The sequence below is a fragment of the Cicer arietinum genome, chromosome 7 (genome assembly GCF_000331145.2).
Source record: "Cicer arietinum cultivar CDC Frontier isolate Library 1 chromosome 7, Cicar.CDCFrontier_v2.0, whole genome shotgun sequence".
Classification (NCBI taxonomy): Eukaryota; Viridiplantae; Streptophyta; class Magnoliopsida; order Fabales; family Fabaceae; genus Cicer; species Cicer arietinum.
The window spans coordinates 43,999,516-44,071,604 of record NC_021166.2 but is presented as its reverse complement, the minus strand read 5'-3'; the positions used below and the strand labels follow the sequence as shown (position 1 = coordinate 44,071,604).

General features: G+C 28.8%; 3 protein-coding genes and 1 pseudogene across 3 annotated transcripts; 2 read left to right on the top strand and 2 right to left on the bottom strand.

The window, feature by feature from the left end:
• Positions 1-11,862: 11,862 nt before the first annotated feature.
• LOC101493053 (embryonic abundant protein VF30.1-like) lies at positions 11,863-24,287 on the bottom strand. The gene is made up of 3 exons (XM_004511118.4): positions 24,161-24,287; positions 22,729-22,834; positions 11,863-12,769 (listed from the first exon to the last, which is right to left on the bottom strand). Exons 1-3 carry the CDS (start codon positions 24,197-24,199, stop codon positions 12,027-12,029), a joined length of 888 nt encoding a protein of 295 aa, XP_004511175.1. The 5' UTR covers positions 24,200-24,287; the 3' UTR covers positions 11,863-12,026.
• A 19,333-nt stretch (positions 24,288-43,620) lies between these two features.
• LOC105852636 (MLP-like protein 31) lies at positions 43,621-46,143 on the bottom strand. Its single transcript, XM_012718836.2, has 2 exons — positions 45,888-46,143; positions 43,621-44,139 (listed from the first exon to the last, which is right to left on the bottom strand). Exons 1-2 carry the CDS (start codon positions 46,072-46,074, stop codon positions 43,871-43,873), a joined length of 456 nt encoding a protein of 151 aa, XP_012574290.1. The 5' UTR covers positions 46,075-46,143; the 3' UTR covers positions 43,621-43,870.
• Positions 46,144-48,736: 2,593 nt separating this feature from the next.
• On the top strand, positions 48,737-50,856 carry LOC101501967 (uncharacterized). Its single transcript, XM_004511138.4, has 4 exons — positions 48,737-48,799; positions 50,002-50,072; positions 50,345-50,405; positions 50,493-50,856. Exons 1-4 carry the CDS (start codon positions 48,737-48,739, stop codon positions 50,781-50,783), a joined length of 486 nt encoding a protein of 161 aa, XP_004511195.1. The 3' UTR covers positions 50,784-50,856.
• Positions 50,857-64,182: 13,326 nt separating this feature from the next.
• LOC105852643 (uncharacterized) lies at positions 64,183-68,897 on the top strand (annotated as a pseudogene).
• The last annotated feature ends 3,192 nt before the right edge of the window (positions 68,898-72,089 follow it).

Genomic DNA, 72,089 nt, shown 5'->3' with positions numbered 1-72,089 from the left:
TGTGGTTGAATTAAGAAATGGAATTCTAGAAAACACCACAATAGTAATTTGAGTATTCACCCTGATGCTACCACGATGTATCAAGATCCTAAAAAGAAGTAGGATGAAGAAATATGTAGTGGAATTTTTATATGCTTTTTAACTTGACATATGTCCAAGATAAAGGATCAGAAACTTTCAAGTTGGATGCAACTCCTTAGTATTACTGAATGGAAATGAGACATCATTTAGACGGATTTTATTAGGGGATTACCCAAATCTCTTAATGGATATAATTCAATTTGGGTGATTGTAGGTAGAATAACTAAGTTTTCTCACTTCATTATGATGAATATTACAAATTCCATGGAAGTTGGTTGGTTTGTACATTAATGAGATTGAACGGTAACATGGAGTACCATGTATTATAGTTTCAAATACATACCTCAAATTTATTTTTAAGTTTTGCAAAGGATAATATAAAGCACATGAAACTAAGCTTAGGTTAAGTTCCCCTTACCATCCTTAGATCGTTGGTCGAACTTAGAGAACGAACCAATCTTTAGAGAACTTATTAAGAGAGGGTGTGCTAGAGTAGATTGGGAGTTGGAATAGTTTTTATTGTTGATAGAGTTCAGTTACAATAATTGTTTTCATTCCAATATTAGGATAAAATCATTTAAGGCTTTGTACTGTAAAAGATGCTTAACTCCATTGTATTGCTTTGAGACTATGTATCACTTGATTATAGGACCAAATGTAGTTCAACAAACTATCAAAAAAGTGAAAATGATACAAGAAAAATGAGGGTCGCATAGAGTAGACACAAGAGCAACCACAATATGCGAAAGGACATTAAATTTCAAGAAGGTGATCGTGTATTTTTGAGAATTAGCCCCAACAACTTGTGTTGGTCTAACACTAAAAAAGAAAAAACTTACACCTTATATTATTGGACCCTATCAAATCTTGAGATGTTCCAGACATATAGCCTATCAAATTGCATTAGCTTCTTCTCTTTCGAATCTTCATAGTTTTATGCATGTGTCGTAACTTCTTAAGTGCATCCCTGACCCCTCACAAATGATTGAGTTGGAAGAGATTCTAATTAAAGAGAACCTTACTTTTGAATCTTTGCCCTTTCGAATCGACGATCAAAAGGTCCAGGAACAAAGAGGAAAGACAATTCCATTGGTGAAAATAATTTTGGGCAAGGCTACTAGTGAAAGTGCCGCATGGAAGGCAAAAAGCTAGATGCTGGATTTATATATAGAATTACTCACTTTCGGTAAAATTTTGAGGATGAAATTTATGTTACAATGGAAGAAATGTAACGCCATGTTTTCTTTGAAATTGTGTCTAGCTTATGTGTCATGATTGTGGTGTAAAATTAAACAGAATAATTAAAATTAATGTTATAGTTGTAAAAACCTAGTCAACCATTTTGACCACTTCGCCCTCCGAAGAAAACATATCGTAATGCAACGTGAAACAATCAAAATATCTTGAGATTCAATGCATCACTATTCAAAATAATGGTCTTTTCATGCAAAGCAAATATCATTATTAGTTGTTGTAAATCTCACGTCGGTGTGTGAGCGTTGTCTAGGTGTGCAACATTCTCGTAAATATTATGTTTTAATACGACATTTTCTTATGCGAATTAATGTTCTCAGTGTATGAAAATGTCAATTAATAGTTCGTTTTAATGTTGGTTTCTTAGCTTGAAGTTGTTGTACTTTCGAGTAAAGACATCAAAATTGGACTTTATATAAAGGCTTAAACCAAAACTTGGCTCACTTTTCCACCAACTTGTGGTACTGAAACTATACCTATGCGGTATGCAATTTTTCTTCCAAACACTCATTCCTTGTCATACTATATGGAGCCTTCATTTTCATACCAATTGTGTAAATGATTTTGAATGTCGGTAAGTCTCATTTCGATACGTTATTCTTTTATTTATTGTTTTCTACTTTGTATTGTTTGAGCTACATGTTTTTGGTGTTATATGTCTACCATGTTGGCTACGATATTGTGAAAAATGGTATATCTGTGATGTGATCTATGTTTTGACTGATATGTTATTTTAAACTATAATGGCATTACTGTTGAACTATGAAACGTGTTGTACCTAAGTCATTTTTATGATGGTCCTCTTTTTACATAAGAAGTGACTTAGGACCACAAGGGAATGAATGTATATGTGAAGGTCGAAATGATGGTCCTCTTTTTACATAAGAAGTGACTTAGGACCACAAGGGAAGGAATGTATATGTCAAGGTCGCATACGCAACAGTGCATGCATATTTTAGACCATGGGGTATTCTACAAGATAATCCTTAGGTGACTTAGGGTAATTCCTTAATCTTGGGAGCTACTATGTAACCTTAGTTTAATCCTAAGGAGTCACTTACATGAGTCTCGGGATGAGCCAAATGGGTCGATGAGGACAAGGCTATATACGTTATTGTTAGCCACCTAATGGTTTCATAGTTTGTGTCTCCTAACCAAGTACCTCAAATTAGTTTGGTACCAAATCAAATATGAAGTATTGAATCTAGTGAAAAATTCATTGCATTTGCAATACTCATGTATAACCTGTTGTAGTTGAAAAAATACACAGGAAAAGGGTTATGAAATATGTATTCGATTTGTTTTTTAAAAAATTATACGCTGACTAATGGGTGAAATTAAAACAAGTAAAGAAAGCAGCAATAGACAGAGGAGGTGGGATAACACAATAATTTATCTTGGTTCACTATTAATCCGATAGCTACATCCAGCCCCTTCATCAGAAGGATTTAAACCATTAATGTAATCCAATTACAGCCAATTAACTTTACAAGTTAAGTCTACTCAACATACAACTTGAAAACCACAAGTCGTTGAGGTATACAGCCATTATCGGTTAGGTTACAAAAGTGTTTTGGTTTATTTATGGGTTTCGCACAATCAGAGCATATGAAATTTAAATTCAAAGCCTTAACACAATAAAGATTATGATACAATGTAGTGCTAAATAACATCTAAGTGATTTGTTGTTATAGTTTTCTTTTTCAGGTATGTTGTCTTACTGCTTATGGTTGTGTTTTGTTCCTCAAGTGGTGGAGACCATTTATAGATGCCAACTGTTTGAGCTTTTCAAATTGTTTCTTCTTGTTCCAACGTTCAGATTATTTAATTATAGTTTTGTTGAGACAAAATCCCAAATTAATATTTTGATGATAACTAAACAAAAGTTAATTAAGACTTATAATTATGATTCTTGGTATTTAACATGTGTGTTTAAGTGTATTAATCAAAGATAGGATCCAAGTAAATTAAGAATAAATCACCATGAATAGAAAAATCTGAACAAACAAGAATGGATAACGTTCTTTTTACTTTCAGTTTGATTGATTATCAAGTTAAATATATAAATTGAATTACTGATTTTAACTAACCAATAATGTTCTCTGTTTTTTGTTTTCACAACAAAGATCAATCTTGAGTTATTTTCTTAAGATTTCAACAGGAAATTTTAAAAGGGTGCATTTACAATTCAAACCCCTCTTTCTTGTAAATTGACATTGCTACTTCAATTGGCATCAATGCTCGGCCTCTAAAGTTGAACACCTAACAAATGTTAGAGAAAAATATCTAGAAGAAAAATTCAAAAGATATGTACATTGCTGAAGGAGGGTCATCATACAAACTACCTTACTTTGATGGCACAGACTACTACTTCTGGAAAAGCAAAATACAGTTGTTCCTGAAATCTCAAGATACATGAATGCGGCACATCTTTACAGATAAGAGATTTCATACCAAGAGTCGACCAAAATGATTCAACCTCTTCTGAATGTAAATAAAAGAGTTTATGAATGTAAAACTGCTAAAAAAAGTATGGGACATATTACAAACTCATCACAAAGGAACAAGCCATATGAAAGAAAAAGGGATTGATATAGACATAAGAAAGTTCGAACTCTTTGAAATAAATGAAGGAGAAACAATTGATGACATGTACTCAAGATTCACAACCATTGTAAACGAAATGTGCTCCTTAGAGAAAGCATACTCAATACAAGATAGAGCCAGAAAGATCACGAGATGTCTTCCAATAATATAGAGAGCAAGGGTGACAGCCAAGTCAAGTCAAGAATCTTGACATACTCGAACTAGAGAAACTGATTGGAACATTACGAGCACATGAAGTGCTGCTACAATAAGACAAACCAATCAAAAAGGGAAAAATAATAGCTTTGTAAACATCTCAAGAAAGTCCATATGAGGACTCAGAAGAAATTGAACAAGAAGATGTTGATGAAGAAATAGTTCATCTTACAAGAAAGATACATAGAATGTTAAGAAGAAAGGATCATATTAAAAGGAGATTTTTAAATCAAAAGGAAAACTTCAAAATAGAGGTAGACAAAAGTCAAATCACATATTTTGGATGCAATAAACAAGGACATTATAAAACTGAATGTCCCTTGAACAAAAAAGCACCAAAGAAGTCCATTTTCAAGAAACAATCCATGATGGTGACCTAAAATGACTCTGATGAATCAGAAATAGAGGAACCTGAAGAAGCCAACTTATATTTAATGGAAGATACTGGAGACAAGGAGGTAATAAATTTTGAACCATGTCTTTTATGTGATAACTTGCTTAATGATTCAAATCGTCTTGTTCAAAAATGTAGCTCTTTAAAGGATCAAGTTTTAAAAGAAAAAAGAGAAAAAGTGAAAGCTCAAGTTATGATTGAAGAACTAAAAAACATCATTTAGAACATGCAGGAATCTCATTTTAAGGAAAATAATGAAACTGAAAATCAAGAATGTTTTACGATTCAAAAGGAGAACGTTTTCCTTAAAACAGAAGTTGAACTTCTTAAAAATGACTTGTCAAACTGTATTGGAGCTACTAAAATCTTTCAAAAAATTATGGGATCTCAAGTAGGAATATTTGGTAAAACTTGTCTTGGTTTTGATAAAACTCAAAAAACAAAAATGTATGAAAACTTTTTGGTTCCAAAAAGAAAGGAAGAAAAATGTAAAACCAAATACTCATATTGTAAGAAAATTGGACATCTGGAATTTGCTTGCTACTATAAGAAAAGAGATGAAAAGATTAAAAGCAAAAGGTTTTTTAAAAGGAAAGATCGTTCTGCAAATAAAGTTGAACCAGTTTTAAAAAATCTACAGAAAAGAGAACGTTCTCTAGGTTAATCTCAAAACGGAGAATGTTCTGGAACAAAAATAGAACTTTCTCCAGAAAGTTTGAAAAATGGAGAACGATGTGGAATTTCATCAAAATCAAGTTCAAAGTTATTTAAAACTCATATTTTGAAACCTTCTCCAAGACCAACAACAAAATATTCCTATTGTTCCAAAAATAGCCACTTCAAATCAACTTGCTATTTTAAAAAGAGATCAAGTATTAAAAACTCTTCTAAAAGAATATATACTAACCAACAAGGACCCAAACAAATATGGGTACCAAAATCATTACTAACTTGTGATGTAGGAATAACATCCAACAATCAAGAAAGAACATTGACACATGGACAAGACATGTCCAATACATAAGAATTAAAAATTATGATGCCTCCTCTTGTTACAAAAATTTGGAGTGTCTATAACCTTTGGAAACATTAATAAATCAAAGGATGATGAAGAAGAAAAACAATTTGGACAGCAGCAATATAATGCTTCCAAGGAAACTAAGATTGATAAACAATCTCCGTTTTATTCTTCTCATAAATGCTGGAGAACGACAAAACTAATTGGAAGGATATGGAACCAAAGCTGTTGTTGGAGGTGTAATTACAGTGGTTGATTTGCCTCTAAAATACATCAAGGATATTCAAGTTTCACGTTAGAAGAAGCACATATTCACATTGTACTCTTGTCTAATTCAAGTGCTTATTTGGATCTTATCAAAGTATATTCGGATCATGATTACTATTTAATTCATTCATGGAACTCAAATCATTTTCTACAAATTATCCTCTTTATGTCCTTAAAAGCATTCTTTTGGGACAAATCTCTTCAATCGTTTCAAAAAAAATTAATTTTTGAAAAATACAAACTTTATTACCATAAGAATGTTTTATAAAAAGAGAAATTATCTTTGACATGTTGTCACATTCATCTTATTTTGCTTCCCAATATGCGTTCACTCTCTCTCTATTCTTTCTAGTAAACATGATCTTGTTCAATTTAAAATGTTTACTGTTGAGAAGTAGGGCAAAAGAGCAAAGATGCATCTTGCTTGTATTCAAAATGATTTTTTGATCAACATACATGCTATGATCCTTGATGATTAAATGCAAACTTGAAATTTTATTTGATATATGAATGAATTGTTCAAACACTTGATTTCTATATGTAGCATACTCATGTTATTTCTCCCTACCTTTGCACTTCCTTTGTATTCCCCAACCTTTTTGTTAGATGACAAAGGGGGAGAAGTAATTCTTAGATTTTAAATATATCAGAAGTTCTTTTGTATGATTACTTCTATATGTTGGTTCAAATATTGTAGCATTTTCTGAGGGGGAGCTTTTTAGCTCTCTGTGATTAAAATTAGAATCAAAATTAAAATCTAAATTAACAGGTTTGTCATCATCAAAAAGGGGGAGATTGTTGAGACAAAATCCAAAATTAATATTTTGAAGATAACTAAATAAAAGTTAATTAAGATTTATAATTATGATTCAAAGTGTCTTGGTACTTAACATGTGTGTTTGAGTGTATTAATCAAAGATAGAATCCAAGTAAAGCAAGAATAAATCAACATGAAAAGCAAAATCTGAACAAACAAGAACGGAGAACGTTCTTGACAAATTTTGGAAAAACGGAGAATGTTCTCTAGGATCAAGACTGATTAACACCGCCCAAATATCAATCAATCTCCACTAGTTCAAAGAAGATTATGCCTCTAGAATTTAAACTTATATTATCAGTACTTGACAAGGATCAAGTAGGATCCATTCTAATCAAAGAAACCATTCGAATCACAAAGAGAAAAACTCATGAATCAAGCAAGTTGAAACAAGTATGAACCTTCTCCAGCATGAGTGTCAAGCAAGATAAACAATCTTGAATTGTACAAGACATCCATATTAATCAGGAAGACATCCAAAATGATCAAGACTGAACCTCTAGATTGATCTTCAATCTCCAAAAAGTTCAAAGACTAGAACTCTAGATTGATTATTAATCTCCAGAATTTTTCATTAAAATTCTGCAGAAGTTCATCATCATTCTCTAAGTTGTTTTGACAAAATCAAAACTCCAGATCGAGGCAAAGACATCAACAACATATATCTGAAGTATAAAGGATCATTAAACACAAGAGAAATCTGATCAAAAACAAAGAAATTAGCCCAGTCAATAGAGTTCAAAAGTATTCAAAAGACTGAAATATTTTTATTCATATATATTGGTTTTGGACAAAATTGACAGAGCACTACCAACAACTCTTTTGACCATTATTAATTGCTCTAAAACACCTATAAAAGGAAGGTCAATGCTCAAGGAAACTGTAGAAGTTCAAGTGCTAACAAGTCTCATTAAATCATTCACATTCATACTTAAAATTCTCACTTTCTCAAGAAAGAATCAGTTCTGATTATGTTTCAATACTATGTTATTATTGTACTGAATTATTTGTAAAGAATCGAATCTTAAACAAGAGTTGAGACATCTCAAATTCTATCAAAAGAATCTCATTATTATTGTAAAACTCAAACTATAAGAGTTTAGTATAGTTTGGGTAGATTGTAAGAAATCCTATCAAGGTTGATAGGTGACTTGATTGAACTCCTTTCTGAGTGTAAAGTTTTTAACTTTGTAACAAATGAAGAAGGTTCTTTGTTTTGAACACTTAGTGGAAAATCTCACAGTTGTGAGGACTGGATGTAGCTCGAGTTGGGTGAACCAGGATATATCCTTGTGTGGTATCTCCTCCGTATCTATTTACTTTCAGTCTGGTTGATTATCAAGTTAAATATATAAACTGAATTACTAATTTTAACTAACCAAGAACATTCTCCATTTTCTGTTTTCACAACCAAGATCAATCTTGAGTTATTTTCTTAAGTTTTCAACAGGAAATTTTAAAAGGGTGTATTTCCAACTCAAACCCCTATTTCTTGTAAATTGACGTCGCTACTTCAAGTTTCTTCAATCCTCTAATCTTCTCGTTGCATTCAAATTCTAATGATCATTGTTTTGATTTTAGGATGTTCTATCTTTGATTGCGTAGATCCGTTGTCATGAATTTGAATTAGACCGTTTCTATTTGATGAGACATTTAATTTGGTGCAATTTAAGAACGTAACTGACTGAGCATTTTAATCCATTTAAGTGTGGACAAAAGTAACCGCTTGGACAGTCGAATCTTCAGTATCATAATCAAAGGCAGTGAGCCTTCATTGAATTTGTTTCTAAGTCGTGTGTAGATCATGTGTCTTTAGAGTCAACTTCTAGAGTCATAACTTTTATTAGAGTTAGAGTCGTTGACTTTTTTAACCATGAAAAATGATATGTTGACTTTTCATGTTGCGTTGACTTTTTCTTGTTGTGTTGAGTTTTTCATCAGATTAGACGTAGTATGCAGTTCAGAGTTAGATCCAATCATCTTCTAGTGTTGAATTATTGGCCAGAGGCAACTTAGTAGAGGCAGAGTCAACATTGTACATTAGAGTCCGATGTTTGCCTCTATTGCTTTGTTGGAGGCAGCTTATTGAGCATGTTGCACTTGACTTCATAGTCTTATCTTCATAGGTGAAACCTTAGAGGTAGATTATCATAGTCATATCTTTAGGCTCAGATACTTAGATGGAGAGGCAGATCCTTAGAGGCATCTCCTTTAGAGACTACGAAGGGCATGTGTTGGTCCTTTCCTCTAGTTGTTCTTTTATTCAATTTCTCTTAATTTGCTTGCGTCCTCTAATGTGCAACACAACAAATGGTGCGTGTTGTTCTTTTCCTCTGATTTGTCCTTCTATTCTATTTCCTCTTAGTCTGTTTGCTTCCTCTAATGTGCAATATAGCGAAGGTCGCGTGTTGTTCCTTTCCTATGATATATTTGCTTCTGATTATTTCTTTTCCTCTAGTGATGTCAATCTGGTGGTATCCTCTACTGGTATGCTTTGGTAGCATCCTTTGATTTGAGGCGCTTCCTCCAATCCGAGCCACTTCCTTTGATCTTGGGTGTTTTCTCTTATTCTAACACCTGAACTAAATAGTGATATTATGTGATTATGTGTTTAATGTGATTACATTGTCTTTATTTATATTACGCTTTTACGTGAATTCAATATACTCACCTATGTTTGTTTGTGTAGTAGTGCAATGGTGCATATGATCACCAAGACATAGGTGACCAATAGAAGTTGGCGAACATTTGGAATATTTTAATTACTTGGTTTTATGATGCCGTGCACGTCTAGATTTACGAGAATTGTGATATTGAGCTAGGATTATTTTTCTACGACTATTTCAAATTGATGGTTGTTTTGAATAATTGCAAACATCATAGTTTTTATTTTGATATTTATTTTGCAATAACAGAATAAATTTATTTGGTTGTGATATCTTATTCTCTTAAACAATTTTATTTGAATAAAAAATTATCGAGTAATGTTATGTCTACGTAAAACAAGATTATTTTGGAATTTATGTGTCATAGAACTCATGAATGAAAGCTTCAATATCAACCTTAAGAATGTCCAAACACTCCTTTAGAAAATTAATGCTGAAGCCATCGGGTCAAAGGCCCTTATTCTCGTCACAATTTCATACGGACATCTCTGTTTTTTTTTTTTCTTCATTATTGAAAAGGGCCTCTCCATTTCCTCCGAACCCTTAGGCTTGTGAAATCCAACCCATAAAAATATCATCTCCATTGCTTTAAGTAGGGTTGTTCATGATTCAATTTTTTAAATAACCAAACCATATTCATTTTAAAACTATTATATGGATTAAGATTTATAACCAAATTTACATTTTGGTTTAAAACTAGTTGTAAAATTAATTATAGTTAAATAATCGAATTTCTGATTATGCAATCAGTTTCGACAAATCCAATTTTAAAACTGATTTTTTTTTCAACATCGGTTAGAATTCAGTTATTTTTTAATTGAATTGTGTATTTTTAATTAATTCGAAAACTTGATATTATATATGAAAAACTCGATATAACTTGTTAACTTCAAAAATTTGATGCATTATGAAACTATGAAGACAAAACTAGGAGCAAACTTGAGCATATTTTTCTTTTTATTACCTTAAATAAATCCTCACCATATAATCCAATCAGTAATAAATGAATGTAAATTACAATTTATACATTGTATTACACCATAACCTGCAACACTCTCCAAATTTGACATACACCCTCAGATAAAATGAAAGACAAAAAAATATGAGAAATCAATAAATGATTTACAACAGGGTGAAATATGACAAAATAATATATATATATATATATATATTAATATATATAACATTTTTATAAATATGAAAGAATAAAAAATAATTAAACTTATATAAGATGTCAAAAGAAAAAGTTTAAGATGAACAAAAAGACTAATTTGTACAAAATGAAATAATTAAAAATGAGTTATGTTTTATATATATATATATATATATATATATATATATATATATATCAAGGAAAAGTCTAAGATGAACAAAAAGACTAATTTGTACAAAATAAAGTTATTAAAAATGTGTTATGTTTTTATGCATTATTTTAAAACTGAAGGTATGAACTTTATTGTATAAAAAAGGCAAATATATTTTTTAGGAAATAAGTTTTTTGTTGTGAAAAGATGAGAGTTTGTTAAAGTAATGAAAATGGTGAAATTTCTACTGAAAACTCGTGCTACTGAAAGAATGATACAAAACTTAATACCCGTAGAAATGGAGAAAAAAATGAAGTACTGTTAAGTTAGGAAATGATTGAAATTTAGAAAAGGAAAAGATAAATGGAAGAATGAAGTTGAATTTTAATTTAGATTAAAATTATGAATGTTGCTAATCCACTCTTATCTGGTTATTTTTGGATTTGAATTTTAATCTGGTTATTAAGAGTGGAAAAATAACCAGATTAAAATTCAAATCCAAAAATTAAACATGAGTATATATTCAACCAGTTAATAAACAAGTTGGATTATAACCATATTATTTTAACTAAAAATTTAAAATAGATTTGGATTCAATTATGGATTTGGGCCTAATAACTGGATTTTTTGCACAGCCCTAACTTCAGGTAATATGTCATGTTGATCCTACATATTAACTGGGAAAAAAAAACTGTCATGTTGTTCCTACATATTAACCGGAAAAAAAATATGTCATATTGATCCTACATATCTTTTGGTCTTTTGGTAATTTTGATTTGGTTAATATATGATTGATTTCTACAAATACGTGTTTTTTTTTATTATTTTAGTTTCTGTAAGTTTTTGTTTTGTTTTTAGTCTTTGTCCTTTTGTTTTAGTTCTTGCGAAATTGAATTTTAATGAAATTTGTCACTGCAATTCCTTATATCTCTAATGATCAAGGGACTAAAATGAAATATTATATTTATATTGTATTGACTCATTTCAATAAAAATCAATTTTACAAGGATTAAAACAAAATACCAAGGACTAAATATATATATATATATATATATATTTACAAAGACAAAAGTGAAACAAAAAAATTTACTAAGACTAAAACAAAACAAAAACTCATAAATGTAGGGATCAATTATATATTTAAGCCTTTTGATTTTAATTACTTTTAACATTAGTCCATTTTGGTCATATTATTTCTTTGACCTAAATGAATGATCATGAGATTTTGTAATTTTTTTCTTTCTTTCAATAATACTACATCAAACACAACAATTTTTTGCTCATTGTCAAATAGAAACTAAAACAAATTGGCCATGCAGTGTTAGAGTGGCAAACCTCACCTCAAACTCAGTTCTAACAAGTTTTATACAGAATACACTATACACGTAACATAAGATATTCTCAACTAGAGATGGAGAAATCTTCAACCAGAGATGGCACGAGAATGATCAACAGAGTCACTCACAGCATCAATAGGCACCCAAGCAATTGCTTTGTTGCCAATGAAATGGCAAATAGGGATTGTTCCAGGCACGACTTTGAGTACTTTATAAAGCATATCGGGATTCATACCTCTTGTATCATGGTGGCATATAGTTAATGCCTTAGATTTAGTTCCATCAAAGGCCATTAATGAGACCATGAAAGTTGTTGTTGAATTGCCTTGGTGGCAATAGAATACAACTTTTTCAAAATTCAATCTATGACACATCACTGCTCTGTCTCCTATCTTTTTCACTTCCTCCACTACATATTGGTTTTGATTTTGAGCAAATGAACTTGACATCACTTTTATGTTCTTCCCAAGCTTTGAAATGGAAAAATTCATCATTGATTCTAGTGATGGTGCACAGTGCTTGTCTTCCCCTATTGCTCTTGAGCTCCAACAATAGTCATGAAGAATATGGGTATCTTTTTTACCCCATGTGTGTACTCCAAAAGTTTGACTTACCCTTTCACTTGATTTTTGATCCCACCACACATTAATTCCAAAAGGTTGGCTTGATTTTTTTAGTGACACTTGTTCCCTTGATGTTAATAGTTGAATTTCAGAATTCTTTTGGATGCCCAAGCTCATTTTTTTCCCAGGATAGAGGTCATGTTCAAAAAAGACGGTCCAATATTGCTTCTCTTCTTGGCTTCCAATAGGTACACTGATTCCCTTATCTGCACCATCAAAGACGAAACCAAATTCCTAAGTGATCATAATTGTCATATATTACTAGAAAACAACTCATAAGGAATCATAAATAAAGGTACTTAATGTTAACAAAGAAAAGAGAAAGCAAGAGGAAGAAGAGAAACAACCATTCTAGGGTTTCATAACATAGAATAAGCCAAAACCAAAGTTAATAGGGTTACAATGAGTATATATATAAAAGAATAGAATTGTCTAGAATTGTCTAAAATACCCTTACTACTAATATATAATAATATTATCTAACATCTCCCCTCAAACTCACGATGCATTAACATGGAGCATCGAGAGTTTGTCAACTAAAAAAAACGAAAACGTTTAATGGAATGCATCTTTGTGAACAAATCAGCAATCTGTAAAGAAGAAGAGACAAACGGTAGAGTAATGATTCTATGCTGAAGATGATGACGAGAGGGGTAACGAGGAGGATCAACAATCGCAAGAGGTGGTTGGACAGCCGGGGGGACAAGAGGGATGTCACCAAAGAAGAAGCAACAATCAAAGAGAAGAACCAAGCCAACAAAAAATCAAACCGAAAAAGGAGCGATCAAAAAAAGGAGCAACAACCATATCAAAATCAACAGATAGGAACAACCAAAGAAGTAGCACCACGAAACCAAATCCAAACAAACTAAGTAGCAACAACCATATCAAAATCAACAGATAGGAACAACCAAAGAAGTAGCACCACGAAACAACCATATCAAAATCAACAGATAGGAACAACCAAAGAAGTAGCACCACGAAACCAAATCCAAACAAACCAAGGAGCAACAACCATATCAAAATCAACAGATAGGAACCACCAAAGAAGTAGCACCACGAAACCAAATCCAAACAAACCAAACCAAATAGAACCAAACAAAACTAAATCATATCAAACCAAACTAAACAAAGAGAGAAGCAACAAAGCAAATCACTAGAGAGATTAGCAATCAAACAGAAGAAGCAACAGACAGAGAGACAACACAGAAGATCAAATTTTCAGCCTCATCCAAGTATCCAACCCTTCCTAGAAGGTCAATCATACAACCATAATGCTCAATCTGAGGCACAATTCCAAATCTCTCCATTTCTTTGAAGCATCTTCTTCCTTCCTCTACCAAACCACAATGGTTGCAAGCAGATAACACACTAGTCATTGTTATCTCATTCGGTTCAAATCCTTCCCGTAACATTGCTGCGAATACTTCTAACGCTTCCTTCGCACAACCATTGACACCATAACCATTTATCAAAGCATTCCACGACGATGTATCTTTTTCATTCATCTCCTCAAAAAGCAATTTAGCTTTTCCAATTTCCCCACATTTTGCATACATATCAACCAAAGCATACACATGAACATCTTCATCAAGTCGGTTCCTTTGCACAAACCCATGAATCCAAACACCCAAATCCAAAGAACTCAAATCAGCAACAGCAGGAAGAACACTCACAACCGTCACTTTATTCATTTCCACATCCAAACGTCCCCTCATTTCCCAAAACAACTTCAACGCATCGTGCGATCGTCTATTCTCACAATATCCCCTAATCATCGCATTCCAACTAAGAACATTCTTGACAGGTATACAATCAAACATAAACCTAGCCGCCACAACATCATCATCCTCACAATAACCATGAACCATACTAGTCCAAGAAATAACCTTCTTATCCTTCATCTTATCAAACAAATCCCTCGCCAAATCCATACACCCCATTTTCACATACCCATCAATCATAACATTAGAAGCAGCAATATCTCTATCAGGCATAACATCAAAAAGCTTCCTGGCCTCACTCATATCCCCACACCTAGCAAACCCAACAATAACAGCAGTCCAAGAAACCAAAGTTCTCACGCACATTTCAACCAAAGAAGTCCCAACATACAAATTAACACAAAACCCATTTTTCAAAACAACACAATGAACCTCTAAACCTTCTCTCAAAGCCATACAAATAATGAGACAAACAAAATCACTGAGACAAAATAAATTAGGGATAACCTGGTGTTGTGCGAGCATGAATTCTCCCCCTACAGACATCGTTTTACCGATCCGACCGTTGAAGACGAAGACCTGAATGTTGTGAACCTTCTATCCAAAAATCAGCCAAATCCAACGGTTAACGAATGCGCAATCGATGTTTTTGTGAGACTGATTTAACAAAATCGGGAACAAGGTTACTCTTCTCTTTTCTCTTTTGGTGGTTGCCTTTTCTATCAAAATAGTCTCTCTCTCTTCTCTACGGTAGATCCTAGGATGATAATTCTCAATCATCTCTTCATAACGATCAATCAAAATCCCCCAATAACCATGCAAATAATAATGATTCTCAAAGTAAACTTTACCACCCATTGTTCTTTTTAGCTCGGTTGGTTAGAGCGCCAAACCCTAATGGGTTGTGGAAAGGTTTATAGAACCCTAATAATTTTTTTTCCGACTGATCTACTGAAAATAAACGAAAAGCTACAAAGAAGGGGTAAACCAGAATTGAGACACGGTTTACCGAAAAAATCTCACTAAATATTGGAATGTTAGAAAAGAGAAACTATAATTATATTCCCTAATTGTTGGGAACTCGACAGCGGAATAGAGGCGGGATCATTCAAGGAGGATCGAAATAGGCTCTAGATACCATGTTAACAAAGAAAAGAGAAAGCAAGAGGAAGAAGAGAAACAACCACTCTAGGGTTTCATAACATAGAATGAACCAAAACCAAAGTTAATAGGGTTACAATGAGTATATATATAAAAGAATAGAATTGTATAGAATTGTCTAAAATACCCTTACTACTAATATATAATAATATTATCTAACACTTAATTGTAGGTGTGAAATATATAATGTAATGGTTCGCAACTTGTTGCGAAGCTTTTGTTTAATTAAGATTTTTGGTGGGGAAGGATTTTTAATGATAAGCCAACATAAATTACAAATACCTTGTATCGGTAGTCAAATGCAATGCCATTTATGTAATTATATTGGTACAACATATCATACACTTCATATTAGGTTTTTTTTTATATATCTTTTTTTTATTTAACCAAAATGCCACACTCAGAAAAATAAAATACAAAAATGTCCTATTTTTTTGCTTTAGTTGCTGATCAAAATTTGGGGATGCAACGATGTGAAGAAAAAATTTTGTATCCCTCAATAGATGGTCGCATTCCGAGGATCCGACTTTCTACAGCTATATTTTTTTGTTTTTTTGTCATTTCATAAATAATTCATTTTATTATTATTTAATAAATTATAAATAATTAAAATATTTAAAAATTCAAAATATTATTAATAAAATACATTAACAAATAATAATAATAATAATTATAATTATAATTTTAATAGTAATATAAATTTTAATAATAAAAAGAAACTTATATTAGTAAAATAAAATAAAAATACATTAAATTAAAAGAAAAAATACATTAAATTAAAGAGAAAAAATACTACCAACTAAAAAAAAAATATCAAATTTAAATTAATTATTTCTATCTAAATAGCCTCCAGTTCCACATCTACGCGGTCGAACTCGTCTAGCCTTTTGTACAGCTTGAGGTTGTTGTGGTTGATCCTCAATTTGATCATTATCTTCGTCATAATATTTCTGTGGATTAGAACCACTACCACCTGCTTCGGTATAAATTTGAGTTTTGATGTTATACATGGAATCAAAAATAGCATAAGCCGACTCAGGAGTTGTACAATGAGTACCAAATAAATTATAAAAAATCTCACTCCATGTCGGATTAACGGGAGTTGGTATTGTTTGCACTGAAGGAACGTAGTACTGAGTCAGTATATCTGCAGATTCATGTAGATGTGGTGGTGATGATAAAAAATGGTGTTTAATGCATGCTATGTTGTTGTGGGATTGATTGAGGGGTTGAGTGAACATCAGGATATGTTGAAGGTTGCAAACGTGGATCACACAGGTATCTTTCCACATATATATATATAATTTGGTGTGATGTATGAACCAATTCATATATTCTTTACTCTGGTGTAAAACACCTTCTATGAATTGACCTTGCAATACGTAATTATAACGTTCATTCTAATGTTAAATCTCATCTTTTCAAACCACACTCCAATTATCATCAATGTCACGCCTCATGTCGACCTCATGATAGATTGTCATATCCTCCGAAGGTTGCGGAATTTGTTGATGGAAGCCAAACTGAAAGTGTGACTCTATCTGCATAATGTTTTTCGATGATATGATAATAATGCAGATAGGTACATGCAGTCCAAGTGTTCATCTCTTGTTCGGCTACCTCATGTTGGAATCCGAGATACGGTCTCCAACGAAACTGATATGTTAAAAAATAGGCTAAAGTAAATATTAAGAGGTATAAAAAATATATAATTAAAAAGTGCAACTAGATGTAAATGAATATATTACTTCCTGAACCATCATATGATCGATTGTATTCTGATATCCTTCTATATCATTGTGAGGAACTCTACTGAAATTTAGACCACCGAAATTAAATCTATCAAATATATAAAAAATATAATAAAATTAGTAATATGGTAAGTAATAAGTTTTAAAAAAAATAAAAAAAATTATGTGTAATAGTTACCTTTGTGCAAGTGGAAATATTCATGCACTTGGTGCATCTAGAGCAACACAAGTCAAATGATACTATGTCCGGTTTTGCAACAACAATGCACATCCTCCCATCGATATCACGTCGGGTTTCGTAGCAAGGCATAATTCTCTATAGAGTGTTGCTAAAATTGCCGAACCCCAACTATATTGGGATGCTTTATTTAAATCGCCCAAGAGTGAAAGATATTTTAAATGTACACGATTGTTGGATTTGTCCGACACCAACAATTCTCTGATCATACGTAGTATATATGCTCGACATGATGCTTCTTTTTCTACTTCAGATGCATTTTCACCAACATCGTCAAAAGTATCTTTAAGCCATTTTAATTTAATAAATTACCCTTCGTTGCTCCCTCGGGTAGGATAACTCCAAAGTATTCTTGACAAACATCTTTAACATTCACAAAATTTGAACCGCTAACAGGAAAATCAGAAACATTTAATCCTAAAATGTAGTATATGTCTTCTAAAGTTATTGTGCATTCACCTATTAGGAGATGAAAAGTATGAGTTTCTGGTCTCCATCTTTCAACCGTAGCAGTAATCAAACAGAGATCTATTTTATAGTTTTCAAGTTTAATCACTTCACCAAATTCGACCTGTTGCAAATATGGTAATATGGCTTCGTTCGGTTTATTGTTGACATGGCCATGACATCTCAGTTTGTCCTTGGAGGGTATATGAAATTAATAATATATAAAGTACTACGCTAATATATTTGAAAATAATGTATATGATAGTAATATAAAATACTCAATATATATGACACTAATATAAAATACTTACAAATGCGTTAATGTATTGAACTTCAGCTATGTGATTTGTAGATAATTCCATTAGAAAAATTGGAGAAAGTGTGTTTGAGAACTTTGAAGAAATTACAAATGCATTGTAGAAATTTTCAGCTATGTGATTTAAGAAATTTAGATTAAGAATGTTGGAGGAAGTGTATTTGAGAACGTTGGTTTGGATACTTTATCTAGGAAATCGCAGGGCCACGTTGCGATCCCCCCCGTCAGCGATCCATTTGGGACGTCGCATCCCCAGGCAACACTCTCTTTGAGACGTCGCATCCCCAGGTTGCGATCCCTTACGGATGAATTCGAGCCACTCATTTCATCTAATCGATGGTTGTGGATCCTAGTTACAATCAAAAGTGTGGATGCTTGTTACAGTCAAAGGTGTGGATCCTTGTTCATTTCATTTTATTTAATTTGGACAATCCAAAGTAGTTTATCAACAGTCGTGGATGGTTCAGTAGAATAGTAAGAATCCTTGTTATTTTAGTTGGACCAATCAAATTGATCTATTAAACCTTTAATCTTGACCATCCAAATTAATTTATCAGCAATTGTGGATGGTTCAGTAGAAAAATATGAATCCTTGTTATTTTACCAGGACCAATCAACTTGATTCTATTAAATATTAAATCTTGACCATCCAAATTAATTTATCAATGACTATGGATGGTTCAGTAGAAAAATATGAATCCTTGTTATTTTATTTGGACCAATCAAATTGATTCTATTAAATATTAAATTTTGATCTTCTACACTTTACTAACTTGTATAAATAGAAAACTAGATCACACTATATCACCACACCTTCTATCTCATCATACAGTCTAACATTTCATACTTAATCAATTACATAATCATGGTTGCTCAACAAGTCATTTGTGTTGTTTATTACAATGGTTCAATTGTCGATGGAGTTGAAGGTAAAACATTTGTAAGTGATTACAAAGAGGTGTTCAAAGTATATTCTAGCAGCAACCTAGCTCGTCTAAAGAATTTCATTAAGAAAAAGTTACAACTCAACGACAGTGTCATGATAACTGATGAAGGTTTGCGATGACGAAGATGTTCAACTCATGTTTGATGTTTATGCACAGTGGTCACAAATCAGCACCATCGAGTTATATATTACATTTGAAAGTGGTCCTACTTCAACAAATCAACCATCAACCTCAAACGTACCTAATCCCAACTACATCCAATCATTCGATCATTATCAACCCGACTACATTCCATCTTTTGATCAAAGAACCCCTTATCAACTTGACGTATATTCTCTATCACAACACTATGAACCATACTCTAGCCAAAATGAACAAACTCAACAAGTCCACAATGTCTCCCAACAACTCTGTCACAAATCTCTCCCAACAAGTCCACAATATGATCTTCCGCTTAGTGTCTTGTATAATATCAACGAGGAAGAATTAGGTGACTATAGTGAAGAGGATGAAACATACTTTGATGAATCATCCGATGATTCTAAATACAATGATGTTGATGAAGATATGAAAGCAGAAGATCAACCTATCCTACCTGTATTCCATCCACCATTTCACATGAAGAACATCAATTTAGACACCACAAACCAACCAACTGAATTTGATCACATGTTCATTGACAAAGCCCCAACAGTAGATGAAACTTTTGCGGTTGGAATAAAGTTTCAGAACAAGGATGAATGTGTACATGCAATCAAACGTTATCATTTAAAATAATAATTGAATTTTGTGATGCAAAAATTAGATTTAGAAAGATACGTTATTAATTGTTCAAATCCAAATTGTTTGTTTAGATGCATAGCTTCAAAACGTAAAAAGAGTGAATTGTGGGTGATTGGTAAATTGAATGCGCCGCCTCATACATGCACAAATTCTGCATTATCATAAGATCATATGAAACTCAATTCTAACATGATATGTGCAATCATAATGCAAGTTATGAGAGTGCACCCTTCAATCAAAGTGAAGGGTCATTATTGCTCAGGTTCCGGCTTTGCACAACTACACAGTAAGTTATAGAAAGGCTTGGTTGGAAAAAAAATAAAGCGATCAAATAAATTTATGGCAATTGGGAAGAGTCTTACAATCAACTTCCATGATGGTTATTAGCTATGCAAACGTTTGCTCCAGGAACCAAAATTTAAATGGAAACGATCCCAACTTTTCATGAGAATGGTTTGATAAATGGGATGATGAGAATCTTTCATAGATTATTTCGAGCTTACGTTTCGTGCATATCTGTGTTTAAATTCTGCAAACCAATTTTACAAGTTGATGGGACTTGGTTGTACGACAAGTATAAGGGAACTTTATTGGTAACAGTTGCACAGGATGGGAACGACAATGTAATTCCTATTGTTTATGCTCTTCTGGAAGGTGAGACAAAAGAAGGTTGGAGTTTCTTTTCGAGAAATTTGAGAAAATAAGTCACTCCACAAGTCAACATTTGTTTGATTTCAAATAGACACGAATCTATCAAGAGTGCTTATAATAATCTGAATAATGGGTGGCAAGATCCTCCGTCAAAGCATGTGTTATGCGTCCGACATATTACACAAAATTTTGCAAGGGAATTTTAGGATAATGCTTTGAAAAAAAAAGTTATTTCTATGGGTAATAATTTAATTCTTACTTCTTATCATTAATGAATAATTTAATTATTAATTTTTATAATTAGTGTAATAATGCAGTGTCTATTGTTTTAATACAGGTTACTCAATCAATGAGTCTACATATCGATACTACTGCAAAGAAATCAATATCATAAATCCAGAAGCTTTGAAATGGTTAAACAATATACCACGACAAGATGGATTCAAGCATTTGATTGAGGTAGTTGTTGGGGTCAGATGACCCCCAACCTTGTGGAGTCGATTAACGCAATATTAATAAGACCACACAACCTTCCCATCACTGTTTTGGTTCAATCAACATATTATAAAACACGGACACTGTTTTCAACCATGGCGAAACAACACGCATCAATTTTAGCTTCTGGTCAGGTATACACAAAAACATGCATAACTTTTATGAAATCAGAAATACATCAATTTTAGCTTCTGGAGCAACCATACTTTCATGGTCCACGAGACGGTAAATCCAAGAGAAGGGCGATCAATTGGTCATTTTAGTGTAAACCTTCTTAACAATTGGTGCGACTATGGGAAATATCAAGTTAAACATATGTCTTGTTCACATGTGATAGCAGCATGTTCTAGGATCAAATATGATTATTGGAGCTTTATACCTAATGTGTACAAGGTGGAAACGATACTAAAAGTCTACGACGAAGCGTTCCAACCCATACCAAACGAAGGATATTGACCACAATATGACGGTGTTAAGGTGGTCACAATCCACTAATGCGGAGAGCCAAGAAAGGTCGTTCAAACACCAAACTCATTAGAACAGAAATGGACACTATGGATAGAGTCCCAAGAAAGTATGAATTATGTCGGGTATCTGGTCATACTAGGAAACATTGTCCAAACATTGTTGGCACATCTATTCAGAATTAATGTATTTTTTTCTTTTAATTTAATATATTTTTATTTTATTGTATCAATATAATTTTATTATTATTATTATTATTATTATTATTATTATTATTATTATTATTATTATTATCATTATTATTGTTATTATTAAAATTAATAATATTATTAAAATTATTATTATTATTACTATTATTATTATTATTTATTAATGTATTTTATTTTATTGATAGTATCTTAAATTTTTAAATATTTTAATTATTTATTAAATAATAATAAACATAATTATTTATAAAATGGCAACAAAAATAAATATAGCAGTAGAATGTCGCATCTCCAGGATGCGACCATCTATTAAGGGGTAAAAAAAAAATTTCTCCACTTTGTCGCATCTTCAGGTTGCGATCAGCAACTGGAACAAAAAAGTAGGGTATTTCTGTACTTTTGTTCAGAGTGTAGCATTTTGGTCAAATAAAAAAATAGAATATAAAAAAAAAGTCTCATATTAAAATAATTGTGGCTTTACAAAATTATTTTACAATAAATATTATTTTCAATTTTTAATATTATTTTATTTTATTTTTTTATAATTGTATCTTTCAATTACTATTATATATATTATTTGTAAAATATTAATTTTACTCTTCATTTATAATAGCATAAAATATATCAATAATTAATAAAGATAATCTAATAAAATAATTATTTTATTTCTTCTATTTATTATTTTCTTTAATATATATGCAAAAAATTTAAATGACTTATATCTATTTAAATTAGAAGGAGAGTATGTTTTACATGAGTAGCTATTAGCTATATTCATCTTATCCTATTAACGACATTTTGGACTTAATTAAAAGGTTAAAATAATTACAAGAAGCCGAAATAGTTTTATATATATATTTTTAAAAAAATTAGATGATATAATTATTATTATAATTTAAAATATAATATTTAATTTAATAATATTAATATTTATTAATTAATCTATGTTCAAAAAATATACAATAATTTATATTTACTAACCAGGCAGCAGCAAATCTAAAAGAGCTTTAGGCAGAGGAGTGTTTGGCCAAACAGATTTCCAATATTCTTCTCCTGATTGAGATGCATCAATTCCCACGATAACCAACTGCAAAACATCATCAAGTTAGGGAGTCACTTTCAATGTAAAGAATCAGAGTAATTAATCTTTCAAGAAAAAATTGGTGGAGGTCGACATTTGTGTCATGGATAAAATACTTTCATCTAAGACTAGTAATTTTGTTATACATTGAGATTGCTGTAATTGTCTAATGGATTATTTACAAGAGTTTAACTTTTTTTGTGTGTGTGTGATAATAGATTGAAGTATCTCTAATTAAACTCCCTTAAATAATTGTTTATAAAAACAAAAGGTGTCAATCAATGTCTAGAACACTAATATGTTATTTTAGAGTTTTGTTGGATAAATACTAATATTATAAAATCAAAATTAAAAAGAAATTTTAATTTAATTTATTTAAAATAAGTAAATTTAAAAAAATACATGACAATAAATATGATTGCATATTTAGTTATCAAACACATTAAAATCTAGAATATCGAAGTGCTAAACAAAAGTGTTTATTTAAATATGTATATTTTTAATCAATACATTAATTCATAATTAGTCACTTATTATATTTTTTTACTCAAACTTATTAATATTTTTTTAATCAGTTGTTTATGTTTGTAATTTCATATATTTAATTCATCTCGCTCCTTCTCATTCATGACATGTATATACATAGATTTTATAATTCTATGATATACTTTTTACTATATAATGAAAATAATTTTATGTGAATATGAAGAAAATATATTTTAAAATAAGACAATAAAATATAATAAAGAAAAAGACAAAAGTTGAAATAAGACAAAGTGACTTGTGACATTTAATTCAAACTCAAACCATTGGGACTTGGACAAAAATTTAATCATAAAGTATTTCATCTATACTTTTTATTAAATTATATTTTGGCTTAAATTATTTTTAGATTTTTACTAAATTCTTATAAACTTGTTTCGTTTCATTTAAAAAAAATTAAACACTCGATTTTTTTTATGTTTTGTATTTATCTTTTTAATTTAAAAATGTACGACAAATACTTTGATTATGTGAGTTTTATATATTGTATACTTTAATCTATAAAATTATAAATGTTCGATATTTTTGTTCATAAGGTACAAATTTTAAACATTTATAAAAAAACCCAACATTTTAAACGTTTGTAATCTAATAAATTATAATTTTTTTTTTATATTTATCATGTAATAGACCAATTAAATTTAAACAAATAAAAATTTAAGAAATTTATAAAATGTTAAAACTAAAATAAAACAAAAATAATTAACATTATAAACTAAATTATTTAATATTTGTAATTTACAAGACCAAAATGAAAATAGTGATAAAGCAAAACAGAAAATAGCTTACACAGAGTAGAGCTACAAAAGAGATATGTGTAAACTCCATGAAACTATGTAGTGGTATAAGTCAAGTGAGTATTTTTCTGAGTCTGAAGGACGTACTGCTGCTATATTTATAGTAAATTCGATGTCTATCCTCACAAAGAAAGTATTGTCTTTTTGCAATCCAATTGATACCTTAACATATATTATTAGGAAACCAACCATACACTCTATTAAAAATAATATATTTGCTAAAAAGATAATATCAACTACTGATTAAAATCTAAAATATGCAATTATTTGAGAATGAAAATTTGAGAATTACTTCATCGCAATACATAATACGAATAATAATACGAATATTGTTAGCAACACACTTGTTAATACACATTTTTTAACACACTTTAAGATTAGTTAAAATTCACATAGATCTCACTAAATCATGTGAGTCTCATATGAATTTGATGAGACTTTAAATTTAAACCGATCAAATAATATGTTAAAAAAAAGATGTTAAAAAGTATTTGGCTAATATTATTTATATAATATTGAATCAATATTATCACTTCATAGGACAAATTATCAATAGAAAAAATGCAAATGGTTAAAAATTTAACAATCAAAGAAAGATAATGGTTATTTGATTAATATATCCTTTTTAAATATTAGTGTACTTTTTTAATATAAATGTAAAACAGAGAATAATCGTCAAGCAAATTATTTTTTCACATAGTATTTTCATTTTAGACCTAATTTTTAAATTTTTAAGGCATCTTTCAAGTTTGATGCATCAAAATTTGCTTATCTTCTTTGGAGCATTTAGAAGCAAAGAAATAATAAATTATGTAATGCATGACCATGTTAATGTCAATGTTGTGCCAACATATAATATCAAACAGAAATAATGCACAAATAATGAAAGATGCACTATTCATTGCTATTTTTACAATCAACCTTTGAATAGTGGAACAAAAGAAATTGAGCGGTGTCTATGTCGTGCTGACCACTCTCCATGAAGAAATATAATTTCAAAATGCATTATTTCATAACCGTGAATACATATAATACAGTAATTTTTCACTTAGAAAATTTATATTTGATTAACTAAGTTCCCCAATTTAATTATCAAATAATAAAATATTTCTTTAATAAAAACTAGAACACTCATTTGTGTGTGATCCTATAAGTTCAATACTAAACCGATAATAGATTAATCAAATTAATACACTAATCAAGTTAGAGGTCTAGTTAGAGCGCTCCTCAACGTCTAGAAAGTATATATGAAGTATTTATTTTACTTTTAAAAACCACTAGAAGAATAGTTTAGTATTTTCTTCCATTCAATTGTTTACTTTAGAGCATGATATTATTGTAAACTCTGATAAGTTAATATATATGATTCAAAAAACACATTTCTTATATCATTTAGTTTCCTGACTAGGGGTTTTATTTTATCATAGAGCTCAAATTTATTATTGGAAATTGACGGATTTCATCTTGATTAATCATTAATTATACAAGTATTTAATTATACTCAATATCTTTTCAACTAGCATCTTGAAGTATTAGGTGTCTAGAATTAAAAATCGATAAATAACTTGTTAATAATTACTAGATAATCATATCAAATAAAATTATTATATTTCTTCTTGAGATTTTTCTATTGACAAATTAAGGTAATGATAACTATTAAAAAGTCTCAATTGAATTAGTTCAATGATCATATCACCACAAATACATCATATGATATTTTTAATTTAATAAATAAAATCTATTAATTTTTATTCAATAAAGATCATTAAATATATATTGATATATCCAGATTAATGATGTCGTACTCACAATAATCTTATGATAAAAAAATAATTTAGATTAAAATAAGAAAATACTTTTTTTCATTGTCATAATCTGTCACAATAACAAGTCTTTAATTGTAGTCAAGAATTTATCAAATTAACTATATATTTAACTAAAGTTTACAAAAAAACACTCATCCAAGGAGGGCTAAAGTTTAAGTTTAATGAGAAACCCAAACTTTGACATGAAAGTCGACAATGATCCCTTTGAAAAAGGAACAACTAAAGCTGTAGATATGGTGAACATGGGAATCAAAAGGCATGAAGCAGTAGAGCCAAGGGTAGGTTGTACAAAATAGACAACACCAACACTTTTTAAAGCTTATTTTGTAAAACAATTGTCAGACTACATACCATTAAAAAAATCTTTTAAACTCATTAGATAATTCTTTTTAAGTAAATATAAACAAACTACTATTGTTATTGTTTGATTTTAAAAATCGAATGTTCATCCTTAATCTTTGTAATTTAGTTTTTTGTTTTGAATAAATAAAACATGAATGAGTTGTTGGTATATATGACCTCGTAATAAGCGGAATATATCAGAATGTATCAGTTCTTTATGAAATTAAATCAATTTCATACACACAGCGGAAATTAAATTGTGGCATACAAGATTAGCAAGTTTTATTAGATTGATATGAAATTAATCAAGATGCATACAAGTCAAATTATCAGATTAAACAATATTGCTTATCACAGAATATGTTTAACATGCATCTAATTTTAATCACATATACAGATATATCAAGATAGTAAATCAAAGGAGTTAAGGGTTAGAGAAGATTGCACCAAGGATTTATACTGGTTCAGTTGTCCACTTGACAACCTACATCCAGTCCTGCAAATCCAAACGGATTTCAGATTTTCTTCTCCAATAGAAAGAATCAATTACAGATTGTCCAGTTTCCTCCCCGAAACCTATCTATCTTAATGATCTTTTTCCTATTGATCACCCTCTGATCCTTGTAGATACTCAGCAACCTATCACAGAATCAAAGTACAACTCTTTCTTGTTGAGCACTCTCACCCAAGAAAGTAGTCACCAGTTTCTAGCTGGATTTTCTCGCTTTCGTTTTTGTTTCAAAGAATTATTACAAACAGAATTAAGAAAGAACAAAAAAATAGTCTTCAATCTTGGTCAATGTGGCTTCTCACAATTCTGGATATTCAAAGATTTGTTTATGAGAACCCTTGTCTTTCAAGATCACTTTTCCAGCTATCTTTTTGATTGTTGATAATCCTCTTTTTCTCTTTGATCTGAAAAAATAATCTCAATGTATTAACCAAGTGTTATTGTATATCAAGAATATTTCAGATTGATATCATTATCAGTTTCTATTCATGTTATCAAAAGAAAGATTGAAGACAGTTTATATAGTTTCTGAAAACCACATTAATCAATCGATTTACCAATCGATTTCATAAAGTGATAAACCAGTCTAATCGATTTGCCAATCGATTATCGTGTGTCTTGTTTTTCTTGAATCTTGAAACTATATAAGCCAATCGATTTACCAATCGATTATTTAAACAACATTTCTCAGTGATTATGTTAAGACTGATATGAATCGATTTCGTAATCGATTACAGATGTTATGTTCAAACTGAAACACATATCCATCGATTCCATAATCGATTTATCAAGTCTTCATAATCGACTAATCAAATACTTAAAATCGATTTGGTGGCATGCTCAGAGTTCACTGGGTTTTCAAAAGGTTTTGTCAATCGATTTGCCAATCGATTGGGTTTAAGTCAGTGACTCAGCTATTTTGATACTAATCGACGTGCCAATCGATTTGTATGTATTTGTCTGAAAACGTTCTTACCTGGAATTTGGTTCAATCGATTTCCCAATCGATTTCGACCAAATTTAACTTGATTGAAATATTACAACATAGATTGTCCAATCGATTTGTATGTCACAGGAAAAGTTATTTTGCAAGTGATTTTTAAGTAATCGATTTGCCAATCGATTACCCTTAAAATTGGGTTTCCACTGTGACTTATCCAATCGATTTCCCAATCGATTTATTTCAATCAGGTTTACTTTGTGAATTGTATAATCGATTTGTCAATCGATTACCCTCAAAACTGAGGTGCTACTGACTTGTGCATTTTCAATTTCTAATTCAGTCAGTCGATTGTCCAATCGATTATACCAACACAAACAGTTGTGTTTCCTTACACCCTTGTCATGAAATCGATTTCCCAATCGATTTGCTTCAGTCAAAAATCAACTTTTGTTGATTTCTTGTGTTCCAAGCAACCTGTTCCAAGTGTGTAGGATTTGATTGTTGTTCCTGAAATCTTGCTCAATTCAAATATTAGATTTATCATGTATTGTATGAGCATTGTTGAATTATTAATTATGTCAAAATTTGGAATCAAAGGATCAAAATCCAACATGAGTATTAACTCTTTTAATTAAATTTTAATTTTTTGTTGTTTAAATGAGAAATATTCTACTATAAATAATATTATGAAATTAAATTATCTAAATTATATCTAAAGACAACATTGAAAATAATATTAATTAAAGTTAAATATATTTTTATTTTTTTATAAAATTTCAAACATTTATTTTTTATAAGTACTACAATAGAAAGGTTGAAATTTTATAGGTAGTAGAAATATATTTAACTCTATTAATTATATATTGAGTGTTTTTTACACAAAATATTGATTTTGTTAAATATTTAAATATTTTACAATTAAAAAATGTAAAAATGTACGGAGTTGCTGGTGTCTGATGCAGAAGGCGTTCCTTATATTATTTGCAACTTTGAATAGAAAACCAAATTAATATTAAATTATACCAACTACCCACTAGCTTATTGGATCTCACAGTCTATTATTGTTTGTGCTATTATAATAATAGTTTAATTTTCTTGTACTTTGCTGCAAAAAGTTTTACACATCTAAGGAATAATGATGAATTATGTAAGTGATTTTATAATTAATTATGAAATAAAATTAAATATTATTACTAATTTAATAATTATAATTGATAATATAAAAATTATGTATGTTGATATTTTCTGTAAATTAAATTCTAACAGATGTATTCAGTGTTTTTATTTTTTTATGAATTCAATTTATATATACTGTAAATAAAAAAAGGTTTTACATTATCAATTCCTCACAATCGTTAAATCGTAAATAATATTCGACTTTTTTCATAAGTATCTATAAAATTATTCACATGATTGATTATATTTTATTGATGGTGTAAATTTTTTTACACTAAAAACAGTACGTGAAAATTAAACTTTAAAATCAATACTTTGTGTCCAATAAAAACTCAACATATTATTAATATTTAATTTTTCCTCAAAGGAATTATTATTTATTTTTAAATAAAATTTAGATAATTTAATTTTATAATATTCTTTACAGTTGAATATTTATCATTTTAGCACAACAGAATTGAAAATTTAATTAAAAAAATAATACTCATTCAATTATTATTTACTCAAACTAAAAACTAAATTACAATGATTACTGGTGAACATTCGAATTTTTAAACAAATTTAGTATAAAAAATTAAAGATGTTAAACACCCCCTCAATGAAAAAGCCATTTATGGATGACGTCATTTCAGATGATTATTTTATTTAATTATAATAGTAATTTATTTATATTTATTTAGAGAAAATTATAATATAAATTAATATTATACTGTCAATTAATATGAGTCATTAATTATATAGTTAGACTATGAAATTGTAACTTATATCAATAATTAACCATAGAATCAATTATTTATATTAAGTGATTGTATAAAATCATTTATACTGTTAATGGATAAAACCTTTGATTTTATAAAATATTTTATTACTACGATTTTACTAAATATTAAATATTTTACAATTAAAATATACCAATATAGTGAGTAATTGGTGGCAGGTGCCGGAGACGATGTTCCTTATATTATTTGCAACTTTTAATAGAAAACCTAGTTCATATGAATATATCAACGACCCTCTGTATATATTATTGGATCTCTCACTCCATTATTGCTCTGTGCTATTAAAAAAATATATCACATGTTTCTATTTATTATAATCAAAATACAAAATTTTCAACATAAGATGTCTTGTAATAACTTTTTTTGGTACTAAGAGATGTAAACCGGACAAAGAAAAATAATTATTAAATAAAATGATATATTAATGACTATTTTATAACTATATATATTTTTAAGAGATTTCACATCTATCTCTTTTAGGAATGAAAATAGATTAAGTTAAGGGACATGAACCTATTGTCTTAGGTCATACACAAATTAGATTATTTTTTTAAAATTGATAATGTAAGACTATTTTAAAATTTATTTTATTAAAAAGTTGAACTATTTATACGATTAAAAATATATTTTAAATTTATCAGATCAATTTATTTACATAAATATAAATAAATTAATATTATTATTATGTTAAATTACACATTTGTGTTAAATTATTAAATTGTTAATATTTTTTACAATTTAAATGTGTTAGCTTGAATCAATTTTTAACATACATATTTAAATTTATTATTCGGCATTATATTTTGATATTGTTAATTTGATAATGTGTCTAGAAATTATTGTCTAAAAAAGACGTATTCTACTATTAAAAAAATTAAAATGTATTATTTTAATATTTTTTTGTCTTAATGACATATTAATTTGTTAATTTATTTAAAAATAAAATAAATTTTTTATTTATTTAAAGAAGTTAATAAAAATTAGATTTTTACTTTAGAAAGTCTAACTTGACTAGCTTATTTTTAACCTAATATATCTCATGGAGTTACAAGATCAACTTGTTATTGATGAGGTGTCAATTTATGGAGAAAGATGTGTTGTCACTTATCTACTTTTTACAATGAATTCTAGAAACATCTCATAAAAACAAAAAGAATTCTTGCTTGTATGCTCTGTGGCTAATTTTCCACTACTATTTAACAACAATATTGTTGGTCAGTTACTGCTTCTGATGGTGGAGTATTTAGTCACTTAATAAGATTTGAACACATGATTTGACGGATTCTCTACAACCCTTCATATAAAACGTGGATATATTGTTTTATTTTACTAAAATATAGATATTATGACGTACCTTTAAGATCATTTTTTTTAAACTAAAAGCGTTATTGTAATATATACTAAAAATACATAGAGCATAATATAAGACACTGTTTTTTTAAAAGCGCTCTCATAAGTACTAGTAGTTATATATAATAATAAAGCCTGTGACATCGCTTTTATAATAAAACACTGTCATAGGGTCACAATATTTATAACACTTTTTATACAAGTGCTCTTAAAGGGTCATATTGCACTAACATATGGTTTTTAAAAGCGCTTTTTGTAAAAGCGTTGTCGTATGATTCCTTTTCAATAAAAATAAAATAAAATAAAATTAATTTACACTACACCATGTGTACAACGCTTTTTAAAAAAGTGTTATCATATGATCATATATTTTAAAACGCTTTTTGAAAAAGCGTTATCATAGGTCGAAATATTTTTTTAGTATATGCATGTAAAAAGTTGTTCACCCTCCCTACATACAAACCCTTCTCTCTCTTTGCGAAACCCTTCTCTCTCTGCGAAACCCTCCTCTCCGTGAGAACTTTCCTTTCATTTCGATCCCTTCTCCCCCGACGCAACTCTTCCTTTCAAACCCTTCAACACTTCAACACGACTTCAACACTACTTCGACACGACTTTCATCGCAAGTGTCTCTATGCAAACCCTTTAACACGACTATCTCTTTGCGAAACCCTTCTCTCTCTCTACAAAACCCTCCTCTTCGTGAGAACTTTCTTCTCATTGTGAACCCTTCTCCCCCGACGCAACCCTTCTCTTCAAACCCTTCAACACGACTTCGCCCTGAATATCAAAATATTTTTAGGGTTCTTGATTTTCGCAATGTCAGCATAATAATCGCCTCTCTAAATAAATCCCTCAGGTACTCTATTTCTTTAGGATTTTTGTATGATTTATTTTCTCTTAATTTGTTGTCTCTCTAAATGTTGTTGGATATTGTAGTTTTCTAATCACCCTTTTCTAATTAGGAATAGTGATATTATTGGAGTAGCAATTCAAATTGTATGATTGATTAAGGAATCTCAAGTGTGATTCCAAGTCTCTGCCATCAGTTTCAAATATCTGCATGTTCTAAGATTGAAAACCAATTAATTATATTAAACTTTGATAGTGTTTGATGTTTTCTCTATGGAATAGAAATATTGAATTTTGTGTTGACCTGTCAAATTAAGTGATTGATGCTTTCTCTAATATTGAATTTTGCGTTGACCAATCAAATTAATTGTGTTGAAGCAAATAGAAATATTAAATGTATTGCACCAGATTGTTTTTTCAAAGTGTTGAAAATGATTTTTCTACGGCAAGCATGCAAATCGTATCAGGTTCACTTATGTGGAGAATCCCCCGCTACACTGTTAGAAGCCCTATTGTTATCTACAATCCATAAAGTTACAACTAGAAGCCCCCGTTATATTGTTTTTGACTATACATAATGCCTAACTGATATAGATATGCCAGTTGACTCATCAATTAACTAAAATACATAGTGATGTTAAGAATGAGTTTGCACTGTAGTCTTTATGGAATTTATGCACTTTTCACTTGATCATTATACTCTTGTTACTTGACTTGTTTTACTGTGTTTCGTTTCACCCGATTTTATGTTACTTTGAATCAATATAAAATAAATGCCTAAATAAGTTTAAAGAAGTTTCAATTGTTCATCTTAGGACTATACTAACTGTCCATGTTACTAGCTGTCATATTCTGCATAACTATGATGCATGTACTGCACCAGACTTATTTTTGCATTAGGTACAATGATATTTAAGACTCTAAAACAACTTCATTTGATTTTTGGTTTAAGTCCAGGTTACATGTTCTTATTTTTGCATTAGGAACACTGATACTTACTGCACCAGACTTACATGTTTTTATTAATACCATGTTTCTGACCTGTCGCATTAAGCTTAGAGTCAATTTTTGCTTAGTTTCAGTTCCACACTGTTTATATGCTTGTGCAAGTATAGACTTCAAAAAACTTGATTTCATTTTGAATTTCCTTGTCACAATATGATGTTACATAAACAATAATGAAATTGCAAGTTTGAAATGAAATTGCAAGATTGAAATGTTAGTTCTCCATTCATTTTCATGTAGTGTGAAACATATATTTGATATCATGTACTCATATTATTGAAGTAGGACTATGATTGTGTTGAATTGATGATGTTGTTAAGCATTAGAGTCAATAATAATATTAAGATAATATGATCCATATTAATTAGGTCAATATTTAAAGGGATTCGCAAATGAGTTTACTATTTTAATTACAAAACAAGTTGTGGAATAACATCTTAGTATCCTAAAACATTATGCATTGATTTGTCTTAGATAAACGTACTTACAACACCAAAATTGTCTTATCATCTATTTCTACATGTTCAATCCATGTAATCTATATAAAAAAAACTAAAACTAAAACTACAATTAATTGACTTGCAATTGATGAAATAAAATATATATAAGAGACTTATCCACAACGTAATAGTCAAACTGACTAAACATGTACGATGACAATACTTCACATTTTCTCAATTTTACTGAAAATAGTGTACATATATATCATAAATTTATTATTTAAAAATACACTGAAATAATAATTAAAAGATACTATGATTGATGCTAAAATTATTTTAATATTTTTTGGTTAATAAAATTATTGTAATATTACCTTAATTTCATTTTTTTGTAACTATACTCATATAATTGAACTATTCCATTTTTCAATTTGATTCCAGGTTCTAATTAAATGAAGATCTTCCCTTTTGATATTATTGCAAGAAATTGATTACTTTGGTTGCAACATTGAAGGTGGAAGAGGTAATTCCTTAATCAAAATTATTATTATTATTATTATTATTATTATTATTATTATTATTATTATTATTATTATTATTATTATTATTATTATTATTATTATTATTATTATTATTATTATTTTTAAATATGTTTTTGGTATTATTATTATTATTATTATTATTATTATTATTATTATTATTATTTCTTTTAAATATGTACTAGAGTGACCACAATTCCTCCCTAAAATAACACATTAATACTAGTAATAATAATATTGCGACTCAAATGATAATTGTGTCTGTGAGTTTCAAGCTGGACTCATTAGAGAAAAAAAAAAATAGAAAATAAAGACACCTCTGTGTTTACTATAGGAAAAATTAAAACTAATTTACTTTTAACATTTTTTTGAGAAAGTTGCCATATTTATATTTCTTAAGAATATGAAAATGGATGTCTGTCAATCGATTGTCAAAAGAATATGAAAATGGAGTGAAAGAGTTTGATGGGTTTGTAGTGAAGAATGCAAAAGTCCCAAATTGAATCATTTGTACTTGTTTAAAATGTTGCTTTGCAAAAAGCGTTAGAGCAGATAAATTGGAAGGACATTTAGTATGACGTGGAATTAATCAAAGCTATACATGTTTGGACAAGACATGGTGAGAAAGAAAAAAAAAAAGAAACCTAATTTGGAGAATGGTGCGACATATGCTTCAAATGATTCAGACACAAATACATATGAACGAGACTGAGATGAGGATATTGCAAAAACAGTTGAAGAAGATCTTTGAGATTGTCCTAAAATGTTTGAGAATCTGTTGAGTGATGCAGAGAAACCATTATATAATGGTTGTACTAAATTCACAAGATTGTTGGTGATATTAAAGTTGTACAACTTAAAAGTGAGTAATGGATGGTCTGATAAGAGCTTCACAGACTTATTAACCCTTCTAAAAGATATGTTGCCAGATGATAATGAACTTCCTAGTCGAACCGACGAGGCTAAACGAATTTTGTGCTCTATTGGTATGATCTACAAAAGGATTCATGCTTGTCCTAACGATTGCATTTTATTTAGAAACGAATATGAATTGCTAAAGGTGTTGTGTGAACCAAGTTGGTTTTACATTTAGAGTTTTGATGTTAACAAATGTATTTTATGAGAATAATATATTTGACTTCAAAGAGTATGAAAGAAGATTCATGTTTTTGAAGAAAATTGATCATAGAATTTGGGCACATGTTTCTAGCTTTTTAGTTTGGTATTTTAAAAGCTCTTTATAGTTTAGAATAATATTTTTAGCTTGTTTCTAAACTTTGGGTCGAATTTGAATTATAATTTTATTATTTGCATTTTGACTCTTGTTCGCTCTGTAGGCCATAACTTGAGCTATGGATATCGGATTGGTGCATACAGGCAGGCGTTGGAAAGCTAAAAATCAGAGCTACAACTTTAGTTTTAGAATAAAAGCCCAATACTAAACTTTACTGGGCCTAAATTATAGATTTCATAATCTGGACTTTTATAATAATTTTAAATAGCAGGTCACTTGTTTTTTAAACCCTAAACCCTAAAGCCCAATATCGAGTACTATATATTGTCAGTTTTGTTTCTTTTCTACAGATGAAATATTAGGATTCAGATTGCTACAAGAAATAAACAGTTTTTATTTTAATTTCATGGAAGACTAATTTTATAAGATTAATCCACAAGTTCAGAGTTTCACCAACACCTTGAGATTCAGGTTACACTGTCAATTTCAATTCATGATTATATTCTTGTTTATTTGATTATATTGATATTCTGATTGCTTAAATTGAATTTCAATAGGATCGATTAAATTTATTTGACAGAATTTGGTTTCGGTTTCTAATTTAATTGAATTATAATTTTGTGACATTTGATCGTTAATTATAATATTTTGATGATTGTGATGCTTAATCCAATCAAAGAAACCGAATTCACATAGGATTGATTACGCTTGTTTGATCAATTCTATAGTCAAATAAGAATAGAATCACAAATTAGAAATTAAACTCATTGATAGAATCTGTGATAGGTCTGAAGCTCGAATAAGTGGATTAATCATTTTGCTCATCTGTTAAATCAAAAATCTAAAAATCCCCTTTTTAATTTCAACTTTTAATTTGGTTATTATTATCATATCAGAAGTCCTTGCGAAACGAATTGAGTTATTACCTCTATTTATATTTTATCAAATGTATTTGACTCGTGTGCGACAACAGATCAAATTGGCGTCGTTGTTGGAGACTCTCTAATAACAATATTAACCAGGTTTAGATTATTACTAACCATCCTAACAATTGTACTTTGCATTTTGTTGCTCTACAGGTCGGATATGCTTGTTTGCGAGCTCTTAGGCACGTTGCTTGTCAAAAAACCCAATGTTCAGACGACTATCTCGGATTGCTTCAAAATTTTGCCAGAAAATCAGAAGCAACAAAAAAATCAAGGAATAGGGTTTTTGATTTTATTTTTTGTGGTATTTTTATATTTTTTGGATTTTATTTGATAGGGTTTTCGATTTTTCACTTCAATTTTAGCAATAGGGACATTATTCTAAATTGATGCAGCTTGAATTTCAAATGAGTATGATGGGAGAACTTAAGTTCTTTTTAGGGATACAAATTCAGCAAAGTCAAAAAGGTATATACATTCATCAAGCTAAATATACCAAAGAGTTTCTTAGGAAGTTTAAGATGACTAATTGCAAACCTATGACTACACCAATGCACCCTACTTTTTCACTTAAAAAAAATGATTCAGCCGAAAACGTTGACCAAAATACCTATAGAGGAATGATAGGATCCCTACTTTACCTTACCGTTTCCAGACTTGACATCATATTTAGTGTATGTGTATGTGCAAGATTTCAAGCTAACAATAGGGAATCACATTTAACTGTTGTTAAGAGAATCCTTAGATACCTAAAAGGCACTACCAACCTTATCTTTTTTTAAGAGAAATCTCATAAGTACAAACTTAGTGGATATTGTGATTCTGATTATACTAGAGATAAACTTGAGAGAAAGAGCAATAATGGTGACTGCACATTTTTAGGTGGCAACTTAATATCTTGGTCAAGTAAGAGAAAAAAACATCTATTGCGATAACACCTTTGTCATTTGTCTAACCGAAAATCCTATCCTACATTCTATAGTTAAACACATAGAGATCAAACACCACTTCATTAGGGACTTTGTTTAAAAAGGGATACTAAACATTCAATTTGTAGAGACTGGACACCAATGGACTTACATATTCACCAAACCACTACCTGGAGATATGTCTTACTTCATCAAGAAAAACCTAAACCTTACCTTCATACCTGACTGATGTTGTGATCACTTCAAAGTAGTTTAGTTTTACATTAGTCATTATATTTTCTTATATTATGTTATAAAGAAAAATTGTTATAAAAAATACAAGTTTTGTCATCATCAAAAAGGGGAAGATTGTTGCAACTGGGTTGGTTTTATATTTAGAGTTTTGATGTTATCAAAATTACTAAATTTAAAATAAGATTTGATTCAATTTTATAATTAAAGAAAATCTAAAATAAGATTTGATTCAAATTTATAATTAAAGAAAATCTAAAATCAGATTTGATTTGAATTTATAATCGATGAAAATCTAAAATAAGATTTTATTCATATTTATAATTGAAGAAAAACTTTGACCAAGTTGAAAAGAAGATATGGTCAATATTTGAAGAATATTTGATCAACATTTGAAGAATATTTAATTAAGATTTGATCAAGACTTATCTACAACAAAATATGGATAAGATCAATCTGAAGTTTACAAACGCAATCTAAACAAAATATGAACATAATCAATCTGAAGAATTTACAAACTCAATCTACACAAATTAGGAATAGAATCAATCTGAAGAATTTACAAACTCAATTTGAACAAGATACAATTCAAAATTAAACAAGGACTAAATTGAAGCCCAAATTTTCACTGTAAATGGACACTCAAGGATGAAGGAGAAAAGCATCGAAAAACAGAAAAGAGCAATTCAAGCTCAAAGTTCTCAATTCATCTTAGAATTCAAAGAGAGAAACACTTGTTCAGGTTAGAAGTATTTTCTTAATGTTCTTTTCTTTGAGTGTGAGAGTTATTATTATTATCAGCTTTGTTAGAAGCAACTACTTAAGTTCCAATATTTTGTTATCAAATCGATCGTAGTTTAGTTCCTTCTTCAATCTAGGGTTGTCAGATTTTTAGGAGAAGACTTGGCTTGTAGGGTCAAGGTGGTTAGTTTCTCAAAAGTCTGGGTTTGTCAGGCTGTTTGGAAAGACTGACTTGGAAGGTCAGGTGCTTTGTAAATCAAGGTATTTGAATTAGTGGATTAAAGCCTTCTGAACGAGGGGACTAGATGTAGCCAAGTTAGTGGTGAACCAGGATAAATCTAATTGTCAAATTATTTATGTTTTCATTGCTTGCTACCTCTGAATTTGATTGCTTTTACTCCAAGTAAGTCACCAAAACCAAACTAGTTTTATTTATTTATTTATTTATAAATTATCAAAAAATTGTCAACTTTGGCAAACACAATTCAACCCCCTTCTCGCGTTTGCACCTTTACAACTGTAGTGTAACTCTTCTCAAGTACCTTTAATCCTGAGACCAGTGTTTGGAATCTGGAAAACATTGTTTCAATATCTTCATCTTCTTTCATCTTGAACAACTCATACTTTTTGACTAGAATCTTGAACTTTGCTTCTTGAACTTGCTTGCTTCCTTCATAGCTCAGAACCAAACTATCATAAATAGTATTTATTGTCTCCTTGTTAGTGCACTTGTCAAACTCCTTCAAGGTGATTACATTTATCATGAATGTTCTGGACTTATGATGCATCTTGTACATCATCTTCTGATCATCATTCATCTCATTTCTTGGAATTTCAATACCATAAGTATTCTTCAGAGCAATATAACCATCTTCCACTAAGTCCCCAAGTTCAGGAACTTATGAAATATAGAAACTTCTCAGCTTGTCTTTCCAATACTCAAAACATTCTCTATCAAACAAAGGTGGTCTGTTGATGTTTCCTCCAGCAGCTTCTGCACTAAATCCAAACATATTGAACCCTTAGATTTTTTCTCAAACATTGTAAAGTGCTCAGTCTTGAGACCGAGCTCTGATGTCGATTGAAGATGTAATCATGATAAGGTGGTTGAATTGTGTTTTCCAAAGTTGACAACTTTTTTTATATAATTTATAAATAAATAAATAAATAAATAAAACTAGTTTAGTCTTGGTGATTTACTTGGAGTAGAAGCAATTAGATTCAAAGATAACAAACAATGAAAGCATAAATAATTTGACACGTAGATTTATCCTGGTTTACCACTAACTTGGCTTCATCTAGTCCCCTCATTCATAAGGCTTTAATCCAATAATTTAAATACCTTGAATTACAAAGCACCTGACCCTCCAAGTCAGTCTTCCCAAACAGCTTGACAACCCCAAACTTTTGAGGAACTAATCACCTTGACCATACAAGCCACGTCTTCATCTAACAACTTGACAACCCCAAATTGAAAAAGAAACTAAACCACTATCGGGTTGTATACAAAAGATTGGAACTTGAGTAATTGCTTCTAAAAAGGTGATGATAATAAAAATCTGACACTCTAAGAAAAATATCCATAAAATATTTCTAACTTGAACAAGTATTTTTCTGTTTTGAACTCTAAGACTACTTTTTTTTGCATTTCAATGTTTTTCTTCTTCAGCCTTGAGTATCAATTTATTGTTAAAATCTGGGCTTCAATTTAGTCATTGCTTAATTCAGAATTGTATTTTGTACAAATTGTGTTTGTAAATTCTTCAAATTGATTTTGTTCCTTTTCTGTTTAGATTGAGATTGTAAATTCTTCAGATTGATTCTATTCGTAATTTGTTCAGATTGCGTTTGTAAATTTTTCAAATTGTTTCTATTCATATTTTGTTGTAAATAAATTTTGACCAAATCTTCTTCAAATCTTCATCAAATTATTTTCAAATCTTCTTCAAATGTTCTACAAATCTTCTTCAAATGTTGTTCAAATATTCTACGAATCTTGACCATATCTCATTTCATACTCTTTGAAGTCAAGTATATTGTTCTCATAAAATACTCTTGTTATCATAAAAACTCTAAGTATAAAATGAATTTGGTTCCAACAAATAATTTTCACCAACTTGTGCTTGATGCAGCGAAACTAAATAATAAGAATGTTTATTAGTGGACTGTACTACACAAATAGATGTGTACATTTGTTAGCAGGTTGATGATAACATGTTGAACTACATTGGTGAGGGGACAAATGCTAAATCTTTGCGGGATAGGCTTGGGCAACTATATACGAAAAAGACTAGTTAGGTCACACCCATTCTACAATCTCCTAGTTTCTATAAATTCTAATGTAACTAAATTATTCAACTAATAGTTTCATCAAACAAAGCAATTAATTATTAAACAAAAATACTAAATATAAAAATAGATGTTAATCATTTATATATAATATTTAGAGGGTTTAGCAATACTTACCCCCTTTAAAATGGTATCTTCCTGAAAACTAGACAGTCGCAAAAAAATCATGATAAAACTCCCCCATCTTTTCCTCCGAATCCTATATAGCATGTCCAGTCTCTTGATTTCATATCACCTTCACCTACAAAATCTTCTTGCCTATCAAAATTTTGTTAGTTATGTCTCCAATGTTCATTGGTGGAACTTCAAAGGACATGTTCTCCTTTGGATGAATATCATTTGGCATTATATTATGTGAAGGGTCAGCTATGTACTTCCTCATATGTGACACATATAACACATCATGCAGATTGGCCAAATTCAGAGGTAAAGCAACAAATAAGCTATAGGGCCCAAACGTTGAAGAATTCGATATGGCCTAATAAAATTTGGAGTAAGCTTATTAGACTTCAATTCCCTACCAACTCCAGTAGTATGCATTACTCTAAAAAATACATGTTTACCCCCATGAAACTCCAGAGGTCTGCATCACTGATTGCCATAACTCTTTTGTCTGCTTTGTGTTGTCTTTATTCTTTTTTGAATAATATAAACCTTGGCTACGATCTGTTCTACCAATTCTGATCCTACAATCAAATTTTCACCATTCTAATACCAACACAAGGGAGTTTGACACTTACGCCCAAACAAGGCCTCGTACGGTGCCATAACCAAATAGTTAATATAACAATAAATCATCAATTAATTCATTGCGTAGGGAATTATTATTTTATCATTGTCATACCATATAATTAAGTAAATAAAACATAGATCACATCCAATAAATAATGATATAAATAAACAAACAAACATATATTATAAAAATAAAATCAATGCATTTAGAAAATTGACCTATTTAATCTTTGCTAAGTTATGAATATTCATACTATTAATATCTTTTTACCAACACACATGTACTATAATATATACAAAATAATTTTACAAATAATTTTCATGGATAGCACAAGTTCACACACATCGAAAGAAATATGTTCCAAATGTAAAAGAAAGATTAACACTTTTTTAAGCAATAAAAATAATTAGATAAAATAAAATTATCACAATTAACAAGATTAATAATAATGAACTATTGTTGTTTCTTTCATAGATGATGAGTCATCAAGGTAGCTATTCATGTGTTCATGTTAGTCTATTACTTAAGGTAACAATCAAGTACAGTCATTAAAAGGCTTTTTAACACATTTGAGAATGTTGGTCTTGTCTCCACTCCTCTAAATTATGTTAAATTCCTCCCATTTGTCTTCTAAAATTAACCATTAACTATATCTAGTCTTATATATAAGAGACACTAGAGTCAACAAAAATTGATGTATTTAGTCCTAAATTTGAATCAAATTCATCAAAGTTGATCCAACTTTTTCTTCAATTCTAAGAGACACATAACTTAATTATTTAATTGCATCATTTACGCATAAATTATAGAAATTAAGAAAAACAAAAATATTAGTTCAAGTAGACAGACCAAGTTTGTTTCAAAAAAATAAGCAGAACAAAATAAGCACATAATAAGCATAACAATAAAAGTTCACGAAATCAAATCAAAATTTCAAAATCGCATAACAAATTAATTAATGCATAATATTAATTTCCATAAATTTATAAGATATTATAAAAATTATTCCATAAAATCAAGGACACATTTTATATGTACCAAAAAAACAAGACACGCTTTTTAAATAATTTAGTGAATCAGAAAATATTTTGTAATGTAATCACAATAATTGGGTAATAGACCAAATTCAGGGCGTTTAGCTAAATTTAACGTCCCAAATTTTAATCCAAGGCTTTAAGCTAAATGTGGTCAATTGTTTTAAAATGTGAAGATATTTTCTTTTTTGAAAAAATTACTACTGGCAAAATAATTATGTTGGAAAAATAATAATTTCTTTTATAACGACGGAACAACTAGTTGTTAAATTATAATTTTTAATCTCTAGTAATTTTAGAAAATATTTCCTAATGCGTCAAGTTAAATAATTTCAATGAAGAATTCACGGAGATAAAATAATGAAATCTGCTACAATTAATTTTTATTTTGTAGGAAAATCCACATCTATTAAAAATAAAAATTATAGTAGTAAGTTGAAAAATAATATAATTAAAAGCCTGTGATACTTAAAAAAACACTCTAAGAACTACAATTTTATATTATTCTCCCATATAACGTTATGGAACAAGCAACACGGCAACGAGATTTTTCTCGAATTTTTTTCAACTCTAGAGTACCTAAAATATTAAGTAAGAACTAGTCCACATGAATATGGATCAAATTAGGAGTTCAATATACAGGAAATCAACGTATTCATCTTCAAAATTATATAAAATATGTCATAACAGATTTAACATATTATTTTAAATAAGACACGTTTACCTCTACTATTGGAATACAGGGTAGATAGGCAAACACGCATTCTTTCAAATAGTCACAAACATAAAAAAGATTAGCATGCATATCATGCATGATATGCAAGACTTGTTGATCCATATAAATTATCACCCATACCAATTGAAAATTCGCACAAAGTCCTATATTTTTCTAGGACAATGATGAAAGAAGAGACAAAAGCGCACATAGACAACATAATTGGTCACAAAATGTGGGCAAGTTAGACAAGTTGTAACAGACCACGAACTCAAAAACGACCACCACGAGTATAGCTGAATGCCGTAGTTAGTTGGCTAGAATCATAGCTGATAAAATTCGGGTTTTAGCTTTCGATCTATAAATACTACTGATATGATCATTTTAGACAAAGTTTGAAATCAATTTATAGAAAAAGTTTGTAATGGTCTGTCGGGCCATATGACTTTAATTGTTGATGTAAAGATGAAGATAAATGCTAAAGTGTGTGAATGAGATTATCGCATAAACTGCTCCTACGCTTTGAATTGCGGCGATGATTCCATTTTTCGCACTTGTAACTTTAATTTGTTGCAATGTAACATTTATTTTAATGATAAATATTCAATTTATTGTATAAAAAAATAATTAAATTAATTTTGAAAGGAAATTTAAAAGCACATTTTAGTTTTTTAGAAAAAAATTATTGTAACACTTAATCTCTTTCCTTAAAAAAATGATTTTGTTGTAAGGACTTAGTTGTTTTTAGATAAGCACATTTTGTTGTAAATTAGAAAACATTACAAAGACATATAGAGTACAAATAATTAAACACAAACATTCATTTGTTTGTCTCACATAATTCAATACACACTCTTCAAAACATCGCCAACACATTTATTCCATACAAACGAAAGCGAAGGATCCCATAAAGCAAATATACATGCAATTACAAACATCACACCAAGTAGTATATATATATATATATAAACACTAATTGTCCAAAGGCAAACCAATTAGGCCATTAATATCCTTATTTGTTACGTTATATCTTAATTTATTATGGAGCTATGCCTTGGCAAGATGATCATCCGTTTCTATAGTGACTTTGTTAAGATAATCTATGTAGCCATTTGGGGGATCAATATCCTCATTGATCTTCTCATATTCAATAGTCCACTTAATAGTTGCACCTCCATCAATCTTATCAAATATTTCTAGGATGAACTTAAATGCCTTATAGTGCTTGCCAATATCTCCACCGAAGAGATTGAAAATCACTTTTTTGTTTTGTTCATCAAGTTCAACCGTCTCATTACATGTCTGTACCTTGCCATCTGCATTGTTAAGCAAAATGAATACCAACAACAATAAAAATGTTGTAAATAAGAAACAAATAAAAAGATTAGATTAAAAATAAAATAGAAAAAGATAATGATTATTATTTTTAAAAGAGTTAAATAAGTTTCAATTCTTGAAAAAATTCAACATTTTATTTTTATTCTACATATAAATTTCTGGACTTTTTAGTTTTCAAGTATTTTTTCAATTTTCATTTTTAATAATTGTTTTTTAACTCAAATTAATGTTTACCTTTCAGATGAATTGTTGCAAACATTTTAAGAGTGTTCCACAAAAATTTAAAATATTTTAATTAAAGATGAATTAAATATAATTTTATTAAACATCAAAAGATTAAAAATTCGTATTTAATTTATCTCTTATTAAAAATTATAAATTTTTTATAAGCAATATGTTACAGTAAAATAATATATTTTGTAGAAACTAAAAATTAAATATTAAACTTTTATAAGGATTATAAATTTACTAAACCCTTAAAATAAAATATATTTTTATGTTCTTCTTTTACGATTTTATTCATTTCAAATATTTTACTTTTTTAGAAAAATTATAAATCTAAAATAAAAGCTTAATTACTCGTTTGGATCTCTAGATCATCTCAAGCAGAATCCAATTTATGGAAAAAAAATCAAAGAAATATCTCAATAATTGTAATTGAGATATGTTAACGCTTCAATATTAATTACAAGTTTTGCAATTAACTTATTCATAATTTATTTATTAAAGTCTATTAAAAAATTCAAATAAATTGAATTTATTATTGTTTATGTACTACCTGGGCCTAATCACCTGACACCTGTTACATCTTGTGCCTTTTTTTTATTATTTTTAATTTTATCGATATTTTAAGTTTTGAACGTCTATAATTATTTCAATAAAAAATTTGTTAAAGTCTTCAGGAGGGTGCTCTCAAAGCAAACAAAAATGAGGGTTATTTGATTATTATTGTTGATTTTGATGTTTGTACTGTTTCGGCCTAGTCACTTGCTAATTACATGTTGTGCCATTGTTTGTTGATTTAACTTTTATCAACATTTTAAGTTTTAAATGTTAGTAATAATTTAATATATTTGTTTTGTTAAAGTCTTATGGAGGAGTTATTTGTTTATGGTTTGGATCCTCTCTTTTTCTCTTTCATGTTAAAAATAAAAAATAAAGATTTAAATAATATAAAAATATTTTTTATAAAAATTATATTACACAGAAAAGACTGTGTCTATCTCTTTTAATATGAGAGAGAAAAGAATAAAAAAAAATAAGAAATCCAATTTTTTTAGTTATTATCGTTGATTTTAAGACGTGTACTGTTTCGGTCTAGACACTTATTAATTACATCTTGTGTCATTGTTTTATATTATTAAAAAGACATTGTCAAATTATTAGAATAAATAAAAAATAACACGAATTTAACTTTGCTAAATCTAAAAATACACACAACATTCATGTTTTAGAAATGTAGTTAATTAGTCATGCGTACTCAGCGGTCAGTAATTTATACAGAAATTTGGATAAAATTTATAGTAGAACAATTAATATTTGCATAATTTTTTTTTAAAAAAAAGGACTAAAATCAATTAAAAAATTGCATAATTGACTAAAATGAATCAAATAACTTAAAATATAAGCTTAAAAATGCAGGATAAAAAATATATAGAGGATCAAAAGTATAATTAAGTTTAAAAATAAAAAATGAAAAATGAAACACAAATTATTTTCAAATTACCTATAACATACGTCCAGTGTTTAACCGTCTCAGAGTGATGCCAGTCATCACCTTGTTGCAGCTTGCCTGCATGAACTCTTTCACTAATATTTTCCATTTCGTGAAGTTGTGATGCAAATACATTATAGAACTTGGTAGCAGATGCTTTAATCTCAAGTTCAGTACTAAGTTGACCAGCTAGCACCATTTCTGCGGTAGAACAATTAACAATAGAAGCAAGAGAAAGAAAAAACACGGGATAGTGTGAGGAAGTGTATGCAACGCCATTACTTTATAGAAATTTGAGTAAACTATACAAATAATAGAGCCAACTAATTAAATAATGTACAACCGTATCATTACTACTGGCTCTCACGTCATGCTACCTGATAATATATATTATATATATCCATATTTTTTATTAACAAAATTAATTATTAAATATTTACAAAATTAATTTAAAGTTGGTTCTCTTATAATCTAAATTGTCATTTTGTCTCCAATTTAAATTCCAACAAAAAATAAAAACTTTAACTTTTTCATCCTCTATTATATATTGAAATGACAAAGCGGATCAGTCCACTCTATTATTAACATGTTAAAAAATAAGGTAGGACAAATAAATTTATATAATCAACTTAAAATATCATCATACCTCATTTCGTGGTTGGTTATTTGTAAGTCTGTCCATCCAAAATATACTTTTATTTATTTTAACTTTTTATAAAAATAATAAATACAATTATAGTGAATCAACAAAATTAAATATCAAAACAAAATCACTACTATCATAAAAAAAACTCAAAATACATTCATCAGTATCAAACATATTCCAAAATATTTATTAGAATGTACTTATAGTTACAATATACTAACAAATAAGAAATTATAAAAATTTAAAAATGTATTAGAATTTAGGTTAAATACCACATGTGGTCTCTTAATTTAATTTCAATAAATGTTTAGTCTTTTATTTTTTTTTTTCTCGATTTAGTCCTTTATTTTAATTTTAAGTGACAATTTGATCTTTTATGTTTTAAAATATCAACAATATTATCCTTATTTTTGGCAAAAATTAATCAAAAATTTCAAACAAAACCCATAAAATTAATTATCATCCTCAATATAATGCAATTTCATCAAATTCATAACTTAAATCTTTAAATAAATTCATATTTTCATCTCTAACAACATCAAATAAAGAATGACTAATATGAGTTTATTTGAATATTTGAGTTATAAATTTGATAAAATTTGTATTATATTAAATAATATAATTAATTTTATGGGTTTTGTTTGAAAATTTTGATGAATTTTTTAAATTTTTGTAACAAAATAATAACATTGTTGACATTTTAAAACATAAAAAATGAAATTGTCACTTAAAATTAAAATAAAGAATTAAATAAATAAATAAAAATACATAATTAAAATGTTAATGAACATAAACATGTGGATATCATTAAATTGACATGCATAAAATTGGTTGTCATGTGTCAATGTCAAACATTTTAAAAATCACTAAATAGTTCAAGATATGTAAAGTAATTAAATCTTAAATAAATATATTGTTCAATAATTAATATAGTATTTTTTAGTCTGTAAAATCTAGTTCGCTTGAAAAATAACGATATTATTAAATTAAATATTATATTTTAAATTTAAATTTGATCATCATAAATGTGTGCAAGTTTTTGTTTACTATTTTATATACGAATAAAAAAAATATTAATTTTTATTAAAGTATCTTTCTTACAAATTACCTGTAAAGACTAATAATTTGAATTGAGTTGAATCCAAATAAGTGACAAAACTTATCCAAGAATTTTAACCCCGTTGCATGTCCAAGTTTAAGTTTCAAAAATTAAAATAGTATTAATTGTTGTTTTGTTCAAATTATTATAATATTTTAATAGAGAGAAATAAATTAATTGAGATAATTAATAAATTAAAGATACTATAAAAAAAAAAAAACAATAGTTTTTTGTCTATAAAAATATAAACACTATGAATAAAAGAAATAAAATTTAATGTTTTTATAGTACATGTATTAATAATATGAAAACAACAATAAAAAAAATAAGATACCTCCTACTGTTTTGAAATATAAATAAAAAGTAAATATATTTAATTGAAAATTTAAATAAAATACATACATTTTTTTCAAATTTGTTGGTTATATTTTAGAACGAGATATATCATAATGTCATTTAATTTGCAACGTATTTATATATTCTCCTCCTCTTACCTTGTAAAAAAAAATCTTGATCTATGAACATCATTATGATATTTATATTTAATTTTAATTTTAATATTCCACTAAAAAAGCAGTATAACATGTACACAGAATTGACACCCCACGAATTCCATGTGGCTTATTTTATGACTCATCCAGAAAATAAAAAAATGAGTGTTGTTTTCTCTCCCAAGTAACCCTTGTTGTCGTTTCTCTCATCCTCGTTGCCATCTTTCAAATGCTCGCATCACTCGCACACTCGAGATTCTCATAATATGAATTTGCAAGCCAATCAAATTAAATAGGATAACGATGAAGGAAATTGCAACAATAAAATTGAACTTATATTATGATTTCTATCATGAATCAATGCACCCTAACTCACCTTTGTCCTATCAATTGGCGGAGCACCAAAGATGAGAAGGAACAACTTGCACAGGATAATTCTGAATGAAAAAGTTATGCTCGTTTCAATTATGATGATACAAAGAAAATTTATGCATATCATAATGTTGTTCCAAAAGATGATAATAATTCCCTAAAGTCTGTAACAATGAATGATCGTGAAAAATTTGCAAGAAAATATATTTGAGAAGCTCATCAAGCCCAACCTTAAATGCAACAAGATATTAAAATGTTAACCTCTCTATGGGGATATGATGAAGAGATTAATGAGTCAGAAGGAGAATTCATAAAAGTTCTTTCTAATGGGGCTAAAAAGTATAGAAGGAAGAGAACAAACAATAAAATGTAAAATCGACTTTGTATAATGCTCGTTCCAAAACAGGTTCCACTATTCTTGATTAATGAAAATCCTCTACTGCAATGATAGAGGACTGGGGAACCTTGCTGCAAGGTTAGTGATTAAAAGTTTGTGTTTCCAAAAACAAACTAGATTTTTTTCTTTCTTTTTTTCTACATTTTTTTTTTGCAAGACCACATGCCTAATTTTGGGGTTTATGTGAAGAGAATTTGATCACAATGTTCTTTAAATATTGTTATAAAGAAAAAGTAACCAAAACATATACATATTTGTAAAGAGTGCAGTAACCATGTGCTCTATCGTTCCGTATAATGAATTTAATTTATATACATTATCAATATAAATGATTTTTACATTGATATTAAATTATAATTATTTAATATTTAAAAATGTTTAATTTATATAATAATCACTTTTAAAATAATGATATAAGTGACTATGATATGTTTATATTGTAAAATATTAAATTAAGCTCTATTATAATTCATGTTAGCAAAACAATTGTCTCATTATATAAATAGATTCACATCAAGAAATAGCATTTATATAGGAACCTCTTTTCAAGATTATTTTTTAGACAAATATAAAGTAAATCAGTGGTTATATATATATATATATATATATATATATTAATTATTTGTTTGGTATACTCTTAATCATTACAAAAATATTTTATATTTAGTAAATGGTACAAACTTAATATGCACGAGACAGAGAAGAGCATAGACGGAACAAAAAATTTAAATAGTCTGAGTCAATTTTATTTATCAGAAATACTTATACAAAAAAATGACGATACTGTTATCATTAATTAAGAAAAAAATTGGAGATTACAAAAATTGTATCATTGTTTATTCAAAAGTTAAATATATTTTAATATCTAAGAATTATAATTATTTTTTGTGTCTTCACATTTTGAAAGTGTTAAAACATTTTTTCTCAAAATTTTTACATATTATTTGCCAGATATTTTTTTTCTGTTTATTTTATTTCTCAAATATATAGATTGTAGAATTTTTCTTTTTGAGGGAGGAAGTATATATTTGTAAATCACAATGCTAATATTATTGGTTGACTTGATATCCATATAACAATTAACTTTTCCTTTAGGTTTTAAATATCATTGAAATTGGCAGGTACAATTACTCAATCATTTGAAGTTGGTGAGGGTGAATGCTTTTCACACTGCCGTTCTTGATATCATCATGTAAGTATGCCATTTGATTTTAATGCAAATTTTAATAATTGTACTTGTCAAAAGCAAAGGACAAAATAGGGAAACAATTTATTTTTATCTAGTTCATGAACATGAAAATAAATTTTCAAGAAAAATTATTTTTAAAAGATCCATCTAAAATACTGTCATGGAAAATTAAGGATTAATTTAATTAAATGTAAAATTAATTTCCTTCCTTATTCTTACTATGTTCATTGATATAAGTTTTGCTGATTGTTTCTAACAATTATTTTTTTTCATAGCACTATCAACATGGCCTTGCCTGGTAAGCATTACGATGTACCATCAAACAACGAAATTGAGGTCAATTAATTAACTAATCCCTTATTTTGTATTTTTTTTTTAATCTTCATGCATCCCTTCTTAATTTGACATGTTTGCAACAAACAGGACTTTTTTAAACAATGGAATGAATCCAATGAAGAAAATAAGAATAAAATTTTCAGTGACTTCATGTTGAAGAATGTCAATCTTAGCAAAGTAGATGATGCTATGATGATTACTGGAATAGTGACACCTCCAGCAGCTATGATAGCTAAGAGAACAGGACAATCTGTGCCTCAGCTAAGTGCTATGAAAGCCATTCTTGATGTTATCTTTGTACCAACAGCTACAATTTTGGCTCTCATTGCTGTTAAGGTCACCAAAAGAATGTCATTCAAGAATTTGCATCCTACTTAGTTTTCCCTCTTAATGTATGAGAACCAATATAATCTCCAATTGCTTGTGATTAATTGTGCAATATTAAGTTTAATGTTTCATGCCATTCTTGTCATTTTCAATATAAATAATTGTGAGACTAGAGCAACACATGTGCGAAAACTATGAAATACGGATACTAACACACACCAGACACGACACTGACACATCGACACTGATAATAATTTGAGAAAATGAACTAATTGAATGTAATTAAGGTGTCGGTGTCGTGTTGGCGTCGGACACTGACACGTGTTAGACATCGGTACACGCATTTGATCAGAGGTATTGGTGCTACATAGCGCATAAATCAATATTTAAAAATATGCAAAACAAAATTGAATGAGCAAAACCATTATTTGAAAACATGTCAAAGGAAACAAAGGTATAGCGTAATAATTCCAACAAGAAATAGTATTCGATGTGAACATGCTACCATATATTAACATCATGTACAACTGAATTAGAGCATTTAACATAAACCAGTATTTACACATTGTACATGATGTTAATAAACAATCATTTACACATTCCCACAGAAGAAGTTTCAAAAATGTGAGCAGAATTATCAGTTCCTTCAACTGTTTTGAACAATATTCTAATCAGATTCACTTTAACCAAATATCCTTGACCTCTTTGAACCAGATTTCTTCTTTCCTTTCCTTTTGTTCCTAGAGATATTTGACTTAGATGTAGAAGGCACATTGACATTATGCACAGCATTCTCAGTGGAGTAAGGTTCTGAAACTTGAACCTCGGAAATCGCTTTATTCTCTGCAATCTCCTTGGTTTTCTTTACAAGTTCATATCAAGCATTTTCTAATTCTTGCAATTCTTCCTCGGCTACCTGATATTGTGAAACATCCTCATCCTTGGTCATGCATATAAGAATAGGCCAATGTTACAAATTCACAATGTATGGTTGTAAATTATATACCACAACAACAGTACCATCATGGATATTCATTTGGAAAGAAATTGTGTTAAGCATCTCAATGTTTTAAGACCACTATATATTGGATACGAAGATATAATACAGAATTATCAATGACCGAATATCTGTCAACGAATTACACTTCTGTAATTGTGCGACCCGCATTTATTCGCTATCTAGATGTTCAATCCTAGTCGTGAAATGAAGTTGTTATTGGACCACCTACATTTTTCAACACTCCAGTTGTTCTATCCTGAAATTTGGGGAGTTGAGATCTTACATGGAGATAGTCAAATTAGTCCTTCTAAGGCTTGATCAGTTCTCACCCCTCGAGATAGCTTTTAGGATTGAGTTAAAACCTATTGAAAATTTCTAAGATGGTATCCTAATAATAGTGATAAAAGTCTATCCTAAAACTCTAATTGAACCATATATGATGTTGAGAGTTCCACAGTGGATAAAGATTTGGCCTAAATAGTAGTTATTTAGTGGAATGCATTTTTTACCCTACAAGCCAACATTGAGGGATTGAATTAGCCTAAACTCACTAGGTTAAGCATAAAAAGCTTCTGTAAATTGTTTTCAAAGTGTTTGGTAATGGGTAACAATTTGATCTAAATTTTCACTTTACACAAGCTCACTAAACCATGTTCCATCCACAACTATCCTTACAAGTTCCACCCACCAAGCATTATTAAAAATATAGACAAAAAATCAGAACAATAAGCTGGATAAAAGTCAGGTGGCATCTTAATATTTTAAACAACTTCCTTCATGGATGACTTAACAGACCAAATTAAATGGTACATACAAACTTAACATGTTCACAACTATGAGTCATACCCAAAAGAAAATATTAAACACAAAAATAAATACAGAAATGGCATACCATAATAGGAGAATAAAGTGTGGTTAGACATGTACGATGCTAAATCGCAATTCTCTTCAACTCTTTTTCTGCTTTGTATATCAACCTGCTTTGCACTCTCAAGTGAATCACCCCTTAGTGCTGTAAAGTGCCTATCTAAACTAAGCATGCCATCGCTGGTCATTGCATCACTCCGATAACACAACTATTAACAATGCTCAAAATTTTGTACCTATGTAATTGAACACTCAAAATTTACTATATGCCCATTAATTAATTAATAATAATGAATTATCAAACAGAATTACTCGTTCATCTTGGTAAATAAATAAAAGAAACTTGGTTCCGCAAAAAGAAGTGTTGGACCAAAGACGTAAGCCCCGTTCTGTTAAGTCAACTTATGATGTGACCATGTGAATGAATGACTGTAACAATTGGCCAATTTTCTCCAGCGGAACTGGCACAGGCTCCACACATGTCTCAGCCCTCACACCTAGGTGTGAACCAAGCTCCAGCTTAGAGATTTACCTGTTGCCAGGCCTACATTTCTGCAGACTGGGCCCGGGGACTTTCCTGAGCCCTGCATTGCAAAGGCCCATCCACATCGTCTCGATCCATTTAACTTGGTCTCGGTCTGTCGCTTTTATAAACGCCATTAGAGAATTTGATACTAACGATGTGGGTCCAGAAAAATCCAAAATAGGTTCCTGAAAATTCTGGAAAGAGTATGTTTGGTTAAGGTGATCAGTTTAGACGTTGGTACAAAATAAGTACGTAATTTTCCTGAGAATTCTGAAAATACCTTTTACAAGAACGATTAAAACGAAGGCCATTAGCCAATAACCCATAAGAAAATTCGAAGAAGACGGCGAAACAACCTGTGTAACGACGGTACATTCAAGTACTGCCGTATTTCTTTTTCCCAAACATAGAACCGTGAATCCGTGATACTAATGAAAGTAAAGTTAATGAAGTCGAAAAGGTTTGTAACGTCTTCCTTTTTCAAGAATAAAAGCTAAAACTAACCAATACTTGCAAGATAACTCTAAGATATTCTTCAAATCAGTCGTCATCGTTACGGAAAAAATGATTTGATCAATGCTCTTAAATCAATGCTCTTAACTCTAAGATGAACTCTCCAGAGCATTGATCAATGCTAAACACTTCAGATTTTATAAAAATATTATTTCCATTATTTCCATCTTCACTTCTCACTCCATCATTTCCTTTAAAAATACTATTTTATCCTTTTTTTTATCATCTATCAAACTCTCACAAAAATTACCAGTTCATTATTCACTTTTTTTTCGAACATTACAAAAAAAAAATTACCATTCAAAATATAAAAAAGTGAGTTTATTTAACATTTTCGAAACTTTTGAAAAATTTTAAAGTTTCAAAAATAAAATTTTCAGAATTTTTTTACATTTTCGAAACTTTTGATGAATTCCAAACTTTCGAAACGTATTTTTTAGAATTCAGCAACAATTTCAAAACTTTTGATTAATTTGAAAGTTAATCGTAATTTTTTAGTTTTTATAAAAACCTTTGAAAATTTCTATAAATTCGAAACTTTCGCAGCATATATCTCCATAAAACATCAAAAAATTCAAAACTTTCGAAACTTTCAATTTATATGAAATTTTCGAAATGTAAATAATTTTTTTTAAAATAATTAAAATTTGTATTTTTAAAAATGGATTTATAATATTATTATTAATTAAATTTAGTATACTTTTTAAAATCAGGTATGAGTAGAATTGATGTTCCTGCTTCAAGAACGACCGTAGATTCTACAGAAAAATTTGCCACTGATCAAATATTATTACTGATAATTCACTACCGATGAAATTTTTATTATAGACTTAAATTTTTTATTATAAACTTATATTGATGTTTTATTTGAAACATATTTTGTAGGTATTTTTCTCTCGAGAAGCTGTATTTCATTTAAAAAATTTTATAGACATTAATTTTATCAATATATTATATTAATGATCATACCAAAAAATATAAAAATATTAATATAGAGTTATTTAGTGAAGTAATTATAATTTTCCAATTCAATTGAGCTTGATCTTTAATATCTCTTTAAAAACTTTCACTAGATACCTCTTCTCTCACAACTGTTTATTACTCTTTTTTTTCAATTGGTGCAATCTCTTTCTCATATCATTACCGAAAGATAATTTTAAAAGTATATTATAATTTTTATAATGTCAGCAATTTTGTTTCTAGTTCATAGAAAAAAAATAGTAAATGCTACCATAAACTCATATACAACTGGAGATTTTGAATTCGAACTCAAAATAAGACATTCAATTTAATAATATTATCATTTACCAATTAAGTTAGGATCTAAGGATAATTAATAAAATTAACTGCATTACTTAATATTTGTGTCATTTGCTAATGTACTTATATTGTATGTACGGAGTATTAGTTTTTTAAATTTACCCTTCATAAAATTTATTGTTTACTTATTTGTTAAAAAAGAGATGAAATACAATTAGGAGTATTTCGGAAAAATAATAAATTATGTATTATTGATATGATTAGCAAACCTTAGTATTTATGAAAACAATCCACACTTTCTATGTTGTGCAAATATTGTAACTCTTCTACTTCAGTGCTAATTTAGCTAAACTATAGTTTTGTTTTTTTTTTTTTTGGTTCTCCAGGCACAGTGCCTTAACAGTGAGGCATGAGTGAATCACCAAAAATTAAATGCAAGAGAATACTGTATTTAATTATTTATAGTACAAGCCACATGAAGACTGTGCACCAAAATGTAAGCAAAATTGGAGCCGAGGCATAAGTTGCAAACATGATAACAGAGCATTCACTTTTACCAACTCCAAACAATTGAGTCATTGTACCTGACACATTCATTCATAAAATAAGTACCTTTTCAACAAAAGTAATTTATATGTTAAGCAATTCAATTCATTTTAGTATGAATGAATAAATGCATTCTCATATTTATTTTTTAAAAAGTCAATATATATATATATATGGATCAACACTACTAACATAGTATTTGAGTTTCATTTAAAGGTGTTATTAGTACTATTACACACTATATGTTAATTTTATTTATACATAGAAATAATTTGATAAATACATGAGGAAACAAGTACTAATAATAATTTTGAAGTATGATAAAAAAATTAAAAAAAAACTTACTCAGGGATACAGCTGGAGGAACAGCATAGTGAAGAAGTAAAACAAAATGATATAATGGATCAGAGCTTATCAAGTTGAAATGAATTGCCCCTTTCACAATTCCTATACCTATTGATGGCAATGCAACATACATAACCAAAATAATGCCAACCACAAGTGGAACCATTTTTCCTATTCCCTTTAAACCTGAAAAAAAAAATATCATTCCCTCACATTATTCATTTTCAATTTAACAACTAAATTGAACTTAAATCCAAGAGATCAAAGACAGGGTGGAAAAATTCACTATTAATAATTGATTAATTACCCTTAAGAAGATTTGCCCCAACTATTAAGATCATTGTTGGAATACATGCATCCCTGAACATCAAGAAAAGGGTAAAAAACAATAATATAAAAAAATATTTTAATCAAAAAAAAATTATAGTGCAAAAATATCACATGAATGTCGAGACATCTCAACTATATTGACACCTTAAGACAATCATTTATCATTTGCATCCAACTTAAAACTCATTCAAATAGAAAAAAAAATTACAAAAATAATTGGGGGACTAGATCAAAATCCAAAGTAAAGGAGTCAAGACCATAAACAACATCTATCTTATTAAAAGTCTTACCAAGAAAACCCTAAAATATAAAACATTGGTAATGGGAAAAAGAGTGCAAAGAAAATAAAATAGGTTTAACTGCAGTTTTAGTCTTTATTTTCATAAATTCTCAGAATTGGTCATCCTATTTTAAAATCTGATAATTTTGATCTCTCTAAGATTTTTAAACTAAAAATATAATGATGTGATATACTATAAATAATGTGGTATATACTCTTATGATATAAAATTGTCTATATGCATTAATTAAATTACAAAAATGAATAATTTTTGAAGTTTAAATTGGAGTTTTTAGAGGGTTGTATTATAATTTCATGATTATAAATCATTTCATGTCATCATATCCTCCTATATCATGTAATTTAAAATACATCATATTGTCATATTTTAGTTTAAAAAATCATAATTATGACTTAAATTGTCGAATTTTAAAATATACAATGCAATTAGTTATGTTCAATTGACGATTTAATGATTTAAGACATTTTATTATATTCATTAATTATTCACTTATCATAATTAATAAGTTATTTGAATTGTGTTAACTCTTCGAAATGTAATTGGATTTGTTGTCAAAATTTAAGTTTCGAAATAATATATTAACCAAAGCAGGTGATATAGAATGCTCACCCCAGCATAGATACAGATGTATGAAGCATATGAAGAGGAGCACTTTCACCAATTAGAACTTTTCTTAATTGAGGAACTATACCAATTATCACACCAACGACCTGCATGAATCAACATTCTTAAATCAAGATAACAATGTCTCTCTTAATTTTTTTTTTTCATAGTTAATAATAATAATAATAATAATAATAATAATAATAATAATAATAATAATAATAATAATAATAATAATAATAATAATAATAATAATAATAATAATAATAATAATAAAATAATAGAATTACGGACATACCACTCCCCCACAATGCAGGTGCAAATAGTGCTTTCAAGTTGTTCTTGTCAGTAAAAATTTTCAGATGTTTCATAATGTTTGACTTTTCTTGTACCTGAGAAACACTTGAAAATATAAGGCATCATTTCTATTAAATTAAGCCATATTTTATTCAATTCATTTAATCCGTTTTCCTTTTCTCCCACTAGACACTTATATGTTAGAAACTATATATTTCTACAATACAAGAACCTTTTATATTATAACAACGGTATCAAATAGTTATAGTTTTATTTTATTTTAAATTTGTATATAAAAGTAGAGTTTACGATCTTACAAATTTTATATAAATAAGACTACAATCTAGATTATAATAATATCTATGAACCAAATCACGAGAACTTTATCCCACTCATTTTGATACCATTTATGAGTTTTACTCAACACTTAAATTATTTCTACAAAACAAGAATCTTAACATAAAAAGTGTTATATGTTAGAAAATGCAACAACCTTTTCTTGTCCATCGACTACTTTACATTCTATTTCAAGATGATCAATGCAATCACTAGGAAGTGATTTTTCTTCAATTGAGCTCAATGCTTTTGTGGAACATTTTGAAATGTTTTCTAGAATACCAATTTCATTATTTATTGTGGACTCATCAAATTTGACTACATTGGGCTTAAGTGAATATATACGAAGAAAGTTGTACACAATAGACCAACAACAAATGTGTCCCACCTACAAAACAAGAAACACAATGATAAAGAATAATGTACAACCGTATCATTACTACTGGCTCTCACGGCATGCTACCTAATAATATATATTATATATATCCATATTTTTTATTAACAAAATTAATTATTAAATATTTACAAAATTAGTTTAAATTTGGTTCTCTTATAATCTAAATTGTCATTTTGTCTCCAATTTAAATTCCAACAAAAAATAAAAATTTTAACTTTCTCGTCCTCTATTATACATTGGAATGACAAAGCGGATCAGTCCACTCTATCGACACATGACAACCAATTTTATACATGACAACCAATTTTATACATTGAGAACCAATTTCTATATATTTATTTAAGATTTAATTACTTTACATATCTTGAACTATTTAGTGATTTTTAAAATCATTGACATTGACACATGACAACCACTCTATTGAAAAATATTTTAAATTTATTTTTTTTGAAAAAATCTCGAAAAAAATAAAAAAAAAATTCAAAAGTTTGTGAGAAAAATAAATAAAAAATTCTCGGAAAAAATAATTTTTTTTCCCGAATCAAAAAAAATTTTGAAAACAAATTGCAAATAATTTTTTACCGGTGAAAAAATCGAAAAAAATTATTTCTCGAAAAAAACATTTCAAATTTTTTTTAGGGGCTTTTAGTGTTGGGGGCCTTTTAAATTATAAATTTTGTTTGCCCCTCCAACATGTGGGCTGGGGCCAATAATTAGCGGGTTTGTCAAATTGACAGCTCTAACGAGAAGTGAGAGTTGAATTGTGTTTCTCTATATTAGATTCTTTTTCATTATTTGATTAACATTGGTTCGAGTTTGTTGACTTAGAGCATAAGTAGTAATAAACCTAAGGAATGCAGAAGTAAAGTGACACAAGTAATTTATCCCTTTTCACCACTAACTTGGCTACATCTAGTCTCCTAACTCAGAAGGACTTAATCTACTAATTCAACAAATTGAATTACAAAGCATTTAACCCTACTAGTTAGTATTCTAAAAATAGCTTGACAACTCCATACTTTTTGAGGAACATAAACACTTTGACTCTACCAGCCAAGCCTTCTCGACAAAACAAGACAACCCTAGATTGTTGAAGACATACAACACCTTGACCCTACAAGTGAAGTCTTCTCCACAAAATATGCGACCTCATATTGTTGAAGGCACACTAACACCTTGATCCCCTACAAGGCAAATCTTCTCACCACAATCTAAGATCCAAAAATTATTTGAGGCACACTAAAACTATTATGGGGATAGGTTACAATGATTTTGAAACTATCAGGCTAGGTTACTAAGCAGATTTATTACAATTATTTTCTCACACTAACAATGAAACACTAAAAATATTTTTCTTTGAATGAGTGCTTTGACAGAACTTAAAGTCTTCAACTCTGAATACTTAGAAAGTTGAGCTCTTGAGGTTTTCTGAACAACTTTGGATTTTAAGATTTTTTTAGTTTTGTATTTGTGTTGTTTTTATCTTTCTTCTTCAGTCTTGGTCCATTATTTATAGTTGAAATTAGGGCATCAATTTAGACCTTTGAGAATTTTGAATCGTATATTCATTCTAGCTTGGTTTACGATGTTTTTCTTTAAAAATAATTATGAATTGTATCTTCATTCAAGTTTGGTCAACAAATATTTCTTCCAAATATAATCTGAAATATATGTTTTGATAATATGATCCTTAGCCAAATATTCTTTTGATTTTCGAATCTGATCTTGAGCAATCTGATCTTCCTTCATACACTTGATTTGATTTGGGCATGATCAATTAGCAGGTCGTGTTCTTGAACCTTTAGAATTTTTTATATAGCTAAGGAAAATTTATCTTAAATCAGAATCATCAACTTTCCATCAAAGGCATTGATTTTTCTTCATCAGAGTATAACTTGACTGTTGGAGTCAGATGATGTATTATTTGATTTCTTGATAGTTAGAGGTAGACTGAGTGACTTAGAATTAGTGGCTTGAGCAAATAATATTTGTTTCTTTATAAGAGTTAGAGCAACTTTAGAGTGTGCTATGTATCAGAGGCAACACTTTGGAATGCGTCGCAATCATCAGAGTCAGCAAAACATAAGCTTCAAAGGTAGACTTGAAGAATGGCTTCATACTTCAAAATCATATTGAAATTACTGTTCAATAGAGCATGCTAAAATACTGTTCATCAGAACATGCATAAATATTGTTCATTAGAGCATGCACAGGTATTGCTCATCAGAGGTTGTGCAAAAATATTATTCATCATAGGTTGCACACAAATACTATTATCAAAGGCTTTGGAACTGCAAAAACATGTTGAGCTTCAAAAAGCACGCTGAATCTTCAGCGACAAATGAATTCTTTTGAGGCAATCTTCAGACTCAAACTTCAGAGACAAACATTAGAGGCAAATGCGTGTTCTTTTCCTAAGCGTGCATTTGCCTAATTCTGATGATTTCTGTAACACCCCGCTTTTTAACGGCGCAAGTGTATTTTTTTTTATAAAAACAAAGAAATACTTTTGGATAAATATTTAAGTCATAACATAACGACCAAGATAACAAATATTTACAAGCAGCAGAATATATATTTTTTTTTTTGAAATAAAAATCCAAAGTATTTAAACATCAAAATACACCGGGGCTATGAGGCCTATCAGACATAGCTCACACCCCTGGGGTATTCTCGGCAGACCTGTACAAAAGCACTGCCCAAGAATTTTAACTTTCCCCACGTCACATCAAAAAGTGGAACATGGACCCATCGAAATAAAAGACATCAAACAGTTTAAGCATAGATACAATCTTCCAAAATGAAATAAATACAATCACAAAAGAAAGACATCTAGTCCTTATACAACCACCTAATCTGATCATGCTACAAAAACTACACAACCCGGGTGAATCTCCACGTTCCCCGCAAGATCCTCCTGACACAGCTTCGGTCAGGTATGACTAACTACTTTCCCATCTCCAGTGTACTTACCGGTAGGATGATCCTGTTTCTCATCTGAGGGCAAAGCCCAAATTTCCACAATAATTGTAAAGGTCACCTACCGAAATTAACAAATATCACATAGATAAATTCTTATATTTTCAAATGCTCAAAAGAACCTTTCGTCTTAGCATACTCCTCGAAAGAGTTTTCATATGTCCAAAAATGCATAAACAATGTTGAAAAATGAAGTTTTAACAAACTGCACTGTCATAGCCGAATACAACAAAGAAAATGCAGATTTTCAGTTCTAAAATAGCTCTGAATCAATCAACACTTCGAATATTCATTAAATCAATTATGAACACATAATTACATCAAAACTTAATCAACCCAACTTCACACCTCAAAGCAATTACGGCAAATCACAACAACAACCGAATATGTATATACAATCATCATAGTATAACAAACATAACTCGCATATCAAACACTCTAATGCAATGCGTATAAGCCAAAATGCATGATTCCAGAATTCCAAACCAAAACCCTCCTCGAACAACGTAAATCATAATTGTACAACCTCTCACAGACCAGTACTAATTACCAAGGTGCAATCTCTCACGGATCAGCACGATTTACTAGCGTGCAGTCTCTCACAGACCAGCACGATTTTCTAGAGTGCAATCGCTCACAGATCAGCACATTCTAGAGTGCAATCTCTCACAGATCAACACGACGCGACAATCCCCGCAAGGATAAGATGAACCAACAATTCACATGACATCATCCCGTGGCCCATCATGGTCACCACTATCACCATGGCCCCATCACGGTCACCATGTACTATGAAATGCATGAGCATACTCTAACTCTTTTCACCATAATCATTAAGTAAATGCAGCTATTAAAAGATTCCCCATTTTTAATACTCATTTAATTAACACTAATGATTTTTCAAACACAACACAGAGCATACTCAAACATATTTATTCACACCAATTAAAATTTTCACAACCACACATAAATCACAACTTCAAATTCCATTCACACCTAAATTGAGTTAAATTCATTTTCCACCAAGTCACACATAAATTTCTTCACAAAAATTCATAATATTAATTATGAACACATCAATTTCACCAAACATGACTCACCAAAATTTCCAAACATTAGTCACCCATATTCAATCTCCAAAATTTTCAACCATGAATCACCACAACAACATTAATATATCAGAGTTCTCCCCACCGCTAACTCGGTGCCAACGGTCTCGATTCATTTTCGAGACTCAAGGAGCTAACTACATAAACATAAATATTTATAACAATTTGTTCACAATAAAATTAATTCACACACAACAAAATTCTTAAAATTAAATCTTTCTTACACACCAAACTTTTAAAACCAAATAATCTATATTATTTACTTAAAACTAAATTAAACAAATATTGTCCAAATTTCACATACACACACTCGACTATTAAAGCACCAAAATTTTTGAGTTAATAAAATACTCTAAACCTTTTTTTTTTCTTTTTAAACTCAATCATAGAGTAATTAAAAGAGTAGTATTTTAAACTCTAACCATTTTTAATTTCAATCTATCTTTTTGCTCAAACTCTTTAACTTAGTTAAAATTTGAATTTTTTCACAACTTTAACAACTCTAGATTTTTCGTAAAATTTCAACTCCAGTTCAAACTCATTTATTTGAAAATAACTCATTACGTAACTCAAACACATCAAATTTAATTACCGTCAATTCATACCAAATTCAATCAATTCAATTCCACAACACATATATAGCACCTCAATTAAATTTCAACAATTCAAACATAACTCACCCAATTTCAAAACTCCATATTTTTACCCATAAACCACCAAATTTCATCAATTCATTTTCTACAAAATCCACAAATAAACCACATCTCAAAAATTCATAATAATAATTATGAACATATAAATCACACCAAACTTGAATCACCACAAACCACACTTCAAATTTAAATTCCACTAAATTACTCATAATCACATTAAATTAATTTTTCACTAAATCACACCTCTAATACAACAAATTTCTTTTCCACAAAATCACAATTAATGTCCTAAATGCAAACTAAAAGTTTGGAATGAGCTCTTACCTTAACGATAGCTCTAACACGCGATTACGGTACCGTAATTAATTTTGATAAAATTTAAGTTCGTGGACACCGCGTCGAAAACTAGCTCACTAGCACGCAGCGTGACAATGAGCAACTTTCTCTTCTATCACTTCTCGAAACGAAGCTTAGATCTAGAAGAAAAGTGAAGGTTTTTGTGTTTGTGTGTTTTGAAAACAAATAAAATTTAGAAACAGTAAAGGAGGAAGAAAGGAATCCAGTGAGGCAACGTTTTCATTATGTTTCTCTTCATTCCTTTTTCCTTTCTTAGGTGTATATATATATTAAAATAATAATAATAATATATTATAATAATAATAATAATAATAATAAATAAATAAAAAATAAAACAAATATCTAGATATTTTTATAAAAATCATCATTACGTCTGTCACCTCACATCACAAATTACTTTTCAAAAAAAATATCTACTCTCGCTGCAATTCATCGGCAGATGAATTTTTCTGAAAAATGTTGCATCTCAGAAAATTTTTTATTCAACAAATGATTCACCGTAATTCAATAAAATTATTCATCGATGAACAATTTTAATCGGATCTCTAAAAATATATTTTTGGTATTTAACTCACATAATGCCAAAAAATTGGTTAAAAAGCCTCAGAAATTTAGCACAAAATTTCTCAAAATACATAAATTAGAATTTAAAATTAAGGGTCTTACAATTTCGCTGACTGTTTTGATTTAGTTTCCTCTGACCTTTTTACTTCCTCTGGTGGGTATCCTCTTGTACCTTCATTTGATTTTCTTCTTCCAATTTTTTCATACTTAATGAAGTACTTTTGTTTTCTTATAAAATACTTTTGTTGACATCAAAACTATGTGGAAAGCCAACTTAATTCCAACCGAAAAGGCATCACACACTAAAAAGTTAGCTACTCTTTCTTGGATCATCAAGGCTATGCATTGAGGCAAATATTTTTTGTAAACGAGAAATTTTTTACTTCTTACATCAAATCATCTTTTTGGTCTGATTTAAGGGAAATGTATGATGTCATTAGTCATAATAGTATCTAGTGAATTGGAAATGGCGGTACTTATATTTTTGTTTGATAATTGGTTAAATATCATATTTTTGGATCTTATCCTCATTCCTCTAGCGATTCAATATGCTTTGAGAGGTACAGTGGCAGATTTTATTAATTCATGTTCTTGGTCCCTTCCTAGATACATTCATATCAAGTTTTCGTACCTTTTTTAATGATATAGGAAAAATGGTTATCCCAAATCATTCGCTTAAAGAATGTGGAAGCACTTAATATGAAAGTGGGTTATTCATCAATTTTGTCTATTCTCAATAGTGACTATAATCAGAGATAAAGAAGAATAAATAACTGATTTCTCGAGAGAAATTTTCATGCTTTAGCAAATCAGTATTAACAAATCAGTATGCGACAATTGAAAAAAAACCATTAATACTATTGTTATTAATAATAATTTCTCCTTTCCCGATTTAAAAAAATGATAATAAGAAGGAGAGGGAGAAATTTTAAATTATTTATAAGTTCTTTTGATTCCCTTTCATTTTTGTTTCCAAATCCCTAAATATAGGAAAAGAAAAAATAGTATAAGAGAAATTTTTCTCACACATTCTTTAGAATTTAAACTAAACACAATTTTTAAAATATTTTCTCTGCTCCTCTTCCCTCCAACCCAATGGAGACAATTAGTTGGAGCACTATTCGGGTTTTTGGTTATCTAATTGTGGTGATTAAAATAATTGTGTTAGTATAATAGTTTTGACATAATAAAAATAATAATTTATATATCTTTTACTCAAAAGTATAATTTATATAAATAACTAGTAAAATTTTATATTTATTAAGTAGGCATGATGAAAATCTTATATAGTTATCATGCGTATTTATTAAGAAGATTGTCTTAATCAAAATCATTCTTATCAAAATCATTAAAATAAAAGTATTGTATGGGTTAACATTAAATGATCACTCCAAAAAAACAATTTTTTGAGAAATTCTTACAAATGTTTTTGAGTCACTTGTTAAAAATTTAAATGTAAAAAAAAAATTAAAAGTTGTATAATCATTCATATTTTGAAATTATAAAAGTGAATTAATTTTTTAACTTAAAATATATATATATATATATATTAACAAGTGCCCTTGACACTTATTAGCATGACCCTAATATTTTTAATGTTACAAAATAGAAATATAATTTCAAATACACCCCTTACGTTAAATGCATTAGGGTCATATTAACAAATGTTCTAATAGTAGTCAAAAATAGAAGTTTTGTATTAAAAAATAATTTTGAACATCAAAAAGTTTAATACACTTTTTTCCAACATAATATTTCTATATTTGTTTCTTAACCAATGTTCTAAGGATATTATTCATTAGCATTTTTAAATGTTTTACACACAATATCTGAGTTTTTAGTACATTAAATAAAAGTATAAAAGGAGGTTGGGTAGCTCAACTGATTTAAGATAATGAATGAAAGCAGTGACAAATCTTCTTTGGAGCGAGCAGAGGTCACAACATCCTCTGTGTTTTTAAATTTTTTTTATATAAATAATCAGGATAAATTATCAAAATAATATTGATAATTACTAAAATATCCTCCAAACCATATATTATCTTTACTTCTTCTTACTTTCTATATATGATAATATTGTTAGATTAACTTTTCTTGAATGATAATAATGTTAGATTAAATATTTAAAAGATAAAATAATTGAAAATTAAGTTATTTAAATATGGTAATCAGTCAAGCTATACGTGACAACTACAAGTCTACAATAACATAGGAAGAAGTTGAGTAAAACAGTTTATGTCTCTCCACTTGCATAGTAAAATTATCATCTCTCCACGTGTCCCTTATTGATTATTTCATTATCATATAATTGCAAAAATATTTCCTTTCTTACATGAACCACTTAAAACTATCTCATGTTTGAAGTTTTGTGTTGTGAAGTTTACCATTTCAAAATTTACATATTTGGATCTGTTTTTATACATTTTAAATCCAATTGAAAATAGTTTGTTTAATCAAATTATGGTATTGAATTCATATTTGTACATTATTTTTTAAATTTGTCAAACATTTTAAATTTTCATATGTATAAGTAAAAAATGTCAAATATTTTTAAAGTTTTTTGTTTTTTTTTCATGATTTCAATTTTGAAGCCAATCCAACTACTACCTATTAACAAACTATAACAAAGTTTTACTTGTTAACCGTTGATATATGATATGATGTGACACTATTTGTTAATTGTGGATTATTTTAGTTAATTTGTGAATTGTTTTAAGTAATTTATGTATTTTTTTAGGAGTGAAACGATATTTAAACATAAAAAAGTTTATGTATTTTTCAAGAAGAAAGTTTCTGACAACGATGAAAATTGAAAAGATTCAACATCGACACCTGAAAAACATCCTTCTAGTGATCAAACAGTTCTACTAGATGAGCAGCCTTGTAAGATTCAAAAAATCACCATGGATAAATTTGATGTCAATTGTTTAGAACATGACTCTGAAAAGCGTCTCCAAATTTGGGAATACCCGGTGAATCAAATAGATGAAATTCGAAGAGCTTACCTTAATTGGAGTTCGTATGTGTAATTGAAAAATATCCCCTAAATAGAGACAAGCATCCAAGACAATTTCAAGCATTTTGGTTCAAAATGTTTCCTTCATGGCTAGAGTACTCTCTGATTAATGATGTTGCTTATTGTTTGTTTTGTTACTTGTATAGTACACAACCAAGTGGGAACCCTACCTCTGACGTCTTCACTAGAAAATGTTTTAAAGCATGGAGATAGGTCAACGCCGAAAAGAGTTGTGCTATTGTTAAACATATTAAAGAGAGTCCATGTTCGTTTCACAATAATGTAACGAAAGCATGTCAAAACTTGTTCAATCAATCTGTGTACATCATAAATGTCTGTAATATGTAGAGTGCCGATTTAATCAGCAAAAATAGATTTCGTCTCAAGTGCTCTATTAATTCAATTTGTTGTCTCACATTTCAAGCTTGTACTTTCAAGGCCACGACGAATCACTCGGATCAAAAAATAGAGGTAACTTTCTTGAAATGGTCAAACTTGTTGCATCATACAATGATGAACTTGCAAAAGTAGTTATAGAGAATGCTCCATATAATTCAAAGTATACATCTCCTAAAATTCAAAAGGAAATTTTGCATATCATATCTAGTAAAGTGAAAAGTTATATTCGAGAAGAGATTGGAGATTCTAAATTTCGCATAATTGTTGATGAATTGCGTGATGAATCTCTAAGGGAGCAAATGGCTATTATTTTGAGGTTTGTGGATAAAAATGGATTTATACAAGAACGTTTCTTTTGGTCTTGTGCATGTTAAAGACACTATGGCAGTCACTCTTAAAAAAACCATTTGTGATGTGCTTTCTCGGTATGGTCTTGATGTTTTAAATATCTGTGGACAAGGGTACGATGGTACTAGTAATATGAGAGGGGAGTGGAATGGATTATAAGCACTATTTCTCAAAGATTGTTCTTATGCTTATTATATACATTGTTTTGCACATAAACTACAACTTGCTTTGGTTACTGTTTATAGAGAAATTTTTCATATTCATGATTTCTTTTCACACTTAACTTTTATTATCAATGTTGTGTGTTCCTTTAGTAAGCGTCATGATGAATTGCAAAGTGCCATATTATAGGAGATTTCAACTTTGTTGGAGATTGGTGAACTTGAAAGTGGTAGTGGACAAAATCATATTTGCAATTTGAAACGAGCCAACGATACTCGTTTGAGCTCACATTTTTCTTCTGTTTGTAGTATGAAAAATTTATATAATCCAACTTGTGCAGCTCTTCAAAATGTTAGAAGAAATGGAACAAGTTATTCTACATGTGGTAATGCTAATGTTGCTTATAAGGTTATAAAATCATTTGAGTTCATATTGATTTTGCACATGATGAAAGAGATTATGAAAATCACAGATAATCTTTGTCAAGCTTTACAACATAAATCTCAAGATATACTTAATGCAATGCAATTAATCAATAATACAAAAGCATTAATTCAGAAGTTGAGAGATGGTGGTTCGGATGATTTATTGAAAAATGTGATATTATTTTGTGAGTAACATGATATTGATTCTCCCGATTGTAATGCTATTTATATAGAGTGTGAAGGATGTGCTCGTCATCAACATGATCACATGACAACGAGTCAACAATATAGAATGAATCTCTTTTGTGTTACAATTGATCAACAATTGCAGGAATTGAATCACATACTTTGTGCGCAAACAATGGAGCTTTTAAGTCTAAGCAATAGTTTGGTTCCTAATGATATTTACAGAGCATTTAATATGGATAATATATGTACTCTTGTAAATAAATTTTATCCTCTGGATTTTAATTACTAAGAGAAAATTAATTTGAGATATTAATTGATACACTTTATTCTTGACGTTGTTAGTCATTCAGATTTGAATAACTTGTCAACTATGTCTGAATCATGTGAAGCTCTAAAAAAATAGAGAAAGCGGATACATATTATTTGATTGATCGACTAATTCGTCTTATCTTAACTCTTCTGGTTTCTACAGCTACTACAGAAAGATCATTTTCAGCAATGAAGATTATCAAGACAAGACTGTGTAGCAAGATCTATGATGAATTTCTTGCTGACAATATGATCCTTTATATTGAAAAAGAAATAGCTAAAACCTTTAATTCTGATTCAATTATCGATGATTTCAAGACTTTAGGAGAATGAAAAGCACAACTGTAATTTGATGTAAATGTCTCTTTAGATAGATTATATTTTTATTGTGTATTGATATTATGTTGAATCTTTGATAAAATTATATAACTTTTATGAATTTTAATTATAATATTTTAATTAATATTTGTTGCTGCTCCCCCAAATATTTTATACAAGATCTACCACTGAATGAAAATGTTGAATGAACGAAAGAGTCAGAGTTCAGACCTTGATAAAAGAGAAAATTACTAACTTAATAGCTACACTTGCCAATAAAAAATAATAATAAAAAGTGTCCTTAAGTTCTTGTTCAAGTAATAAATGTCGATATTGTTAGGTTAAGATTACATTGCGAAGATATCACAATTATGTGAGTTAAATTATGAAAGTATTTATCATTTTTTTAAATAAAAAATAATTAAAATATAAAATTAATTCATAAAAATGATGCGCCGTAAAAAATTTCTTTTTTATTTTTAATTTATAAAAAAAAGAAATTTATTTTAAAAATTAAAATGTTTACAAAAACACTACGCTAAAATTTTTGTTACAATAAAGAACCGACATAGAGTAAGAGTACCTTCTATCGGTACTCAAATGCTACTACTATTAATGCAATTATATTGGTACAACGTACATATGAAAGTCTATTCATAATGATTTATTTTAAAATAAATATTATTCTTTTTAATATAATTTTATTTTTTTTTTAGAATTGTATTATTCAATTACTATTACATGTATTACTTGCATGTAAAATCTTAATTCTACCATTTATTTATAATAGTGTAAAACACAATAATAATTAATAAATATAATGTGATAAAGTAATTATTTTATTTCGTCTATATATTATATTTCTTTATATATGTACAAAAATCTTAACATATATCTATTTTAAACAGAGGGAAAGTATATTTAACATGAGTAGCTGAGTTTCAAAACATACATCATCTAATCTAATTAACTATATTTATCTAATTTAATTAACGACATTTTGAACCTAATTAAAAGGTTAAAATAATCACGAGAAGCCAATGTAATAGTTTATAATTTTTTTTTATAAATAAGATGATACAATTATCAATTAGAAATTCATATATAATTGCAAAGTCCCAAATTCAAATTAAAAACATAATATATATGTATCCTGAACATTTATGAAATGATATAAGATCAAAAGTACACAATAATTTATATTTATTAACCAGGCAGTAGCAAATGTAGGAGAGCTTTAGGCATTGGAGTGTTTGGCAAACAGATTTCCAATATTCTTCTCCTGATTGAGATGCATCATTTCCCACCAGAACCAACTGCAAAACACCATCAAGTTAAGGAGTCACTTTCAATGCAAAAGAATCAGACTAGTTAATCTTTCATGCAAAAATTGGTGGATGTCGACATTTGTGTCGTTGATAAAATACTTTCATGATTAACACTAGTAATTTTGTTATACATTGAAATTCCTGTAATTGTCCAATGAATTATTTACAAGAGTTTAACCTTTTACTTTTTGTGTAATAATAGATTGAAGTATATCTAAACTCCCTTAAATAATTGTTTATAAAAACAAAAGGTGTCGATATCTATAGAACACTAATATGTTATTCTAGAGTTTTGTTGGATGTATACTAATATTATAAAATCAAAATTAAAAATAAATTTTACTTTAATTTATTTTAAATAAGTAAATATAAATAAAGCACACGACAATAAATATAATTGGATATTTAGTTATCATATCATGCACATTATAATCTAAAATATCGTAGCGTTGAAAAAGTAAAAGGTTAATATTATATATTTCGTATTTCAAATTATAAATGCTCAACATTTTTGTCCCTAAGATACGAACGTTAAACATTTAAAGAAAAGATCAAAATGGTTAACGTTTGTAACTTAAATAATCAATTTTTTTAATATTTATCACATAATTGACTAATCAAATTGAAACATATAAAAATTTAAGAGAGATTCATAAAATGTCAAATATTTATAATTAAAACAAAAATAAAAAATTATGTAACTTTTTTAATTTACAAGACTAAAATGAAAATAGTTATCAAGCAAAGCACAGAGTATAGCTACAAAAGAGATATGTGTAAACTCCATGAAAACTATGAAGTGGTATAAGTCAAGTGAGTATTTTTCTCTGTGCTGCTTATATTTATAGTAAATTCGATGGCTATCCTCACAGTGAAAGTATTGTCTTCTTGTAATCCAATTGATACCTTAACATACTATTCGGAAACCATCTAACAATACATTCTATTAAAAATAATATATTTGCTATAAAAATAATATCAACAACTAATTAAAATTTAAAATATGCAATCATGTGAGAATGAAAATTTGAAAATAACTTCATTTGTCAATTCACAGATACATAATATAAGAAGTGCTAGCAACACACTTTCTAACGCACATTTTCTAACACACTCTAAAATCGGTTAAAATTCACATAGATCCCACTAAATCATGTGAGTGTCATATGAATTTGATGAGACTCATTTGAATTTTAATCGATCAAATAAAGTGTGTATTAAAAAATGGATGCTAAAGAGTGTGTTGATAGTATTATTTATATAATATTGAATCAATATTATCACTTCATAGGACAAATTATCAATAGAAAAAATGCAATTAAGTTGTTAAAAAATTAATTAACAATCAAAGAAAGATAATGGTTATTTGACTAATATATCCTTTTTAAATATTAATGTACTTTTTTAATATAAATAATAGTCCAGCTACTTATTTCTTCACATAGTATTTTCATTTTAGACTTAATTTTTAAAGGTTTAAGGCATCTTTCAAGTTTGATGCATCAAAATTTGCTTATCTTTTTTAGAGCATTTAGAAGCAAAGAAATAATAAAATATGGAATGCATGACCTGTTAATGTCAATATTAAACAGAAATAATGCACAAATAATGAAGGATGCACTATTCATTGCTATTTTGCGTCGCCATTCCCTTATTAACAAACTCACCAAGTTTGCTGGTTAAAGTGGAGAATTGAAAACTTAATATATTTTTCGTTATGTACTATAATTAGGAGAATATGTTAATAACGAAGGACTTAAAATAACATTTTTTTCTATCTCTTTGGCAAAAAAAAATATTTTTTTTCATGGTTTTCCATGTTAAGATCAAATTCTACATTAAATTAGATCTAATTACAACACAACTTCTATGACCAATA

Coding starts and splice junctions, on each gene's coding strand:
- LOC101501967 (XM_004511138.4), top strand. CDS start 48,737: ATGTTAACCTCTCTATGGGGATATGATGAAGAGATTAATGAGTCAGAA. Junction 48,800..50,001: donor CAGAAGGAGAATTCATAAAA/GTTCTTTCTAAT, acceptor TGAAATTGGCAG/GTACAATTACTCAATCATTT. Junction 50,406..50,492: donor CATCAAACAACGAAATTGAG/GTCAATTAATTA, acceptor TGCAACAAACAG/GACTTTTTTAAACAATGGAA.
- LOC105852636 (XM_012718836.2), bottom strand. CDS start 46,074: ATGGTGCTAGCTGGTCAACTTAGTACTGAACTTGAGATTAAAGCATCT. Junction 44,140..45,887: donor ACACTGGACGTATGTTATAG/GTAATTTGAAAA, acceptor TTAACAATGCAG/ATGGCAAGGTACAGACATGT.
- LOC101493053 (XM_004511118.4), bottom strand. CDS start 24,199: ATGGAGTTTACACATATCTCTTTTGTAGCTCTACTCTGT. Junction 22,835..24,160: donor CTTTTGTAGCTCTACTCTGT/GTAAGCTATTTT, acceptor GATGTTTTGCAG/TTGGTTATCGTGGGAATTGA. Junction 12,770..22,728: donor TTTAGATTTGCTGCTGCCTG/GTTAGTAAATAT, acceptor TTGATGGTGCAG/ATAAGGGAATCAGTGTACCT.